This window comes from Chroicocephalus ridibundus, chromosome Z, assembly GCF_963924245.1.
Source record: "Chroicocephalus ridibundus chromosome Z, bChrRid1.1, whole genome shotgun sequence".
NCBI lineage: Eukaryota > Metazoa > Chordata > Aves > Charadriiformes > Laridae > Chroicocephalus > Chroicocephalus ridibundus.
In genome coordinates, this window is record NC_086316.1 from 61,630,254 (window position 1) to 61,702,148 (window position 71,895).

General features: G+C 44.0%; 1 protein-coding gene across 1 annotated transcript; it reads left to right on the plus strand.

The window, feature by feature from the left end:
* The first annotated feature begins 484 nt into the window (after positions 1 to 484).
* Positions 485 to 49,638, plus strand: CMYA5 (cardiomyopathy associated 5). The gene is made up of 13 exons (XM_063319702.1): positions 485 to 736; positions 7,888 to 19,990; positions 22,257 to 22,352; positions 23,044 to 23,277; positions 25,048 to 25,070; positions 27,002 to 27,123; positions 31,486 to 31,635; positions 33,056 to 33,202; positions 36,653 to 36,797; positions 44,890 to 45,023; positions 45,802 to 45,901; positions 47,880 to 48,056; positions 49,014 to 49,638. The coding sequence occupies exons 1-13, from the start codon at positions 585 to 587 to the stop codon at positions 49,264 to 49,266; spliced, it is 13,836 nt and encodes a 4,611-aa protein (XP_063175772.1). The 5' UTR covers positions 485 to 584; the 3' UTR covers positions 49,267 to 49,638.
* The last annotated feature ends 22,257 nt before the right edge of the window (positions 49,639 to 71,895 follow it).

The following is a 71,895-nucleotide window of genomic DNA, read 5'->3' on the forward strand; positions in this document are numbered from 1 at the left end:
AAGTATATTGCCTATGCGGTGTTAAAAACTACAGTGCATCTGATACATGGTACGGTGTGGATTATTAAAGGCGTGTGTCCAAGGCTCATCCACTATTAATTGTGTTGGACCTCTCCAGCTCACATTTGAGGGGCTCTGAGCGCGCTCAAGGGCGGAATTTGCTTAACTTGTGAAATGCACTTTTTTTTGGCGGGGGGTGGGGTGGGAGTGGGGGTGGGGAGGGGGAAGGGACGACAAGAAAAGTTCCCCTTTGCCTGTGCCGTCCACCCCCAATTCTCAGGAGGTGTCTTGGGAAGGTCTGCTGAGGCCCCAGCCCCTTCTCCCCGCCACACAAACGCCTCCCGGGCAGTGGCGGGACGGCGAAGGGGACAGATGGCCACGGGGCGTCCTGGCACCCGGTTGGTGCTAGGACCCAGGGTGGGACCAGCAGGCACTCGGCGCTGTAGCTTCGTTGCCTTCTATTTAAAGACTGCCCTGAGTCAGGAGAAGCGAGAGCTGCTGGGGATGACAGTTGCTTCAGGCAACCCTGGGGAGGACAGGGTCGGGGGTAAAAATCACCGGCGTGGGCCTGAGCTGGGAAGGGCATGGAGGGGTACCGCGGCGCCCAGTGCGACAGGGCCTCTGAGACCTCCTCCTTCGTAGAGGATGAAGAAGAAGAGGAAGAAGAGGAGGAGGAGGAAGAGGAAGAAGAGGAGGAGGCTGTGGACCCGGAGGAAGCAGAGGAGCTGACTAACAGGTACGGCCTCCCCGGGGACCCGCAGCCTCGGGGGCAGTTGGCAGCTTCATCCCAAAGCACAAGCCCCAGGGGGGTGCCGGGATCGGGGCCCGGTGCTGTTTTTAGTGCCTTTCCCCCTTCCCTTCCCTTCCCCATTTGCTGCAGATAAAGAGTGTGTGTGGGGGGCCGGGGGTGTCTGCTAACGGGGGGTGTTTCGGGTGGGTTTGGCTGTAATTAAGTTTTGTGCAATAAGCGCCTGCCCTGAGTTCCCTGGAAGCTTTTCTATTTAAAGATCCTCTGCCGTGCCAGCTCAAGTGGCATCTCCCTCCGCTCCTCCCTCTCTGGCAGACTCCTTGTCACATATCGATCTGAAATGCGCTGCAGATTTGCTTGTCAGGGAGAAAAATGGTCAAAGATTATAACGGCGCCTAGAAACGTGCTCCTTTGTGCGGCCCTTTCTCCCTTCCCGCTTCTCCCTCCCTCTTCAGTGTCTTCTTCCCCCAAAAAAGGGAAAACTTGTTGTACGTGCTTGCCACTGCCCGTCACGATTTGCGTGGCTGATTTTTGGGGTGCAGTGGGGAATGTTTTGTCACTTTGATTATTATTTTTCTTTTTATTTTGTTTTTTCCCTTAATAACTCTTGCACAGGAAGTTTGTTGTCCTAACACTGCGCTCCTACCGCCAGGAAAACAAGGATCAGGAGAGTGTGCCGGTGCCCAGCACCCGGCCCTGGTCCTGCGCAGGATGCGGAGGTGGCTGCAACCTGACCCAGACAGACGGGCTACCCCAGCACTGCCAGCGCTGGCCCTTTCCAAAAGAGACCCGAGAGTCCACCCAGCACGTATTGGGTCGCGAGATTTCTCCCTTGTCTTGAGTAAAGCCTATCTGTTTTAGGGGGATACTATAGGAAGAAGTTTAAGGTATTTCCAGAAACCAGCTTCTTAAGAAAATTGGGTCATGCAGTTCCTAAAACCGCAGTGCTGTGGGGCCGTCCTGCGTTTACAGACCGCACTGGGTGTATCGTGGCTCAACGCGCTTTCTGACATTCCTGGTGGTCACTGGGAGAAAAAAGATGGCAGAAGAGAGGTGGGGAGGCAGGAATGAAAGTCAAACAGGGAAACGTAGCCCAGGACTGCAGGAAGAGCCCCTTGCCAGGGGGAATGGAGAGCTGGTTTTCCAAAAAAGTGGGGGGACAGCCCCTGGTGTGCAATGCAGCTTTTCTCCGGAGGAAGGTGTTGACTCTTCAGTCCTGTACAGGCAGAGAGAGGGCTTACGTGCTGGTAGACACGGCTTGCACATGGGTGCAACCCTACGAGAAAACCAGCTGAGGTCGGTGGCGTGGAGCTACTCACTGCGGACAGCTAAAACACAGCTGACTGGGTATTTTTTAGTGCATTCTGCAGTTAAGTGGCTAATAATAAAACTCAAATTGCAAAAACGTAAGCGGGAATGGCTAACTTTTCCCTTAAAGGGAGGGAAGTCTGTGGAGCCTTGCAGTTATTCACTGCCGGGGCTGGGAGGACGGCTTCTCCATGGGTGCCCATTAGCAGCTCGCCGCAGCTGGGTCCGGATGCTGGCTGGCAGCCTCCGCAAGGCAAACTCAGGCACTGCCTCTCTCTGCTTAATTAAATCACAGCAACCATTCCCTTTAGCTCTCCGTTACATTAAGAATTGTAGAGTTCGCCTCTACGTTTAACCACCTTACGTGTAAGAGAGGTCAGGGTCTAACAGAGAGGTTTCTAACAGCTGTGCTCAGTGGTAACTGAGTATATTTAAATCCATTTGATTAGTTTAATTAGGCTGCAGGAGAGGTTAAATTTGGGGGTTGGCACAGATATGGCAACTGTACCGAGCACTCAGCAATAGCTTAGTAAAGTTAAATAAAACTGATTCTCTAACTGCTTAAATTTTTGTAGTTGCAAATGTCAGCGTGGTTGTTGAGCTTACGGCCTTCTCCTGTGCGGAGTGCCGGGACACAGCTCCTGGGAGGTGCCGACTAAACAAGAGCAGCTGGGCTGAGCCCCTGAGACAGACTTATTCAGACTGTCAACTAATTATTTGTTGACAAACAGGTTTTCAAGCCCCTGTGGCAGAACCGATTTTTTTGAATTTACTATTATTTTTTTTTATGCTTTGAAAATGTAGCTTAGATGAGATGTAACCAATATGCGAACTTGGCTGAAGACAGCCTGTCCTGGACCCTGCCGTCATGGATTTATTTTTAACAACCCCAAGCTCTCTGCTGCCTTTGTCTTCCTCCTCTGCACACAGTTGAACAGCACCTGGTTGTGCGACATGGCAGTCAGAAGGAAATTCCCCGTTGGCTCCTCTTTCCACCTTTCCAGCATGCTAAATATCCTCATTCCTGTTTTATAGGAGAGTTACGCAGCGAGATGTCTGGCCTAAGGTCAGCGAGTGCTCATGTGACAGAGGCAGAGGAGCCCCGGTGTTCCCCCAGGACACTGACCCCCGAGCCCCTGCCGACCCGCTCCGCTCCCACAGCAGTCCCTGTGCAGCAGCCGCAGGGAATAAAACCCCAAAAGAGCTTATGGCTTGCTCCAAAATGATGATGCATGCACGCCAAAAAGCAGAGAAGCTTGGGGTTTACATCTTTGTTGCCCTTTTTGATGTAATCTTTAAATAATTTGCTTTCCTAAAACAGGTGTTTATGCAAGTAGTGAGACTAACACATGGCATCAGAACCTATTATAAAGGTGGGATAAGACATCATATCCTTGTCAGCATAAATAACCTGCTCATCTTCAGAAGGTTTATACACTATTTTCTTGTCTTTGGGCATTTTACTGTCTGAGAAAGACAGATCACGGCAGATGTCTTTTGTTTCTAGCTCCATGTAGGATTAATCATCTAAACAGGGAAAATATTTTGAAAGCGTAGATTGTGTGTTTTAAGACAAACATGGGTATGAAGTTAATAGGTTTAAATTTTTGTATTGATAAGGGTGAGATTAAAGCCTAGCTATAAGGTAGTTTACTGGTTGACTGTTTGACATACCCACTGGACTGTCTGAGTCTCTAACAACTGCGTGATGGGCGGGCAGCTCTGACACGGTCCTGTCTCTTGGACCGTTCCCAGATTATTTCCTTTTGCAGTGGGCGGGTGTCTGGATGTCTCTGTGTGCAGGACTTACCTAAAAATGGCTCTGCAGCCAATTTACGTGTGTTTCCAGGTAGCTGGTTTGCCTGGAATGGGTATGGGTCTGATGTTATCTATTCATTTAGTGACAAGCTAAGAGCTGTAAAAGGGGAGAAAGTCCTGGAGTTCGGGAAATGTTTTTAGTTTTGGTTTGTTTGTTCGTTTTTTTTAAATGAAGCAGGCCTTCCACAAGAGGATCAGAGGTGTGGAAGCTCAAGAGCTAAGTCTAGCTTAGGATGAGTGGTGAAAAGGATGAAAGGGGAAGCAAAGCGGAGCAGGGGGCTGCTCGCCCATGGGGGAAGATGCAGTGTCTAGGAGCGCAAAGGAGTGGAACGATGGCAAATGGGAAGGTGGAAATGGGGGCATTTGTCTTCCCAAGGAAAAGATTGCCATGCTCTCTCCAAAGCAAGAAAGACAGACAGGGGAAAATGATGCATGGTTTAATTTCCTAGATGGGGCAGTGCCTGCCTGGGGCCAGGGCAGAAGGTGGTGTCAGGGCCGTTTGTCTGCCGCTGGCTGCAGGGGGAGGTGAGAGCGGTGGGAAGCTGGGGCTTTCCATCATCCTCTGTGGTGGGGCAGAGGCTTGGGCTACTGGCACCGAGAGCAGCTGAACGGGGTGAAGTGTGGAGGCAGAGGCGTTGGTGCGGCTGGTGAACCCATCCTGCACCCCGGCCCCCGCCGGCAGCTGCGGCTGGGAAATACACCTCGCTCCGTGTCTGGTTTCTCTCCAGCCTTCTAGATGACATTAACCGAGTCTTTGACAGAGGTCTAGATTACGGTTTGGATCTAAAATAACACACAGACTTTGAGAAGTTCCCTGTTAGGTCTCAACAAAGTGTTTAAATCACTGTGTAAAGGAGGTCTCCCACCCAGACCAAAGGGTTTGTTGGATACCCGGGCTCCCTCCACGACCTCTATGGTGGAGAATCCAGAATGCAGGAGCAAGGCAGACCTCGGGGGTGCTGTGGTGTCTCAAGCAGCGTGTGAAGCTGTGACTGGCATCACCACCAGGCCACACCATGACCTGATGTCTGGAAAAGGGACCAGCAGCACCACGTCGAGTTGTGTCACTTCCTGGGCGTTTGCAAGCGTTGAGGATGGAAAAAAATGTCTGAGACTAGCCCAGCTCCCGGCTCCCAGCTACACTTAATAAAAATCAGCTTTGTATCAGTGCAAGCAGCAGTCTTGCTGCTTTTACATAGTTATTCGTTTGAATTTGGACAGACGCATGAGCCACTGTGTTGCCAAAAGGGGCATCATTGACACTGAAGGAAGTTAGCAGTAGGTTAGCAATTGAAAGCCTGGGTTTGAAATAGTGGCTTTCTGTAGCTTCTAATTCTTTCACCCTGAAGAAGGAGACAGATGAGCTTTAGCCCTGGGAAGTGCAGAGCAACAGGCAGAGACCTCGCTGAGCATACCGATTGCTGCAGGGGAAAGGGGCAGCGTGGTAAAGGCAGAAACTACAGGAATGCACAGAACAAAAACACGAACACAGAAAAATAAAATATTTCCTTCAACTGGGAAGGCAAGCTGGCCGGTAACAATTTCCATCTCCCCTGCCCTGAGCCCCTGCAGGGTTCAAGTAGGAGCCCTCAGGGGCTTAGATGTCTCCTCAGCGCAAGCCATTGCCACAGCTTGACTTCTCGGTCATTTCATCTGGTCTGTTTTCAGCTTGTGAGGTGTTAGGCAGCAAACAGCAACAAGTTTTGCTGATGCCAGGAGTGACAAGGTCAGATGTGAGGTGGATGAAGGGAGGCTCTGGAGGATTTTAGAGAGCTGATGGGCTTGCTATACTTCTCTGTGACGGTGGCAGGGTAGCACAGGCAGACAGACCTCACCCAGTGTGTCTGAACACGACTGCTCCGGCATCTGGGGAGGTGTGGGAGTTCTGCCCTGTTTTGCGCGGGGTTTTATTTAATAACAGCAGGTAGGGCAGAAAAATTAGGTTTAAAAATATATGAGGGTGATTTAGAAGTTGAAAAACCTAAAAAGAATTAGTCATCTGTTATTTTGGACTGAAATAAGACCTGAAAGCTTCCTTAGAATTATTGCTATTGATTTATTTTATTTTATTTTATTTTACTTTACCATACCCAAGTCAACCTAATGCCAAGCCATTAAACTGACAAAGGAAAAGGTAGCAGCAAAGTTGGCATAGATTTATTTGTTTTGCGTCTTCCTCCAACCTTACGGAGCTAGCCTTGCTAGAGGGCACTACACCAGGGCAGATAGTCAGCTGTACATCCTGTGTGTTTTGTATCTGTTTGATGGCCAGTTTTATTGGGTTTTCTTTGGCTAAGATGTCATTATTTAGTATTGCACTGTCTCGCTTTGAATTGTGGGCTTTAGTTCAAGCTGTCCGGCTAGTCCTGGTCTCCAGGCCAGCTCAGTCACCACAACTGGCTTTAAGCCCTATAATGGGACTTTGATACCATGTTGTCCCACCACTGCCTGGTCAGGCTGTTGTCCCACAGGGTGACTTCAGTTTTCAGTTAGCACCAAGGACATCAGGGCTGAGATGGTCTGTGCATCGGTCTGCATAGACCTCAGCATGGCCCAGCCCCGCACAGGCCTTCTTGTTCTGTGCTCTGGAGAGAAAATTCATGTAAAGGGAAGGCCAGCACTGCTAGAATCAGGATTACCTTTTTCTTTCTGATAGGAACTGAGCAGTTTTGCTGAGTGCCCTTTACCAAAACTTTACGGTTTGGAGAGTTTTCTTGATGGCGTGATTATGGCTGTCCTCAGGATTTCCGTGTCTCCTCCTTCAAAGACCTCTGCCTTCTGCCAGGTGCTTGGCACCCTCCAGAGCAATGCCGACTGCTCCTCAGGGGTGTCCCCCTGCCTCTGCAGCCTGCAGGCATCTCTAGCACCCGGGTGGTGCTGAGCCGCAGCCTGTGGCAGTGGGTCAGATGGGTTCTGTTTCTCCGATCCCGTGGTCAGGAGCCATCTTTCTTCACTCTTGCTGAAGAAGTGCTTTATCCTAATCACCTGGAAAGTGACCCTTCCCTCTGTTCAGTGGAAGTAAGACCTTGTGTGGCCATAGGTTTGCATCCTTCCATGGGAGGTACAGAGACTTCACCACTTCTCCTGCTCTACTGAAGCCTCTGCCTTTGCCAGCAGATACTCTGCCTTTCTTTCCATCAGCTACTAACATGACTTCCCTAAATGAAGTACTGTCTACTCAACAAATATTGGGGTTGAGTGTTTTGATTACGGCTTCTACGGTTTTTTTGGACTAACTATTGCAGCCTTAAAAATACTTTTTTAAAAAAGTAACATATGTCTTTTAGTTGCCCTTGCTATTCTTTACGCTCTTATTCCTAAGATTTTTTAAAGTTTTTTTTTAATCTGAGAGAGATTTGATTGTAGCATATGATAGTGTACTGATTACATATCATAAGGTTTAAAATCAGCTTTATAAAACATTGTTATTTCGTTTGGTGAGGGCTTAGTATATTTTTATTTTGAATGTGTTCCAAATTACTTTTTTAAATATGTAGAGTGCTTAGAGGATGAAGCATATGAAAGTACAGTAACAAACTAGCGGATAGATTCCCTACTCCTTTGAGCATTTTGTAATCATTTACACTTGGGCAAAACAAGTGCGGGTGCTATTAAAACACTGACAGTATCTTATAAGTGTTTAATGCAAGGTTTAAATTATACTGTGAGATAACCATGCACTGGAGAATCACCCCAGAATCAGCTCAATCTCACACTGGCAAAACAAGGTCAGATCAAATACTGTTTTTCCTGCATTGTCAAGAGCATTTAAACACCTCCCCTTCATTGAACTAAACTTGCAACATGCAGCTTTACAAAAATTTATCTAAAATACATTTGTCAGATAAAATATGACTTTGCTTATGCTTGTGTTTCAAAATTTATGCACATGCAGTATTTTTAAAACCCTGGAAACTATTTTTGCTTTAATGAAAAAATTTAGATTTAATTGCAATAATTTCATTTGTTGTGTGTTTTTACAGATATTTTTCTTTTGTTCTTCTTGTTTTTAGTTTAAAAGATCTTATCCAAAGTGAAGATGTGAAACCCAAGCTGCAATACATCATGAATAACCCTTCCTTTTCTATGGTAACCGTTCAAAGCGAAGACAGTGGGATAACCTGGGAAACCAGCTCAAGCAGGTGTTCTACTCCCTGGGCCTCAGAAACAAGTACAACTTCTGATCTTTACAGTATGGAAAGTTCACCGGTAGGTTCTCCTCCAGGAAAAGTCATCTTTATTATGGATGAAGGTAAGATTATTCGGAAGAGGAAGCGCAAAGCTTCAAATAGGGTGCCGATGGCTACAAGTCTGAAGGGAGGCCAGGGCAATAAAAAACGTGACTCTTCTGGAATGCAGAGGCAAGAACAAAGAACCATTTTAGGAGATGTGCAGGCCTCCGTGTTGAATGTTGAACAGGTCGAAGCGCAAGACACAGATGAGGAAATGCTGGACGACAAAGAAGATCTAGAAGACGTCACAGAAGAGCCAGTAAAACGTGCTCCAATAAGATCAATATTTAGAGAAAACAGACTGAGAAAAGTTGGGCCGATCCTTGGAGGACCAGTACAAGCTAGAATCCAGCTGTTCAACTCAATTTTTGGAGGGACTGAACCAGCCCCTGAAACATTGGAGAAAAGCAGAATACAGAGAAGCAGCTCAGTTTCAGGAGATTCTGAACAGTTACTTGAAACATCAGTAAAAGACAGATTGCAGAAGTTCCGTTCACTTTCAGAAGCAGCACGTTCAAAAACTTTCCAGAGAGCAAGAAGTAGAAATCTTGAAACACCATCGGAGAGAAGAAGAGAGCAAAGACAACAATCCACAGCACGAGCAAATCAAAGCTATTCTTCACCAACAACACCTCTTGAAAAACAGCTTACTAATAAAGGTGATGTTTTATCTGAAAATGTTAAACCCATTAAAATGAAAGATAAACCAAGCAGATTTTCAAGCTTTGGTGCAGAAACAACTCTTCAACATGAAGAAAGAAAAGACAGACAGTCTCTTTCGGGGACTCCAAATCAGGTATCAGGACATTCACTGAAGTCCTGCCCTCCTGAAGAAGCCAGGAAGCAGCAAAGTTATTCACCTGCAGCCAAAACATCAGTAACAGAGCAAACAGTCTCCGTTTCATCAGAGTCTGATGATGAATCAGAGGAACAAGTGTTGCTTCCCTCAGCTGAAAATGCAAACAAGAAACCAGACCAATCCCTGCTGACAGCATCAGATCATCTGGACAAACCGAAGGAGCAGGAAATTCAGCCCAGCTCTGCACCACAATCTATATCAGGAGATTTTGTTAGTGAATTAGATAGCGAAGGTACCCAACCTATTTTGCCTACGGCATCCATGTCAGAACATCCTGAGAGAGAAGCACAGAAGTCAGCAGTTGAGTCTTACTTACCTAGTGCTCCATCAGCTAAAGCCAAATACTCCACACTGTCTGAAACAAGACAGGAGGATATTATTCCTTGGTCATCAGAAACTGCACAACCTGAGTCTGAACATGTGCTTCTACCACATTCTGTAGATGAAACAGAGAAGCAAGAGACTGAGTGTCACTCATCAACGAGTGCACTGTCAGAAAATGAGCCTTCAGATCTATTGTATTCTGCTAAAAAAACAGAGGGTCAAAAGAGCCCACCACCAGAAACCCAAAATGTTCACTCAGAGAAGAAAACAAAGTCTGAACACCACTTTTCCTCCTCCCTTCAGGAAACAGAGGAGCAAGGAATTCAGCTAAATTCACCCATTCCTGAAAAGATAGATTCTAAGTATTTTGGCATTTCATATCCTATTAGCACAGAAACAGAGGTAACTCAGAAAACTTCAGCTATGAATAAAGCAGTAGATTTGGATCACCCTGACTTTTCTGTTGAAAAAACCAAGCAAGCAGAGAGTGCACAAATGGAGACGGAGCATCCAGATTTCTCATATTCCAGTAAAGAAATTGGGGAATCAGAGAGAACACAGACGGAGACAGAGCATCCAGACTTCTCATTTTCCAAGGAAGAAACAGAGGAATTGGAGGGTGCACAGATGGAGATGGAGCATCCAGACCTTTCTTTTTCCAAGGAAGAAACGGAGGAACCAGAAAGTGCACAGCTGGAGATGGAACGTCCAGACTTTTCTTTTTCCAGGGGAGAAATGGAGGAACCAGACAGTGCACAACTGGAGACAGAACATCCAGATTTCTCATATGCCAGGGAAGAAGTGGAGAAATTGGAGGGTACACAACTGGAGACCAAGCATCCAGGTTTCTCATATTCCAGGGTAGAAACAGAAGAATTGGAGAGTGAAAAACTGGAGACAGAATATCCAGAATTGTTTTTTTCCACAAAAGAAAGAGAGGAATTGGAGAGTGCCCAACTGGAGACAGAGACAGATTTCTTGTATTCCATGGAAGAAACAGAAGAATCAGAGAGTGCACAGCTGGAGATGGAGCATCCAGACTTTTCTTTTTCTAGGGAAGAAATGGAGGAATCAGAGAGTGCACAGCTGGAGATGGAGCATCCAGACTTTTCTTTTTCTAGGGAAGAAATGGAGGAATCAGAGAGCGCACAGCTGGTGACAGAACATCCAGATTTCTCATATTCCAGCAAAGAAATTGGAGAATCAGAAAGTGTACAACTGAAGATGGAGCACCCAGATTTTTCATATTCCAGAGGAGAAACAGTAGAATCAGAGAGTGCACAGCTGGAGACAGAGCAGCCAGATTTTTCTTTTTCTAGGGAAGAAATGGAGGAATCAGAAAGTGCAACGCTGGAGGCAGAGCATCTAGATTTCTCACATTTCAAGGAAGAAATGGAGGAATTGGAGAGTGTTCAACTGGAGACAGAGCAGCCAGATTTCTCATATTCCATGGAAGAAGCAGAGAAATCAGAGAGTACACAACTGGAGAAAGAGCATCCAGAATTTTTTTCCAAGGAAGAAACAGAAGAATCAGAAAGTGCACAGCTGGAGATGAAACATCCAGATTTCTCATATTGCAGCAAAGAAATTGGAGAATCAGAAAGTGAACAACTGAAGATGGAGCACCCAGATTTCTCCTATTCCAGAGGAGAAACAGTAGAATCAGAGAGTGCACAGCTGGAGACAGAGCAGCCAGACTTTTCTTTTTCCAGGGAAGAAATGGAGGAATCAGAAAGTGCAACGCAGGAGACAGAGCATCCAGATTTCTCATATTTCAGCAAAGAAATTGGAGAATCAGAAAGTGAACAACTGCAGATGGAGCACCCAGATTTCTTGTATTCCAGAGAAGAAACAGTAGAATCAGAGTGTGCACAGCTAGAACATCAGGAGTTTTTATTTTCCAGGAAAGAAACAGAAAAACAAAAATCTGTTCCTTTTGAACAGACAGAGTCTTACTTCCCTGAAGAAGCAGAGCAAGAAGAAACAGCACAGCTTGCAGAGATACCTTCAAATTTATCATGTTTGACGGAAGAAGTAGAGAAAGAAAACACTAAGGAACTCCAGTTGGTACATCCAGATACATTTGATTCCACCAGAAGATCAGAGACACAGCAAACTGGGTCTCTGGAAACAGCACATTCAGGTGTACCATATCGCATGAATAAAGAAAATCAGCAAGAATTGGCACAAGCAGATTTGGACAATTCCCTTATGTCATATTTTGTTAACAAAGGAGAACAGCCACAGCCTACACAGGAGGGTTCACAGCCTGGAGGTAAGCTGTATTCCCATGCCAAGGGAGTGCAAGGCGAAACTACTCAACTGCAGTCAGAGCATCCAGTTTTGTCATATTCTACTGGAAAAGAACAGCAACACAAAGCCTCACAGCCGAGGGCAGAACGGCCAGAGACATCATGTTCCAGGGGCAGAACAGAACAACAAGAAATATTGCAACCAAAGTTTGAACAAGCAGATTTACCATATTCCCAGGGAGAAACAGCACAAGAAGCTGTACAAAGAGATTCAGAAGGTCCAGAGTCATCAGGTTTCATTAGTGAAGAGCAACATGAAAATGTACAACTAGCTGCAGAAAATAGAGATTTCTCATTTACCACTGGAGAAGTAATGCCAGAAGGAGTGGAATCAGGATCTTTGGGGTCATCACATTCAATCGACAGAGCAAAGCCCTGGGAAATGGCACAAGTGGAGCAGGAGCAGTCACTTCCATCCTGTTCCACTGCTGGTGGTCAGCAACAGGAAACACCACCACTCAGTGTGGCCCAGCCAAATATATCATATTCCTTCGGCAGAATGGAACAACAAGATATAGTAGAAAGAGAGCTGGAAGAGCAGGAAACAGCCCAACAAAAAGCTATGCTAATGGAAATGGAGTATTCAGATTTGTCAGAAACCCTGGGGAAAGAAGAGCCTCAAGTCATAGATCAAATTAATTTGGCACAGCAAGAAACAGCTCAACCAGAGTTGGTGCATCCATCTGTGTCATATTCTGTCAGTGAAAAAATGCAAGAAGAAATGCAAACAGAGACAGCATATCCAGAACCGCCATTCTATGTAAGTACAGAAATGCAGGAAGAAATGACTCAATACAAATCAGAGCAACCATTTCTTTCAAGTTTTACTGGCAAAACAGAGCAACAAGAAACTGTACATCCAGAGCTAGGGCAAACATTTTTGCCATCTTCCAGTGGAAAAGAAGCTCCACTGGAAATGGAAGTGAGTTCAGAATATCCAGATTTGTCATATTCCATTCATGAAGCTGAACAACCAAAAAAGTTGAAACATCCAACCTTACCATTTCGTTTGAAGGAACAAGAAACTGCACCACTGGTAATGGGACATCCAGATTTTTCATGTGACAGTGGTGAAGCAAAACTAGGCAACACTGTAGAGCAGGAGTCAGGACATCCAGAACTCTCATACTCCATGGAAGAAACAGAAGGAAAATCAGAACATTTGGATTCACCAGAAGCCCTGGGTGCAGCAGCACAAGATGAAAGTATGGAAACGGAATCTAAATACTCAAACTTGACATGTTCTGATAGCCAAAAAAAACAGGAAGGAACTTCACAATTGGATTCCAAATATCCAGATTTATCATTTGCCTTTGGTAAAGCCAAAGAACAAGCACCTCAAGACTTTGAGTCTAAATATCAAGAATTGCCTAAAATGGCCAGAAAAAGAGCTTCTCCACCAACTGCACAAATAGAGTCAAAACAACCAAATTTGACATATTCCCTTCACAAAGCAAATGAACCGGAAATTGCACCATGGGAAATGAACCATCCTGATTTGCCACATTGCACTGATGGGACAAACCAAAAAGTAGTATTGTTGGATCAGAAACACAGAAAAATTTCTGTTGGCAGAGAAAAGCAGCAGAAAACCACAAAACAGCAGTTAGAACAAGAAAAGTTATTACATTCTCCTGCTAAAACAGAGCAATTAAAACATGCCCAGAGGGACTTGGAAGAATCAGATTTATCATTTTCCATTGACAGGTGGGATGATAAAATGGCCCCACCAGAGGCAGGCCATGCTGATGTGATATATCCTCTGGACATCACAGAGGTGCGACAACAAGTACAACAAGAATCAGAACAAACAGGTTTAACTTACCCCTTCGGAAAAGCAGAACAGGAAACGGTTCATCCAGAAGTGGAAATTCCACATCTGGCCCATTCTGTGGGTGCATCAGAAGAAGAAGAAACGGCAGAACCAGAGCAGGGACATCCTGCCTTGCCTTATTCCACTTCCAAAGCAGGAGGACTGCAGACTGCACAGCTGAAATCTGAACACCCTGGTCTAGCACGTTCCCTTGACACAGTGCAAGAAACGACCCAGCTGGGGTTGGAGGTTCGTGACAAAACAGAGCAACTCCCGCCTGCCCAGCCAGAGCTGGGCCACACAAACGTGGCATCCCCTGCCGACAAAGTGGAGCAGCGAGGGATGGAGCACACAGCCTCGGGACGCCCTGGTGAGGGACAGTCTGTCAGCAGAGCAGAGCAACCCCAAGCTGCAAAAGAGAAACTAGGATCTCCAGATGCATCATTTCATAGCGGAAAAGCGGAGCAAAGAGAAATGACAAGAACAGAGCCAAAGCATCCTGATTTATCATATTCCATTGATAAAATACAGACACAAGAAGCTACACAACTGGTGTTAGGAAAACAAGATCTATCATCTTGGCCTGGCAAAACAAAACGAGCACAAACTGCTGAAGAGGAGCATCCAGGCTTCCTATACTCCTTCAAAAAAGCTGCACAAGAAGAGAAAGCACAGCCAGAATTGGGACATTCACAGTTATCTTACTCTGTTAGTGAGGCAGAACAAGAAACTGCACATGCAAAATCAAACTGTTCAGATTTATCTGCTGGCAGATTAGAACACCATGAAATCATACAACCAGAGGCAGAACTAATGGATTTATCATGTCCAATTGGTGAAAAACAGCAACCTCAAATGGCTGAAGTGGATTTGGAGTATCCAGATTTATTGCATTCCACTGGCACAGTACAGCGACAAGAAAAGATTCAACCAGAGCAGGAAAAGCCAGGTGATTTTTCATCATCTCTCAGCAAAGAAGAGCAACGGGAAGGTGCAGGAATGCAGGCAGAGCACCCTGAGCTGCAGTGCTCTATGGGGAAAACAGAAGAACTGCAATATTCCCAAGCAAGATCAGAATATGCAGATTTGTCATTCTCTGTTGGCACAGCAGAACCTCATAAAACAACACAGCCAGAGTTGAAAGAACATGATTTGTTGCATTCTTTTGTCAAAACAAAGCCATCATGGGCTGCCCCACTGGAGTCTGAACATCCAGACGTCTCGGATGCCATGGGCAAAGTACCGCACTCTGATTTCTCCTCTTCTCTTGGTGAAGAAAAACAAAGTGCACAAATGGAGGTCAAACAGGAGAGGGGAAGCTACACATCACACCCAGAGGAAACAGTCCAACTGAAATTGGAACAGCCAACATTGTCAAGTCCTCGTGGCACAGCAGAGCAATCAGATAGGGCTCCACTGGAAGGGGAGTTCCCAGACTTCTTGTATTCCTCTGGCAGAAAAGACCAACAAGAAATGACAAAACAAGAGCTGGAGCATCCAGTTTTATCATATTTCACTGATAAAACACAGCGACAAGAAATCACACAACTTGCGTTAGGGCAACCAGATTTATCGCCTTGCCCTGGGGAGACAGAGCAACCACAGACTGTTCAAGCGGAAGCAGAGCATCAGGACGTACTGCATTTCACTGGCAAAACAGAACAGCAAGGAACAGCACAAGCAGAGGCTGGGCATCCAGATTTGTCATATTCCAGTGACAAAGCAGAGCAGCTACCAGCTACACAATGGAAATCAGAGCAGCCTGTAACACCCCATCCCATTGGGAAAATGGAGCAACAAGGAATGGCACATCCAGAGCGGGAACTTCCCAGTTTATCATATTCCATTTGCAAAACACTGTCAGAAGAAGCAACACAAATGGACTTAGGGCAACAAGACTTAAAATATGCCCTTGGTAAAGCAGATGAAATGCAAATAGTGCAAGGTGAACTGGAACATACAGGTTCGTTGTATTCATCTGGCAAAAGAGAACAAGAAATGGTATTGCCAGAGTTGCGACATCCGCAGCTATCTTATCCTGTTAGAGAAATAGAAGAGGAAGACACACAGCAGAAATCAAACTATCCAGATTTATCATATTCTATTGGTCAACAAGACCACCATGCAATTGAACACCCAGAGGTGGAAGAAATGGATTTATCCTATGGAAAACCAGAGCACTCACAACCTGCCTTAGAAGGAGTGCAACAGCCAGAGCTTTTGGAGTCCTTTGGTAAACTAGAGGAAATGCGAATGGCCCAGCCTGGCTTTTTGCACTCCCTTGGTGAAGAAAAGCAGAAACCAGCTTCACAGTTAGATTTAGTGCAACCAGGTTTATCACATTTGCTTAGCAAAACAGAAAAACAGGAAGCTGCACAAGCAGGGTTTGTGCCTTCTGGTTTTTCATATTCCACAGGAAAAGCAGAGCAGTTGCAACAGGAACAACTGAAATCAAAATGTCCAGATATGTCATATTCTCTTGTCAAGGCAGAGATTCATGGAATGAAACCACCAGATTTATTGTACTCCTATGGCAAAGCAGAGCAACCACAGACTGCCCAGGTGGAGCATTCAGAGACAGAAACAGAGCAGAGGGATGGAGTCCAACCCGAACTTCAGTGCATTAATTTGCAGTCCTCTGTTGTGGAAACAAAGCAACCAGAAACACCTTCTCTATCATATACCTTTGGCACGACTGAGGAGCAGGGAACTGCACAACCGGACTTTGAACAATCAAATTTATTAAGTCCTACTGACAAAGCAGAAAAGCATGAAATGGCCTCATGGAGAGCACGACAGTCAGAGAAACGAGACCCTGGGGCTACTTCATCTCTAACTGCTCATCTGGAAACTGAACAACGGGATTTATCCTTTCCCACTGAGGAAGCAGAGAGCCAAAAAATTCAACTGTATTCATCTCTTACTGAACAAACAGTCTCTGTGCCTTTGGGTGTTTCACATTCTGTCTCTGAAACAAAACTAGAAGGAAGACCTAAGTCTTCACCTGTAACTGGAGGCCTGTCCCCCAAGCACTTAGGTTTATCTCACACACGCTGTAAAACAGAGCAGTCAGAAACTGCCCAGCCTGAGTCAGGTTTCTTCTTTGCAAGAAACGAAGCAGAGAATACAAAAAATATTCTACATTTGCCTGTGGCTGCACAGTCAGAGGCTGAACATGTAATTTTACCTGAAACTGAGAGAGAGCAGACTCCACATTACTTCCACACAGCTACGCGATTAGAATCTGAACAATTAAATTTATCATATTCTACAGATAAAGCAGAAACACGAGAAAGTCAAGGTTATTTAACTGTACCTTCAAAACTGGAGTCTGAGCCTTCAGTTCCATTTTATTCAGCTGATGAAACATGTCAGCAAGAAATTCCACCTTATGAAAAACCAGCTTCTGAGTATTTGGTTCCCACATGGTCCCTTGCTGAGCAAGAAAAGCAAAGCATACGGCCACTTATTTCCCATTCTGCACAATCAGAGAGTAAACATGTAATTCCACCACATGATGGAAAAGAATTGCAAAAACTTCATCTCTATTCACCTAAAACAGCAAGCTTGAAGACAGTGCAGTTGGAGAGTACGTCTCTAAAGCACGCACAAGACCAAAACAAGCAAGAATCTCAGGATCGTTTGTTGGACACAAAATATTTGTCATCAGAGCAGCTGAGAAGTCCCCCTGAATTCGCTACTGAGCAGGATAAGCAAGAAATGCAACCTGGTGTGCCGACAGTGCCAAAGCTGGTGACCACAGAATCAAAGGTGACTGCTGTGGCAGGCCAGCAAGCAGTGTCATCAGGTTCATTTGTACCTTTTCATACATTACCTGAAAAGTCAGTGCCAGTGGCTTTCAGTGACGATGAAAAGAAACAGAATATTCCATCGTCTTTATCTGACGTAGTAGGCATGCTTGGAAAGCAATCTAATGTAGTTTCAGGCATTTATGTTGAAGGAGAGGATAGACATGAAATGCAACGATGTTTGGCAGACCAAAAGCAGACATCCTTAGAGCATCTGGGAGCTGTTTCATCAGATCTTGTTTATGAAACTGTGACAGACAAAACTCAGCAGTATTCTGATGAACCTGGCAGCCTTTCTTCAGCAGAGATGAAATCTGTTATCTCTAGTTCTGATGAAAAGCAAAGTCCAGATATTCCATCTTTTGGGCTAGCTAGCTGGCTGGTAGAAGAGGTGAAAGCTCGCTCAATTAGTCCAATAAGAGCTGCAGAAGTGGACAGGCAAGGAATCCATCCTTCTCCACCTGAATCTTCTGATTTTGGATCAAAACAATCCCCAGCTGGAAGTTCCATCGAACTTAGAGTTCATGGAGCTACAAAGAATAAAGGACATATGTTAAGAGTTTCTGATCCAGTGTCAAGTGAAATTTCCCACAGAATGTCCTCAGACATTAGTCACAGAACGCAAAATTATGATTTGCCATCTCTGGTAGGAGATAATCAAGATCTAGACAAAGTTCCAGACCGTGAAACTAGCATTGGAGACTCTACAAAAATGGAAGAAATGCAACACATGGAGGCAAAGGAAGTGTCTGAAGTGCCTGAACATTACCTGAGAGGAGAAGAGGAAGAAATGGAACATGTGAGCACTGTAGAAAACAGACAGCATGCTCCAGAAACTACTGAAAAAGATCTATTTAATATAATTTCAGAAGGTTACGAAATACTCAATATTCATGCTCCTACACATATTTCTTCTGTTGATCAAGAAGAAAGTGAACACATGCCAGATAAACTAGAATACTTGGAAACAAGTCCTTCATTTAAAAGAAAATTAGCTGACGATGGCCATAGAGCCCTAGCTTCTGGAATAACCACAGAAATTTCAGAAAGTTCAACGTTAGGAAAGCCTGCAAGCCATAAACTAAAAGAATTGGTCAAAAATGATGGTGTTGAGGAAACTGGAGAAACACAACAAGAAAATCCTATGTTGCCAGAAGACAATAATAACGCAGATCCTAATAATGGTATGGCCGATATGGATTATTTTGAAAAATATACATTGATTGATGATAAATCCCCAATTAAGCCACATTTTGAAAGAACAAGTTCATTATTTCCTGTGGCAGAAGATCCCAATGAACCTGTGGAAGAAGCCACGTCTTTTAAAGAAAGCACTGAGGTAGATACTTTGGAAGAGGAGTTTTCCTTACTTGAGGACCTGGATGAAGTCTTTTATGGTACTGTGAAAGGAGAAAGCAAAATGCAGTCCTATGGAGATGCTCCAAACCCTTTACCTTTGCAGAAATCAATCGATATTAGCAGTAAAAAGGTTACAAATGTAGAAGATGAACGGAAGTCACCAGGGACCCCACTCTTTGATTCAGAAGAAGGGGTGCTAGAACGATCTCTGTTGTTCCCTACCACTGTTGCAGCAGTTAACCCAGAACTTCTAGAGGAGCCACCTGCTCTGTCATTTTTATACAAGGACCTCTATGCAGAAGCAATAGGAGAAAAGACAAAGGATGAGACTCCCTCTGATGAGGAAAGTGGTAATTCTAATGCGTCTTTCCCTAGTAGAAATTCAGACACAGATGATGGAACAGGAATATATTTTGAAAAATACATTCTTAAAGATGAAATTCCAAGTAAGGCCTCAGGGCCTCAAAAGGATCAGATACCAGAGGATGAGTCCTTTAGTGGAGGAATTTCAGTTCAGAGTTCAGAGGACAAACGCAAGCAGAGGTCTGGTGATGTTCAATGTGTCAGAACTGAGGTTCTGACAGAAAGGGGTGTTGTGGAGAGAGAGAAAGTCCAGGTTGACAGTGACATTCAAGCAACAATTTGTAAACCAATGCATGCCATTCCTTTTGGAAGCAAAGTAATTCTTTCAGGTGCAAGAGCTGATATCGCTGAACAAAGAGAAGAAGAAAATGTACCTGTAGAAACAACTGAGGAGCTGCCAGAGCAATCAAGTCATCAAGTGTATAGTCAACCAGTGGATTATCAGGGAGCTGCATATCAACAAGCTGATAATAAGCAGGAAGAACAGCATGACATAACAGCAGTTCCTCAAATGGAAAAATATGTCCCATATGTGAGGACTCCTGTTGAAGACAGTGAAGATGATCATTATACTCGGGAAAATCTTTCCTGTGTCCCTACCGTTCAGCAAGTGGAGAAGCCACACTTGCAAGGAGAGCAGCAGCATCCTGATGTTTATGAAGATCTCGCTGAGTCAATGGACTATGATGTGATTACACAAGAAGAACTTTTGCAAGATGAAATATCATCTCAGTTAACACACGAGGAGCTGTTATTTGAAGACAGGGACTCTTTTGAGCATGCTGGTGATAGTTATGAATTTGTTAATGAGCCAGAGCAAAGGACACCCGTTGAGCTTGAAGATTCAGGCTTTGTGGTGATGTATCCTGAAAAATCAGCAGCAAACATTCCTCAAGTTGAGAGCCCACAAAGAGAACTGAAGAAAGCACAGACAAACACATACTGTTACCACTGCAAATGCCCAATATCTGCTATTGACAAGCTTTTTGGAGAACATAAAGACCATGAAGTCACAACACTAGATGATGCTGCAGCTAAGATGAAGGTAAGAATTAATTTGGGTAAGGGAAGGAGATACTGAGGCTAATTTCTGCAGACCTCCTGTGTTGTCAAGGGAGAGACTTCAGAGAGCAGTCCAGAGGCTAAATCACAGAAACTATAAAATAAAAACTATTCCTAAACACCTGTTAGAGATCTTGAAGGGAGGCTATCTTATTAAGGTATTCTCCAGAGTCTTAGGTTGCTAAGCTAATATTTTCATTTGTTCAGAAGTTTGAATGACCTTGTTTATATGTATCTGTTACCAGACTTTCTATCTTTTGGCCTTCTCACCTGTGTAAGTTTGTTCTGGTTTGTATATGTAGGGGGAGAAACAGGAAGAGTGTTGTTTCTATAAAAAGAAAATTTTAGTAAGAGCAGCTTTTTTCACTTGACAAGGTACAGAAACCTCCATATGTGGGAACCAGTATCATCATAAACTGTTCCCTGTCCTAGTTACATATGTTGGTTGCTCGGACATGTTAGGCGAGTTACAGTTTACACTACACCGTTTTGTTGAAATGGCGTCCTCATTTTCTGTTCAGTTCATGTTTGTCTGTGCCAATAGTGTTTCAGCTGTAGCACAAGTAAGTCTTTAGCAAGTCCTACTTCTTCACACTATCTCTAAGCTGTAACACTCTAAAGGACAGGTAGACATTCCCTCCCTTTCTTTAGCCTAGTCCTTTGCTATCAACACTAGCGAAAGCGCTTCCGTTTCTGTGGAAGTTCTTCTTCATTAAGTTGCATGTAATCTCTCACTTTTCCATATCAGATTTGTTCATGTACAAGTATACAGGTGTTCCTTTCTTGGTTACCAGCTATTTAATCTCACCCCTGTATCTGAAAGGTGAGGTCACATGTTCAGTTGACGGTAATACAGCTTTTGTGTAATTTCATTAAAATTCCAGAAGGCCTGTATCTGTGGCGTTTAAGTTATCTTTATGTTAACTGATATGCAAGAAGGAGAAATTAAAAGTAGTAGGACTCAATGTGGCAGTTACAAAGATCAGTATTTACAAACTATCTCCATGGTGTGCAGATGTATGACAACAGAATTGCTTTTTATATATGGCCATTCATGCTTGACTTAGAAGTGATAATTAGCCACCAGTAAGTAACAAAATCACAGACCCCAACCATCCCTCGAATGTACCTGCATTGCAGTGAGTCAAGTTAAGCCACAAATAAATGTCCCATGATATCACTCCCTGGCTGTGAAGCACAGACATGAAGCCAATATTAAATCTGGCCACAACGCAGGCTTGGCTTCACATGATTTCTATCACTCAGGGCTCAGGTTACTCTGAGACGGCATTTGTATGTTTCTTGTTACTTCTGTGTAATTACTGAGAAAACATTAAGACAGCAAAATGCTCGTCACCTGAGTTTTAACTGTAGGAACGTAGCTTCACAGTAAATTAAATGAGCTATGGATGGCGTCTGTCAGATTTTATAGGTTATCTTGACAAACAGAAGTTTGGCTCTGAATCCTGGTGACTGGCCCTAAATATTTATAAAGTGAGGCTTCAATTGTACAAGCCAATGTGACATTTATAATTAATGGAAAGTCATATGCAGTGCTCAACAGATCTATCTGTAGAAGTTTGCCATATCAGAAAGCTGTTACCAAAGGAAGCTAACCTTCCTTTTAGATTTATGCCAGCTAATTAAAACTAAGTATTTTTATAAATTATAAATTGCACCTACGCGGGTGTCCAGCTTGCTTTCACAAAAGGTCAAGAAGGACTAAGAAAAAGTTCTGAGTCGTCTCTGATGGCTGTTGTCCCTTGGACTGCTTTAGTTTCCATATCTAATTCAATCAGTTATTTTGATGAATTCTGGTTTGTAGGAAATATCTTTCAAATTCTAATTTAAAAAACCCACAATACTGCATAATCTATTAGCCCCATAATTACATGCACTATCTTCCTTTTTATGGTCTTGTTCCTGCAATCTCTTGAGGACCCTCATGAGGCACTGAGTACACTCAGTCTTTAGCAAAACTGCACTGGAATTCATAGCGTTCAACAACTTGCATAGACACTCAGCACCCTGTTGAACTGAGCTCACTTTTTTTGGTTTGGAAACAGTTTTGTGACTGCTCCAGTTGCTATTTCAGTGCTTGTCTTTGTAGCCAGACAGATACTTGAACTTAATTTAGCAATTGTTCCAATGGTGGCTCATGGCAAACAAAAATATTCACCTAAAATAAGTTGTGTGTAAAAATTCTATAAAATAATGTGCTTATGTTACTGAAACGTTTTACATTTCAGGATCAGTTAGGTGAATTGCTAGTGGCACTGGAAGAAAAGTCAATGAAGATTGAAGAGTTTGTGAGTGATATTGAATCCCTATTTAACTCTGTTGAGGTAAGTAAGTCCAGTGTTTTATCGTACTAGTTTTCTTTCCCTCTACAAAATTATTTCTAAGATATGCTTGCCTTGTTTGTAGCGTCATTGCTTCCACGAAAACAGGCTGTTTCTTCAGTCCTCAAACTGACTGTCCCACTGGAAGGTGTTAACTTTAGTGGAAGAGAAAGATTGCTTTTTTTTTGCAGATTATTGAAAAGTGGAATATGTGACTTTCAAGCACTGGAGGAAAAAGTTCCTTTAAATTTTTTTTACGCTTACAAAAAGCTCGCGCTGTTTGTGTCTTTATTTAGAATCCTGCGTGAAGCATCTAAATGAGTTGCCCAATGTCTTAACTTGTTAATGCCCAAGTTCTTAAGCCTTGAGGACTGTATTAATTTCAGTTGAAAGTATTGATTTTTAGCTATTTTGAGTCAGACTTCCTGTCTCAATGCTTAAATATAGAAGTTTAATTTTAAAAAGTAACAGTAAAAAAAAAATATTAAAAAATCTGCCATTGTTTTTACTGTCTTTCTCTAGCATTATTTCTCCCTGATGAGCTTGCTTATAGAAATAAAGTTCTCTTATTCTCAGGATGCCAGAAGGAATCTGGTGGATGGCTCATGTATGGGTAATTCGAGAGTTTCTGTGTATTCATTAAATGTTGTAATTTCATTCTGCAGATCAATTTACATCTGTTTTTACTTTGCAGGAAAACTGTAAGAAAAATGCAGACTTACTGGAAAAGCAAAATGAAGAGATGCTTAAGAAAATGGTAGCACAATATGATGAGAAGTCAGAGAACTTTGAGGAAGTGAAGAAGATGAAAATGGAGTACCTGTATGAGCAGATGGTTAACTTCCAGCAAACTGTTGATTCAGCAAAGGAAACTTTGGAGGCAACAGTAAAAGAAACAGAAGAACTCGATGGATTTGTTTTCCTAAATGTGAGTAAAAATGGCTTTCATACTATAGCTTTTATGATCCTAGTTAGGAAAGCACTTATACAGTATCTAGGCCGAGAATTTTACCTTAATTTTTTATCCAAGTTATTTACCTTAATATTTTTTTCAGATAGCTAAATCCTGCAAGTTCAGCTGTTCCACTCTGAAACTGCTAGATCATTTGCTTTTGTCATGTGAATGCTCAGAGAGAATTGCAAAGACGATTCATAGGATGAAAACATGCCTTGTGCTATTAAAATGGTTCCATTTTGTTTCGTGAAGAGAAGGCTAAAGGACACTTTGATAATTTATCTAGAATTAATTATTCACTGGGGAGTAAGAAGTGATACTATAAAAGGTACTTTACTGTATGAAAAATAAAGGTGAAACGAGAGCGTAATTGAAAATTATCTAAACTGGAAGACGAGTTGTTGAGTTGTGGGGATTTTGTTGACGTTTTGTTTGTTGGTTTTTTTTTTAAATGAGCAGACACAGACAGTAGTTATGCACTATAAGTACTGAGGCTGTGGTAAATGTTTACTGCTGAAAAGCAGTGAGTGGCTGTGTGGTGTTTAATTGCTGGCTGGGGTTAAACCATGGCAATGAGATAGGCTTAGGAATGTGCATGTGACATACGTGTCTGTAATGGTCCTTTCTGGATGTAAAAAACTTCCCCTGTGAATCTGCTTGACTTGAGTTACCTAGTTTATGCAGTTGTCAGTCATAAGGTGGTGAAAGAGGGTCTTGCAGGTTAATCATTAACTGCCTGGGTCCTCCAAGATTGTTCTTGTGCTGCAAGACTTGTCCGTAAGTGATCTGCAACACTTCCTCCTTTATAGAAGTGTATCAGCCGTCTTGAAGGGGACTGGATTTCTGAGACAATAATCTTGTACCGTTACGGAATTAGCAAGTAGTCTGGAAGTAGCAGAGAAACCATCCTGGGATGCAAGAAAGGAAAAGTTGAAATTACTGTCTAAAGACTGATCATTCATGCAAAATAAAACAAATACAAAACCCCTGGCCCATGCTCCAGCAGCTATGGAAATGGTGGAGCAGTGTTTGGCTTTCTCCCCTGCTCCAAGCTATGCAATGTCCTAGTATCCTGTAACCAACTGAATGCCATGGGAGACTGGCTATTTTGGGATGGATGAGAAATATACCTTATTTTCCTGGACTTTGTGAGGTGCTGGATGAGTACTTTGGCAAAAAGATAACTTTGTAATCAGAAATTCTTTTGTGGGGTGGGAAAATTGTTTGATTCCCTGCCCCGTTCTGTTTGTGATAAAGGACAGGAACTTTTCCATCCAAGAGTCAGGAGACGTTAGCTGAAGATTCATGGACCATGGGAGAAACTCTCACTCCATGAGTACAAATCTCACACAGGTTCTAGTAACCAGAAGTTGTGAAGGAGATTTCAGCCAGAATTTGGATTTAAGTGTTCTTATAGTGCAAGTGATTTCTTTCTGTAAAAAACTTGGTTTACGAAAATATTTGACTGTGCTCTGATCTTTAAACCTGGATATTGAATACTGACCCCTGAGGAGTTTAAAACCAGATTTAGACTTAAATAACCTGCGGAGCCAGAGCTTTGAAGTGGAATATTCTTAAGGAACGAAATTCTCTGCTAGTGTGAATGAGCAGCATCACAGACAACATCAAGTCAAGCTGTGTGTGTTTTATGTCTGTGGAGACTGGCAAGGCTGTTAGATGAGTGGCTCTTCAACATTTTCAGGGTTTTGAAAACTTAACGCATTTCTTTTTTTCCTCCTTTAGTCATCTAAAGAATTGAATAAAAGGTATATGAAGTATGGCTTAAGTGCACCGTAGTGAGTACTAGGCCTAGCATGCAAAATGCAGGCTTTGAAAATGCACTGCTAATATTCATAGCTACTTTTATAAACCTTGCAAATAATGAAATTAAGAGAAGAGGTTTTATACTTGTAGCTGTAACTGATTGGTTTTGAAGTGTTTTGCACTTGCTGTCTAATATATCAGTTAAACAACTAACATTTTAAAATGTCAGCTCAATTTTGAATGTCTACACAGACGCTTTTAAACAGATGTTCCTTGTAGTTATTATTATACAAACTTACACTAAAAAAACCATTTTGACCATGCTTCCATCTCTTAGACATCACGGGAATGGTCTTTTTTCACTAGTCTGGTTCTGCATTACCTGGCCTCTGAAAGGTTGTAATGGAAAGTGTCACTCACATGGCTGGGATTGTTGGGCTATATTTCTAAACACAATTCCAGAAAAAAAAAATGCAATTAAGTAGTTTTCAAAAGTTTACCAGGAGACTATGGGCTGATGTTTTCCCATACCTCTTCATCGGCACCGCCTGATTCAGGATTTGTCAGGGGGCTGTTGCTTCATCACAGCTGCATCCTGGCCCACCTCTGCATACCGGTAAATACATGGAATCCCAAAGAGTTCTCTGCTGTGTGTGATCTCCTCGAGGGAGTCATTTTAGTGAGACCCATCCCTTATGAGAGAAGCGTGCAATTATAAGCCCATACTCCCCTGATACAGTTTCCAAGGCGGGCTACAAATACTAAGACAGGCTGGCTGCAGGCTTCTCCTGTGCAAGCCCCCAAACCTGCTTTGCCCACACCACCACCCCTGACTTTGTCCAAAGGGCCTGGGCGTTGTGTGGTGCATATCAGAGATACCCCGGTCAGTGCTGCCTCTGCCATCAAAGCAACAGGCGTGCCCACGTGGACTGGGGTATAACAGTGACACCAGGGTTCCAGTTCGCCGTCCAACTACAATCCCAGGAAGGTGGTCTGAAAAGAATGTGCCCAACACCCCTCTTGATTCCCATTAATCTGCAGAATTAGGACTATACATTTGGACTCCCCTGTTCTAAGTCAAAATGTGACAGTCTGGCCACATATCTGCATGTAGTTTATTGCGTAAGAATAGAGCAGGTATAATGTGATGAAGTGATTTTCCAAGCCTTTCTGTATACTTGGTCTTTATTTGTTAACTTACACACTAAACTTAAAGTTTATTCTATTGTGTGCATGGGTTTTGTTATTACTTTGATAATACCTGACTTGCTAAAAAAGTTCAGAACAAGTCTGTATAACAATGCATGTTTTTCTAAAGAAAGTCTATTTTATATTTGTTGTGCTTTGTTAAGATTAAGCATAATTAACTACTGTGGTGACTGAAAAAAAGAAAGGGAGAAAGGTAAAATTTAGTTGCCTTGAAAAAAAAATCTTTAATTTCCTTGAAGCTGCTTGTGCCTCAGAATTAAAAATATGTTGGGTTTTTTCCTGTGATGAACTCAGCAAACATGGACTAATTAAGTGGAATCCATCTTCCTTCTTTTTATTTTTTCCTTGCCACAAGCAGCTGCTTTACATTATGTCTCTGGAGTCAGCTGCTGTACTTTAGCTCTAAGGTTTGCAACCTTTAAAGGCTCTGCCTTAGTAAGTCTGAACCCCTGTGCTCTTGGGAGTCTTGCTGTGAACTTCAAATCCTCACGTTCTCTGGGTCGAGTGCATACATACCAGGTACTCCCTCTCTGCACTCCTGATCTGACATCACAGTATGCTCTAACTGTTCAAAACCAGCAAAACAGCTTCTCCTTGCATGCTGGCCTCAAGTTCATGGGAAGTATTTAGAGAAGTGTACATTGCATGGTCTTTTCTTCTGGCCTTTGGAAGCTATGTGACGCCACAAGGGATTTTTTACAGCTATGTTTTTTCTTCCAAATAGGTTACTTTCTGCAATGGATACTACTCTCTCTTTAGAAAAGGTGCCCAGTGCTTTTTCACTGTTTGAGCACTATGCGGACAGTCCAGGACAAAGCAACCAGCACTCTTTAAAACAAGTGGCTGGTAAGCATCTCTAAGTATTGTCTTTACGAAAGCTAACATTTTGGCAATGCTTTGGAAATTTTATGGTGCTAAAAACAGAATCTATTTGAGAAGTATAAATTTGCAAACCATGTAATTAGCAGAGTTGAATGTAAAATGAAGTCTAATTGTGCACAAGTGTTTATAGTAGGACACTAAGATGAGCAACAGAGGGAAAAGTGCTAAAGTGGGGGATTCTTGCGTCACTTTAGATATCTGTACCTCAGACTAGGAGAAGGTCTCTATCTGTAAATCTCCCAGGGATAAAGAAATTGCTGTTCCCCTGCAGGCAGGGACAGAAGAGGCAGTCAAAGGGTCTCCTGAGCTCTTTGCCTCCAAGGGGGGGCAGCCCCAGCATCGCTGGTGTGGGGAGGAGAGCAGGGGACTGGCTGACCACTGAAGTCCCTGGGTTTGTGCCAAGTGAACGGAGGTACCTGAAACTCCCATGGGACATGAAGGGAAAGTGGTTAACTGTGACTGGAAACAGCCTCTGCTTCAGAGGGCAGCAGTGAAAGTTGTCCATGATAAAAACATTTATTCACCTCTATCTGATATTTTGTATTCTGTAAATAGCCTGCTTGTGTGGACTTTCTGCTCTGCCTGTACATGTACCTGTAGAAATTATCTGGACAGCTGTCAGCAAAGAGTTGGCCACCACCGATTTTTGACTTCATTTTCATCATAATGAGGTCTCGCTCCAGTGCTTCTTTCTCATGAGAAGGTTTGTTTTGGGAGCTTGCACCTCGCTGTCATGCTCTGTGACCTCCCATTCACCGTACATGCACCCCCACCGTCCTAGTCACCCTGGCTTTTCAAGGGATGCCTCTTTCTCCCGTGTTTGATCCCTGAGCACTGGAACTAGAGCATCGATTTCCCTAAGGTGCTTTGTTTCCTGGCTGGGTTTTCAGGTGCCGAACAGGGCATTCGACCTAGAGGAACTGGATATCTCTGAGACCTTACCTTACTTGTCAGATTTGTATGAATTTGCCTGTGCCATTCTAAGCTTCTCAGGTGAGGTTGGACAGGCACTTGTGCAGGCAGTGTTATCTTCTTTAGGAAGTCAGATAAAAAGATCTTTTTTGTAACCTGCTCTCAGCCAGACTTAGTGGTGCAAATGTGCTATGTGTCTTGGTTTAGTTCCTAAACTCCCTCTTGCAGTCCCATGGGTACAGCCATTCTTTCTTCCTGGACTGCCACCTACTGTTGAGGTCATCCAGGAGAACAGAACCTTCTTTTGCCGTGCTGTAATTCCTTTTCCCACAAGTCACTCCAATATGTTTTTCCTCAAACTACTGAGATCCACTTTTCAGTTTGATTTGCATTACCTACTGCGTTTGCTGCACAGCAAATGGCTCCAGACCAGTATGTTTTGATAAGCTGGAAATGAATGACTGTCCACTAGAAAGTGACCTTCAAAGCTCCTCATCCTTTATACTTTCTTCTCTTTCTAAAATACACAGTTTTCATTCTTCACTTCCACTACCAAGTATTTCAATTGCTATTGTGATTTTTACTTTGGTGAGCAGTAGACAAAATATATTATTATTTTTTCAAGATTACACCCTTCCTGAAGGAAAGTAGAGGTAAATTCCTACATGAAATTTTATTTGGAATTGAATGCCTTGAATACGTCATTTGTCACATAGCAGAGGCAAATGTCAGATACTCTCCGAATTCTTTCTGACTGAAGCCATTTGATGAAATAAATGTGAATTTGCCATGTTTCTCCAATCCACATATTTTTCCTTCAGAAAGTATAGTCTTCTACTGAACAATTTCATAGAACTTTATTTTCACCACTTCCTAAACATCCTTCCTTCAAAACACCCTTCATTTCCAAATTTTCCATATCCAATAATGAAAAGTCCTTTCCATCAAATTCTTCGTCTTTCACATAAGTCACCCCATTAACAAATGCATAAGCATCAAACAGCCTTGCAGCATACTATTGAGCATACTGTAACCCAGGCTGTGGCACAAGAACAGTGGGTAAAATTAAAAACTATAAAAAATTTTATTTCCAACGGCTGCTGTGAGTCTTGCCCTTTTATACCAGAAGGCAAGGACCTTTGCTGATTATAACAATCTTCCATTAAAGTCACAGAGGAATGTGACTGCTCTCCTTCTTCAAGTCCACAAAACCAAGGAAATGTTATTTCTCATTACATTGGAAAGGGGCAAATACTCATAAAATATTTGGCTGTGGAGATTAGGTAGCATGAAAGAAAAGCTTCCTTACGCCACAGAACTTCAATGAAAACTGAACTGACGAGAAAATGTCACACTTTTCTGTTGAAAAATATGATTTAGTCAAACTTGTGGTACAAATATCTCTTTTTGTTGACTAAAATCCATTTAAAAAGGGACCGACACTTTGATAACACATGAATGTTCTGTTTCTGAAGAGTTGAGTTCAACTTCTTGCTTTGAAATTACTTCCTTTCCGAAGTTAGTTTCATATTATGCAACAGGAAATTAGAAATCAAATGTTTCTCAATGTTAACAAACTGAATTTTGATCTATAACTTTTTTTCAGAAGTTTCATTCATTAATCTCACTTCTGTTCAGATTTGGCATAATAATAAATCTTGCAGTTGTGGGGTTTCTGCGATCATAAATAGAGGTTTCTAGGCAACTTTACAGGAAAAAACCTTTCTTTCCCCGCTGGGTCCACTGAAAGGAAGTCTTTTCCTAAAGGTGATCAATTTTTAAATTGACCAACTCTAGATGCAGTCAAAAGACAAAATGTGGATTGTTTTAGTGATGAGAAGGATAATTTTTTTTTTCAATGGGAAACAGATGTAATCCTACTGTACTGGTAGCTCTCTGTATAAATCATAAGGAAACAGCCAGCATCTGCATTTGCCTTTTTCATGCCACAGGGGATCATCATCATTTCTGTGAAGATAACTGAAAAAAGGCAAAAGCTTTCTGCTGAGATTCTAAGAGAATTCATGCAATATGTAAATTTACTGGGTGAAGAAAAAGAGCCATGTATTTTCATTCCCTGCAATCACTTTGACAATGAACATCTTTTGGGGCTTTTTTGCTTCTTTCTTTTCCCTCCCTCTCTTTTAAGCCATAATCGTAGAGGGGAACAATATCTCATCACAGATGGATCTGTGCCAATCATGAGACAAAGTTTATATGAAATTTGGGGAACCTTGGAGGTCTTTGAAAGCACTCTTTGTGAAAGATAATCCTGGTTGTTCCATGAGGTTCAGGTGCTTCAGCAGAGCTTGGGTTAGCCTGCACACCAAGGATCCTCTGTCCACTGGGTCTGTAGGGAAAATGACCATGCCAGGCAGGAGCACCTGGTAGTGCACTTGCAGTAGGAGTCCACCCCTGGGCAGGGGTGAAGCCAAGGCTGCAGGGACCCCCCTGCTCCCCAGGATGTTAGTGCAGGAGCTCTGAGCCTTCTTTACCTAAAGCACATCCCTGCTGCTGTCAGACCCAGTGGATTTGACACACAGCATGAATCCCTTCTTGGTATGGCAGGTCCTTTCCCCTGTCCACCTTTCTGGGATCAGCTACATACATCTGTCTCTGGAGGAAACTTTCTTCTTCTGCAAGCTCCCTTTCCCCATCAGTGAGCTATCCCATGCTGTTTGCTGTGAAGAAGTGCTTTCAGTCTCCGCGTTTATGACCATCCACTTCATAGCATGTCCTCTCGTGGCTGTGCTGCAAGGCAAGGTCAGGTAATGGAGAAGGCAGTCACCCAAAGGAACATGTTAAGCTCCAGGGTCTTTTGGCCATTCTGAGGAGGTGGACTGGAGTTATGAGGAGTCTCTTGGGGTTTCATCAGGACATGTGCATCAAAGTGGAGAGGAGAGCTGGAGAGCTCTCCCTGTGACTAAAGGGAGCAGGTTTCCTGAGGAAAGGAGAGGGATGGCTGGAGTTGTGTGGCAGCTCTGTCTGTCCAGGATTGCCACAGCCCTGGGAGCCTCCCTGCCAGAGGTCGGAAACAAGCAGCCACACCATGACTTGTCTGCCTGATGGTCCTGCCCCATAGGGAAGGAACCCAAGAACTGGGCAGGGTGCGGGCAAACACTTTGCACTGGGTTCAGGTGGTCCCAGTACTAGAACTGGATCTCATTTTGTCCAGACCATGAGGGAAATGGACAGATTACAATGCCAAGCAATTAACTTTTCAGTTCCTAATTTAGGAGGACCTGTTGCTCTAAAACTGCACCAGTATTATCCATATTTCATGTACTTGCTGTACTGGTTCTGTGGAAATAAGCAACCTTAGTGAAAATAAGCAACCAGGTTGCCTCATAAACATGTAGGTAATTTGGCTGAAAGTAGAGAAATGTGAATAACAACAGGAGACTTTCCTCTCAGTCCCGCAGACACCGACTGTCGTACCTCAGGAACCAAATTCGGCCACCAGCACCTCCATTGCTGTTTACTGGACTGTGAATGATGGGGATGCCATCGACTGCTTCCAGGTCTACTGTATGGAGGAGCCTCAAGCCAGCAAAGATGCAGGGGGTGCGTAAGGTCTTGCCTTCATGATGGCAGGTCTCCTTTCTGCTCTGTTCTGGGGTCAGCAGAGGGGAGGCCAAACTGCAGGGGAGGGCCCAGGATGTAGAAAGAAGAGGAGCTGTGAAGACATCACGTGTAGGACTGAGGACCAGTAACAGCGGAGGAGAGCGTGAGGTAGATGCCATTCCTTCTCCTCCCCTTTTGTCATCTAAAATGAAAGATAAATATAATGGTCTGTAAAGTGCAGGGCAGTTGTTTGCAGAGAAGCAGCAACATCCCTGTTGAGGTGCTCTTTTATGAAGTAGGCAGACTTTCAGAGAGAGAGTGTCCATGCTGCTCTGTGGGTACTCATGGTGACTGCAGATAGAGTTCCCAAAGGGCCGGGCTTCATTAGGGTTTTAGGTCCTTCAAGTGCTTTGGAAATGTGTCCTAATAAAAACAAAAAATAACAGGAAAAAATAATCAGTATTTCCACATGTGGACAAAGACTTTTTGCAAAATTACATTAAAATACTTCAAATGTTAATATGAAATTGAGAAAAGAGGATTGAAATGCTCATTCATTAAAAATCTCTGACTGACCATAAAGTCACTTTAAGCAACTGGGCTCTGCATGTATGCATGAAAGGAGGCTGTAGAGAGGTGGGCGTTGGCCTCTTCTCCCAAGTGAATAATGACAGGAGCAGAGGAAATGGTCTGAAGTTGCGGCAGGGGAGATTTAGATTAGATATTAGGAAGAATTACTTTACTGAAAGAGTGGTCAGGCACTGGAACAGCCTGCCCAGGGAGGTGGTTGAGTCACTGCCCCTAGAGGTATTTAAGAAATGTCTAGACTTGGCACTTCAGGGCATGCTCTAGTGGCAGAGACTGTAGGTTGGTTGTTTGTGGGGGTTTTTTTGGTTTTTTTTTTTTTGGGTGTGTGTATGGTTGGACTCAATGATCTCAAAGGTCCTTTCCAACCATGAAGATTCTATGATTCTGTGTTTGTATGTGGTGGGTGTGTATATGTCTGTGCATGCTAAAGGATGATAAGGGGGTTTTATAACAGCTAATTATATATATTATAACAGCTTTATAGCTCACGGCTATAAAGTCCATTATGAGAAATTGTTATCTTACAGAGCAGTGAAAAGAGAGTTGACAACTGCTAATTGTACATCTCAAACATGCAGCCTAGTCCTGTGTAGGACTGAGGGCCATAATCTCCCCTTGCCATCAATCGGGTTTGAGCGCCATCAACTCAAGGGCACATCAGAAAATTTCTATCAAAACTGAGTCAGAGTGAAATATGGAGATCTTGGTTAGTAACGCTTTCTGGATTTTTTTAATTGAGTGGTTTCTACATGTTAGTCAAGAGGTGCAATTATAGAACCGACCAGTGCAACATGTGAGTGTGACATCCCGTGCATGTGTGTGTTCCTCCTAGCTTTGGTGGAAGAGTACAGAGTGACGGTGAAGGAGAGCCACTGCATTTTGGAGGACCTGGAGCCAGATCGCTGCTACAGTGTGTGGGTCATGGCTGTGAACGGCACAGGCTGCAGCTTACCCAGTGAAAAAGCCATTTTTAAAACGGGTATGTATGTATTTTGGCATTTAATTATTATTTTGTCATTTTCTTATTATAAGCTTCAAATCCTTAGACCAATTCTAGTCCATGGTGTTACTGAAACAGAAGAAACTGCTTCGTTTAGCCCATCTGGCAGATAGGAGGCAACTCGCGGTTGTTTCCCTTTTGCTGAGAGATAACAGCGTAATTGCTCCTGGGAGGAAACTTGAAGGCATTTGGATTTGAAGATGTTTCCAGGCCTCGTGACTGGGGCATTGGGGGAGCACATGATGAATTTCTCTTCTGTGTGCGCTGTGATGCTCCAGGGCAGCTCTGGGAAAGCCACACGGCTGCTCCCTGCTGCTGCTGCTTCTCCTGTGGAAAATGAGGTGACGGCTGTGTTTTTTGCCTCTCTGTCGTCCTCCCAAATACATCTACATTGCGTCGATTTAAATAATTAACTTTTCAGGGGAAGGCCTGCTTTACTGCGGTTACATGCTGTGTCTAGCTCAGTGGGACACAAATCTCAGGTGTGGCTGAGAGGCTCTGCTGCTGTTTAAGTGCTATAAATTAAGATGAGTAATTAGATGAGTATTGTTTATGAGCTTCATTTGATGGATTAGTTTTTCTGAGTTTTAATTTCTTTAGTAATTTGTATTGACAAAACGAATGCTTCTTGAATTATGAGCAAGGTGAAGCATCTTGTGTCTGAGGCCCTCTTGCCAGACAATTTTTTTAGTGCTACAGGATAAAATCGTTATGTTCTTGCAGTCACAAAATACAGACAAGGGTATTTAACAATTTTGTGATGAAATAAGTCTTTACAACACTGAGTGTATTGTTGAAATCACTTGGCAGCAACTGCAGCTTCAAGTCTTTTTCTTAATCCACTAGACTTCACATTTGTTGAAAATTCTCCTTGATATTCAATTTGCTATTAATAACTTTAGCAAAATTATTTTCCAGAGAATTCAATGTAGAAATTCAAATTTTATCGCTTCAACAATTTAATTGTGAGCACGGTGCAGAATTCTGCAAAACAGTCAAAAAATAATGAGTTATTACTAGCTAATAAATCATAATTTAAAAAGGGGTTCTCATCTCTCTGAAGCTGTTATTTTTAAGAACTGTCTTTGCCTTTTGGCATTAGGCTCACCATTCTTTTTCCCCAAACTGAAGCCTTCTGAAGAAGTTAATTTCCTCGAGTCTTTGATGCCTTCCTTTGGCCTGTTTCTTTAAGAAAACAAACTAGATCAAATAAAGGCTCATTAAACACCTTCCCTCAGCTGAGGTGAACTCCCGGTGGGGTGCACTGAGCCCAGATGGACTTGTGGGGACAGTGCTGAGCACTGACTGATGCAAAACCAGTGCATCCTCTTAACATCAGAGGCAGAACGATGAGCACCAGTAATGGAAACCAGTTCTTCAGTGTGACCCCAGCTACTTTTATATAAAGCTGGAATACTTTGGTTCTTCAAGTAGCCCAATGGACCCAGGAGCAAAAATTTAGAGAGTTTATTTTTAGTCATTCAGATTAAAAGTTGGCACATACAAGAAAATAATTTGCTAGTATATGCAGTTACGGGAACAAACACGTTAATGGTGGATCAAAGTTGTGCCTCTCCGGGTGCTGGGAGCCCCGACGTTTCCCTGTTAGGAGTGCGCCCATGGAGGTGGCAGCGGGTCTGGGGAGTTGTGTGTGCTGCTGCTGCAGCATCCCCCCAGTACCTCCCATCTCCTGCTCCTCCACTTCCCGAACTCACAGCCTGTCCTCTCCTCCCCTGGGGAACATGCTGTTTCCAAGCAGTATTTTCTGTGAGGGAATGATGCTGAAGGCAGCAAGTATCCCTCTACCCGCCTCCTCCTCCCTGTCTGTCTGAAACTGATCAAACAGTTTCAACTGATGAAGGCTCTTTGCAACCCTAAAGACATAGGAGTGAATGCATTATCTTCTGTTGTTCAAAACCTATGTGATTCTCAACCTGTATCCGAGGAACAGAGTAAGAACTTAACCTTTTTGGCTGTTTGCCTCTTCTAATATCACTTATATGAGTGCTGGAATATTACCTGGAAATCAGATATATATTCTACCTGCAGTTAGTTCGTTAAAAAAATCTCAGAAGCACAGTAACAACTTTTTCTGGTATGCTGACCCTATCTACTCTTGAGACAGATAATTTCAGATAAAGAAAAAAATGCCTGATGTCGTGTGACATATCATTTGCACATACGTAAACATGGGTATGTGTGTCAGTTGCTGAATGCAGGTACTAGGGGATTTAGCTATTAATTTTTCATTCTTTAGAAGCAGATGCATTTAAAAACAGACAATAATCAAATATGTCAGAAGAGAATTAAGAGATTATTGCTAAGGGAGCTACACAGATGTATTACCAGATGACAGTCTATCCCACAGATTCTTTCTTCTGCTGAATACCTAGATTAGCTGTTTCTGCAGTAAAATATCAAGTACATCTTAACCTGAACTGCTAACGTCCTGATTTTCACTAAACCAGGAAATCAATAATACTTTGAGGTGTCTTTCTTTCCTTTTCTACTAATAAAAAATTAATTTTCTTACAAAACAGAATGCATCTGCAATGCTAGTTGCAGTTCTATAAGATTATCTTGTCATAAAATTATCTAATTTCTGCTTTTGTTTTAGGCCTCCTATTTGGGACACAATGTCTTTAAAAACAAAATAGTTTTCCAGGACCTTTTTTTTAATTACTAACCTTTCTTTTAAGGATTAGTATTAAGACCATGTCTATGAGTTTCAACAACAGGTTGTAAGGTTTGTTTATGTTACTATTCCCTGGAAAGGGAAAGAGCAAGTGAATACTACTAATCCATTTTCAGCCTGTGATGTTGGATGTGCAGTTTCACACAATAGCTTTTGATTACTTGCATTCAGTGCTCTATATTACATTCAGTTTTCTGTCTTGCAGTTGGGCCTGTAGTTCTTAAACTGAGGCTCTAGAAAAGAGAAATTACGGGACTAAATGTTAGCGTTGCAAAAATAAACAGGACATAATTAAACAGAAAGTCAGCATCTCCCCATCAATTCTGCAGCAGCACATTTGTTTCTGATGCAGTTCATGCAGGGATGCTGAGGACAGGATTGAGGTGATGCAGGGAGGGCTGTAGGCAGTACTGCCTTGGTGCTCTGCTCCTTGAAGTCTGGCAGAAATGAGGAAAATGTGGTAAAGGAAAGGCACAAAAATCTACACAGATATTTTATGAATGTGCAGAAATGTACAAACATTCACAGTGAGTTTCCCAGCGTGTTTCCCCCCACCCAATGTACAAGCAAACAAACAAGCAAAACAAAAACAAGCAAAAAGTCATTGCTGGATGGGCAACACTGACTATCCTATGGGGTCTGAGGGAGGTGATTCTTCCTTTCTGTCGTGAGCATCCCCCGCCAGCTGCTGGCGCCCTCCTTGAGGTACAACTAATGTGTCCTTGTGTCCCCAGCGCCCGCTGTCCCCACCATCAAGGCTGAGGACTGCATGGTGTGTTGGGACACGGCCACCATCCGCTGGCGCGCCGGCTCGGTGTCGGCTGAGTCCTTCACCCTGGAGTACTGCCGACAGCACTCGCCAGAAGGAGAGGGTCTCAGGTCAGTGCTGCGGTCGCGAGCGCCACTCAGTCGGATTAGGCAGCCACTAATGAGTGTCCCGCAGACTGTGTGTCGTTATGCAAGAGATTATTCAGCCTTCAACCACACAAGGAAGAAATCAGCTTCTGCCTGCTGAGGAATTTACAGGACAGGCACTAATCTATGAGATTAGGCTGACACACAAAAATACTTCCTTTTTGTTCTGCTTAACTGGGCAATCCCTTTCATTTGGGGCCAAAACCCTGGAGACGTTGTGCTGTCTGCAATCAACCAGAAGTCGCAGGGGTGTGCTGGCTGGGGAAGCAGTCGCTGCCCCGCAGCTGCCATGGCCCCAGGCAGGGCACGGGAGGGCAGCTGAGCTCCACAGCAGGGAGTAGGATGGAACTGCCCGGCACAGATTGCTCTCTGCTTTGTGGTGAAGAAGATAGGAGCCATCTCGGGGCATAGGGAGGGTGATACAAGGGTCCCGGTAATGTTGTTGACCCATCTGTCTCTGTGTGTGGGCAGAGCCCTCCCAAAGCACATCTGAGCCCAGCGCTGCCCGGCTCTGCAGGCATGCCACAGGGTTCAGAGAGCAACTCAAAGAGCAGCTTTGACACTGGGGATGGGGTCTGCTTGTGCCAGACCCTCTCTGGTTTCACCTACACTAAGTCTGTGCTGCACAGAGGAAAAAGGAGGGAGCGGCGTAGGCACCACTGAGCCGTGAAACTGTGCACTGTGTTGAAATGCAGAGAAAATGATGTGGTGCTCTGTATGTCCTTGGGGCTTGGGGTTTTTTGTTTGTTTGTTTTTTTAAAAACAATGACAATGTTCCAGCAAAATACAGTTGCAGAGGTCTGAGAAGCTTTGGGAGGTGGGGGGGTGACTTACCATATGGAACCTTGTGGAAGAGCCTCAGCCCGGCTGAATTTGTCTGTGTTCACCTCCCGGGCAGCCTTATCAGGGTCTTCACCTGGGGGCTAGCTCACATGGACTTCATGGAGATGCGACAGAGAGGGAACAGCTCCACCCCTTGCAGTCAGAATTCGTTAAGTGGACTAAGGGTTTCACAGTTTTCCTAGTAAACCAGTACGACAGTGAAATTGTGCATGCCTTGCTCCTTACAAAAGTAGGCTAAAAATTGAAATAAAAACCTTCTGCGGGGTTGGGAGACCTTTTTTTCCATGCGGTACCAGTGGGCTGTGTTAATGTAATCAAGAAGAGGTCTTGTCCAGCTCCCCTATGTCTCAGAGGACAGCCATGACCTGTTCTGTTTCATACATATTTCACGAGGCCATCAGGCCCCTGTCAACCTGCCAAAGTCACTGTTGGTCAGGGATAATGTAGCTGCTCCCAAAACCTGTGCTGTGTGTTTACCCTAGAGTTTCTTTGCTGTTAACTGGAATTGCCTCTTTTTATCAAAACTGAACCAGAAACTGTGCTGTTTTCTGCAATCTGTGAGTGAGGTGTCGATAACAACAAGCAGTTTGCTTGTGTGGTGATAACTGTGGCAAAAAGCTGCCAGAACTGACCCATTCCCTTTCTCAAGTGAGCTTGTGCAAAATCTAACATGTTTATAATTATACTGAGTCACATCTGACTTTTTGACTTTCCTGTGGGAAGAAGCTGGCCTTTTACTGTGACAAGTGTGAAAAATTCCCACAGGACAAAATCATGAACTTTCTCAGAATTGCTGCAGTTTAAATTTCTGTATTTGTAGAAGGGCTCTGACCTCTTTTTACAGTGTCAAAGACCATATTTTAACACTTATTTTCCCTCAAAGCAATGCCCCTCTTTCCTTTTCCAAAAACAGCCCCTCAGATTAACCTCAACAGCTTCTATAATGGCACATGATGTTTTGGTGATGGAGGTTTTTTTTTAAGATTTCTATTTAATTTTTTGCATCAAACCAAGGAAAAAAGAGCCCACTGGTATGTGGAACATACTGCCTGTATTGCTCCTATCCAAGGGCCCCAAGGTGCTAGTTAGGACTAGAAATCAATTCCTTATGTAGCTGACATAGTGAGAAGCTGCCTTCTGGAAGTACCTTAGGGAGCTTAAAGTTCCTATGTTAGGAACATATGTCAGGTGGAATAAAACTTGTCTGGAGCATTTGGGCCTGGAAATGCTGTATTTTCTTCTGGTTGTTTTCCTTGAAAGCTTGGAGTTTGTCCTTCACAGGTTTCCTGAGCAACACTCGTCCTGGGGACCAGGCAAATGTGGAGCCCTTGGACAGACAGCCTGTGCCTTTCATGCTTGCAGTGTCCCCGTAGTTGAGTGATTGCCCAGACCCTGGCTGGGAGTTCAAACACATTTCTCAGCAACCCTGGAAATTTCATACAACTGCTGCTGAGGGCACAATGGGAAAGCACAGGTGGGAGAAGGATATCCAAAGGAAGTCCTGGAGAAAGCGGTATGGTCCCATCCCACAAGGCTGCTTTTGCACATGTTATTCTGGGAGCTCATCCAAGACAAGGGATACCACCAAGGAAGCAGGCAGGGAGAAATGTCCCCATTTAACAGCCGGAGATGTGTGTGGAGCCCTTGGTCTGGGCTCGACCCTGTAGCCTTCAGCATGTCACAGAATCACAGGATGGCTGAGGTTGGAATGGTCCTCTGGAGGTCATCTGGTCCAACCCCCTGCTCAAGCAGGGCCACCTAGAGCTAGTTGCCCAGGCGGCTTTTGAATGTCTCCAAGGAGATCCTTGGAGCAGTCCTGGATCAGTCCCAGCTCTCCAGGGAGAAAATGTGAAAAATGCCTGGAAATAAATCCTCATTAAAAGTTACCTTCTGAATACCATTAAAAAAAAATCTATATTTTCCCCTTTGGGTTCTCTCTCCTTGCCAGCTTGCCACCTGAGGAACGTAGTTTTGTTTAAAACTGTCTTAAATCTTCTGCAACAATGAGTCCCTAGCCTGATGCTGTGGTTTTAAAGCTCCTTCCTGGGTTGATTCTGTTTCCAGAATCTTTATGAGGCTTTGAAATGTTTCTTTCAGTTTCCAGAGCTCTGCTATTTTCTCACCGTTCAGCCTCTTTGTGTTGAGAAGTCAATGGAGCTGTGGGTGGAAGATGGAAAACTGCAAGAAATGTAGTCCAGGGATTAGGTGTGTGGGCTGTTCAGATGGAAACCATGTATCACATAATGAGAAATCTGTAAGACTCAGGGAGGCAGAAATTAGTACAGTATGCACTGAGTTCATAAGAGTGGAAGTGACTGTCATCCGCTCTGCCCGTGCAAGGCTCTGCTTGCCAGCGCTCTGCTAGTGACCAAAATTTTCCATCTAGCCATAGAGCAGCTCTACTGCTGGAAAAAGGGGAGCAAGCCTCCCTCCTGCTGCATTGCCCATGTGACTGTCCTGCCAGCTCAGGAAACAAGGTGTGGAAAATACGGAATCTTCCTCCCCTCTGCCTGTGCTATGCTTGGCATCTGAGATAGCAATGAGGACCGTTGCAGGTGGTACTTTGGTGATCTAACACCACGACAACCAGAGCTGGGACAGGGGAGAGGAAAGGAAACATGCAGCACAGCTGGCAGCAAACTCAGAGCTATTTGTTCTTTATTTTTAGCTTCAAGAGCTTTTATCCACCCGTGGTACAACCCTTCTGTGTGCTTCCACGCGTATCTTGAGAAGCTTGCATGCATTCAGCGCTAGCTGCACATTGGTGGTACCAGCACAGGTCTGGAGGTGCTGTTTCAGTGGGATCTTGGGGGCGGAGAAGGCAATTACGGCACAGAGGGCGTTCTGAATCACTGCTAGGCATATCATTTGCTGGGTTCATGCCATATTAAAAATTATCCTCTAGACTTTTCCTTGAAATAAATGAGGAAGATGATGGGAGAAACATGCATCAAAACACAGCATCAGATTTCCCTAAACCCAGGAAAATCATAGCTTTAACAGACAACTGCCACTATAATATTCATTGGCAATTTTAAGGTGAGGAAACATGTAACTCCTTTCTGTTGTGCTTTGAATATCACATAGATGAAATTTGGAGACTGGCTTTTGAGACTTAAAGATTCCTTTTATAAAAATATTTAACTTCAAATATTTCTTGAATTTTTATGCACTGAATTTGGTATCATGATATCAAGATGTTGTGGGGACAGTGCAAATATGATACCATTTAGGCTAAAGTCTAGGATGCTTTGGTAATAATATTATTACATTTCCAACCATCTATAAAATGGGCAGGTGTATTTAAAGGATAAAATAGCTGACATAAAAAATGTTGTAGGTGGATTTCTCTTTCTTTCATTGCCAAAATTACAGAGTTCAATACTTTAGGTGAGCTTGAGGAAGATCTAGCTGCAATGGGGCTTACAAGAACTTGGAAATGAAACAGGCTTTCCCCCAACACAGTCAGGAGGCGTTTTCCATTCTCTTCTCCTACGCATAACCTGTATGCTGTAAACTAAGCTGTAATGACACCTTCTCTTCATCCTTGCTTTTTTATCACTGATTGCAGGGTCAACCTGAAGCATGACAAACTACACTGGTTGCTGGGGAGCCCTCAGTGTTCACTTTCCCCCTTCACTGTGTCCTCTAAACAGAAAGAGAGGCGATAGCAAGATCTGTTTCTTCCCTGCACGCAGCCTCTTGTGAGCTTGGAGCTGGCTCAGAGTGTGGCAAATGAATTTCCTTCATGTTGGCATATTCTGTTTTATTAGTTGGCAACAGTAGGACTGTTTTTTAAGCCTTAATCTTAGCTGAAATTTATGGGCTCTTATTCTTAGGCAGCTTAAAGCTGGCTAAAATAGATTACCAAGCAGAGAATGCTATTCGAAAATCTGATCGCTGTTTTACTGACCAGATCTGCTCAAAGTCCAGAGTTTTCTGTCTCACTATTGCAATTGAAAAGAGGCATGCTATTGCTTTCAGATTTAAATGTGCAACCAAATTCTGATGTGGAGAATTTCAGGTTTGAAAGAGCCCCAAGTCTGAACTTTGATGGCTGACCCTATTTTGTATTTGACTGGACCCAAACTCTTTTCTGAATACCCAGGCTCGAGGATCCAGATGCCAAAATACGAATATCCCAGGTCTACTTATTACATGAGAATCACAGAATGGTAGAGGTTGGAAGGGACCTTTGGAGATTTTGTCCAACCCCCCCGCCAAAGCAGGGTCACCTAGAGCAGGTTGCACAGGAACGTGTCCAGGCAGGTTTTGAATGTCTCCAGAGATGGAGACTCAACCACCTCAGTGGGCAGCCTGTCCCAGTACTCTGCCACCCTCAAAGTAAAGAAGTCTTTCCTCATGTTGAGATGGAATTTCCTGTGTTCCAGTTTGTGCCTGTTGCCCCTTGTCCTGTTGTTGGGCACCACTGAAAAAAGTCTGGCCCCATCCTCCTGACACCTGACACCCTTTCAGTCTTCTCCAGGCTAAACAGACTCAGGTCTCTCAGCCTTTCCTCCTAAGAGAGGTGCTCCAGTCCTTTGATCTTCTTCGTGGCCCTCCACTGGACTCTTTCCAGTAGTTCCTTGTGTTTCTTGAACTAGAGAGCCCAGAACTGGACTCCAGTACTGCAGAAATGGCCTCACCAAGGCAGAGTAGAGGGGGAGGATAACCTTTTTTAATGCGCCCCAGGATACCATTGGCCTCCTTGGCCACAAGGGCACATTGGTAGCTCACAGAAAATGTACCTGACTACTTGGATTTAGGAACAATTTTGGATTTTATTAACTAGCCATCAGGTAAAAGCATGTACTGGAAAAGAAGATCTTTGGAAGGACGTTAACTTACATGGCATTTTCCAGAAAATAGAAGAAAGACCCATGTAGAGGGCATCACTGTGCTTAAGGCACATTGATCTACATGTTGCCACAAACAGCTTCTGATGAATAGCTTAGCATATCCTCCCTTCATCTCACTTGTAACTGTTGGCCCAAAACTTCTTTCTAGTGGTTTGTGCTGCAGATTCACACCAAAAATGTCAGGATGGTGCTTTCAAGGAACAGATTGGGTGAGACTTGTCTAGGAAGCATGGACAAATTTCTTCAAAGCTTAGGTGCCCACTTCTTTTCCCATGCCCCTGCTTCCATCCTTATTTTCCTTTCTCTCACTTCTTTTATATTTGCCTCCTTGCCCAGTTCCCATCTTGTATTTTTCTCCTGTTCATCTTTCCTTTTTCAAAGGCTCAAATGAGCCTTTTTCCTCTTTCAAGTGTAAAGATCCCAGGTTCTCACCAGGCAGCTCATCAAGTTGCACCTCTTCCCTGAACCTTTCAGTAAGAACAGACCAGCCTGACGAACTCCCAGTGCCTTGCTGAAGTGCTCTCGTGGTTGGGAATTTGGTTAGTCACGAAGGTGAAGCAAACTGTGCAATTGCTACCATGTTTGGGCAAACCGCTTCTGTTTGTTTACTGCAGCAGTCCCAGCATTAAAATGGCTCCAAACTCCCTGAAATTCTTTCAAATAGAAAAAAAAATCACAGGAGCACCCAGTATTTTTTCTCAATGCTTTCGAACACTTTTTCAATGACAGCTGTCAGTACAAAATACCTGTTACAAACTAATAAGGATGATGCACCAGTCTTTCCTCAGGATGCCATTCTCCTAGATGCAGAGCTTTATGTGGTGTTTGCAGGAATTTTGGGCGGGGGGGCTGTGGGATTTTACCTTTATGTGGTAAATGCAGCAGAGGCAGGCATGTGAAAAATCCTTATGGATAAACACGGATTATTCTTCAGATTATACTGCTCTCTGGTGGGACATATGTGGAAAAACAGTCATTACAAATGAATAGCAGTGATCTGATCTGACTGCTGATTTGCCTGCCTTACCTCCTCTGGGGCCACGGTAATTAGTGATGGAAAGGGTAATTTGTTTAATCTAGCTCCCCATAGAGACACTACCTGGCGGAGGGAGACCTTCCTGGGCTCCATTCTCAAACCTGAGGTGGAAGGGAAAGTGCCTTGCACGGTCTCCAAAGGCATGTCTCCTGTTCGTGAATTTGCTGGAGAGCAGAGCAAGAGTCCTGCGTTCAGCCCTTCCTCACACCACCAAGGTTATCGCCTTTTAACGTGGAGGAGAGGGGGGTCATCTTGCAAGACCTGCATTACACTTGAAAATTTAAATACTTACCTTGAAGATTCCTATAAGCATTTCTGGGGGGAAATTATCTAATTTATATAGATAAACAGGCGTACAATGCGGTGGATAAATACTGTCTGGCTTTGCCGTTATCATACGAGGCAAAAATGAAGAAAATCAGGATTCGGTGTATGAGAATTTGTTAAGTCAATCTTTCATACTCCTGACAATACAGAAAATAAAATCGGCATCTTTCTAGCCATCCAAAGTACTTTCACTGGCACTTCAAAGTGCCTGTGAAGCAGATTGAGTGGGTGCTGACTCTCGCTTTCCTGCCGTGTGTCAAGATATCAGCAGTGGAGGATGTGAGGGATGGAGCTTTTGAGGCACCACAAAGGGGAGACTTAGTCAAAGCACTGAGGGCACTGCGCAAAGGCAGTTCCCCTGCTGCTGCCTCTTGCAAAACCAGCCTGTTAGAGTGTACAGCACCGTGAGGGAGACAGAGCCAAGACTTTGTTGAAGAACAATTTGTGAGCGAGGAGTTCATAATAAGAAGTGCACGGTTTCTGTGCGGTCTCAGGTAAGGGTGTCTATTCTTTTGGATCAGTATGAACACAACAAGCACTTTCACTGTCAGGCAGCTGAATTAATTGGAAGGAGTTTTTTTCTTCAGAAGCTTGTTCATTTTGTAATGCAGCCTTTTTACAGGAGGCGGATGAGAATTTGATTCTGTGCTGCGTGCATTTTATGTATGTGATGACTTATGCTGCAAAATGAACACGAAGTGAGCGTTACACCAAATGACTGCTCTGAGTGAGAAGGTGGTACAAGAACAAAGGCTTGAAAGTTTGTCAGACGAAGTAAGGATGTTCCCTCAAGTAAAATGCCAAAGCTCCTACGTAACCCAGTTATTTGTGAAAACAGTGTTTGCCTTTCCCATTTGGAGTTTCTCTATGGTGCCTGTTGTTTCAGTAGTCAACAATACTGTTAGGTGGCTTAACTGTTTGCGTAAATTATTCTTTCCTGGTTTCGATATCTGCATACATTTTCACATATGAAAATCTTCAAAATTTGCAGATCCTTTGCTGGTATAAAGAGACCTGAACTGAAAGTATCCCTGGAGCCCAATGTGAACTATTTCTTCTACTTGAGGGCTGTCAACCCATTTGGGACAAGTGAACAAAGCGAAGCAGCTCTCATCTCAACTAAAGGTAGATCACCATTTTCTGATGTCAAAACAATGGGATGGAGGGGCAAAGCAGACAAAGATGGCATTTTCCTGCAGAAGTCATAACTGAAATTTCCAGTATGGGAGTAAGAAAGTTATTGACATGAAAGGGATTGTATTTAGTGTGCTTAAAATTAGCACAATCAGGAACAACTTCTCTTGAAGTTGGTAGATTTATGTCAACGTAAAACTGTTGTGACATCAGAAGCAAAAACGTTTAATTCTGTCAGAATTATGAAATGATTAAATATTCTTCAGGCACCTCAGTTTGCTTGAGCTTGGCGGAGCATATTCTGAAAAAAGATGTAATGATCTTTAAAAAACCCCGCAATTAAAAACTTATGGACTTTGGGTTTCAGGGATGAGGAAGCATGCAGAGCAGCTTTAAAATGTTGTGGATGATTTAAGCTTTAAGGTTTCCAGACAGTGTTAAATTATGTATGGTTCTTCCAAACCACCCTGAAAATTCAAATTTGCTATTTTGAAAAAGCAATTCATTGAAAATTATTCAACCTTCTTGAATACTGAAGACTTTTTTGTCGCCTGGACACATTTCTGAATAATGAACTGCCATCCCAGTCAGGCATAGCTTGGGAGAGTCCTTGCATTTGCACCCAATATTCTGATGCTTCTATTTGCCAGCAGACTCAACTCTGTCCAGCTAAGATGGCCGTAATTGTTGCTTAATTTTTTATGATTCAGCTCGTGTTAACATTGCCAGCCTTGCAAAACTGGTGTATCTTTGTTTTGAATGGTACCAGGAACTCGATTTCGCCTGCTGAGTGACACAGCGCATCCCACTTTGCAAATCTCCTCCAATGCAACGGTGATCCGCCTTCCTGAGAAAGCCAAATTCACTGGGTGAGTACCAGCATGAAGAGCATGGCCACCCTGCAGGTTCAGGATGGGTTCCTCACTCTATTTTTGCCTATAGGTAGCTTTCACATGGCACTAACCAATTTTGTAGAACAACTGAATCATTTCAGCCATGTAGCCCCTGGACATTGTGTGATTGACCCCTCTTTCAATCACTGCAATATCTCAATAAAGCCAGTAGCAGCATTGATGTAGGTGCTGGGAAGAGTTTGATGTCGCACTGAGGAACCTCCAGAAAGTCAAAGGCAGGGGTATGCACTGGGACTGCTGGCTTTGCCACAGTCCATGGTAACTGCTTAATCCTTCATAGAATCATAGAATCATAGAATTGTTGAGGTTGGAAGGGACCTTTAAGATCATCGAATCCAACCTTTAGCCTACCCTGACAAGAGCCACTTCTAAACCATGTCCCTAAGTGCCCCATCTACCTTTTTTTTAAACACCTCCAGGGATGGTGAATCCACCACCTCCCTGGGCAGCCTATTCCAATGTTTAATAACCCTTTCAGTGAAAAAATGTCTCCTAATATCCAATCTAAACCTCCCCTGACGTAACTTGAACCCGTTTCCCCTCGTCCTATCACTTGTCACCAGGGAGAAGAGGTCAGCCCCCATCTCTCTACAACCTCCTTTCAGGTAGTTGTAGAGGGTGATAAGGTCTCCCCTCAGCCTCCTCTTCTCCAGGCTAAACAACCCCAGCTCCCTCAGTCGTTCTTCGTAAGGTTTGTCCTCCAGACCCCTCACCAGCTTTGTAGCCCTTCTCTGGACACGCTCCAACACCTCAATGTCCCTCTTGTAGCGAGGGGCCCAAAACTGAACGCAGGACTCGAGGTGGGGCCTCACCAGTGCCGAGTACAGGGGGATGATCACTTCCCTAGTCCGGCTCACCACACTATTCCTGATACAGGCTAGGATGCTGTTGGCCTTCTTGGCCACCTGGGCACACTGCTGGCTCATATTCAGCCGGCTGTCAACCAACACTCCCAAGTCCTTTTCTGTCGAGCTGCTTTCAAGCCATTCTGCCCCAATCCTGTAGCGCTGCATGGGGTTGTTGTGACCCAAGTGCAGGACCCGGCACTTGGCCTTGTTGAACCTCATACCATTGGTCTCAGCCCATCGGTCCAGCCTGTCCAGATCCCTCTGCAGAGCCAACCTACCCTCAAGCAGATCAACACGCCCGCCCAGTTTAGTGTCATCTGCGAACCTACTGAGGGTGCATTCGATCCCTTCATCCAGATCAGTCTCAAAGCAACTTGTTGCTGCCCTGAGAAGACCAGATTTGTGGGCTAACTTTGAAAATATTGTGGGTAGAAATAATCCATGCTTTTACTTTGCTCCTCTACCGAGGACATTATTGGTAACATTTTCCAAAGCATCTGTGGCTTTGGAGAACTCAGAAGGGCTCCTGGGATATGTTAGAACAGTTGTACCAGGCTATCTACATCCATTGCAAACATGATTTTTGTTTCGACATACTGATATTAGCCCCATCACAAGCACAGGTCCACTTGTTTAAGTTGTGCCATACTGATATGACTTCTTAAAAGGTAATGAGATATTACTGGTATATGTACCTTTTTTTACTGTTACAGCTGAATACACACAAGATGTTTGCCACTGTGTCTACTTTAAAAAGCCATGTTTCCTAGTTTGAAAAATACTGCTAAATTGCTAAATTTGAGGTCTTTTTTGTCTCCTAAGTCACCTTCCCCACCTTTTCTTAGCTTCATATAATTTTGAGTAAAGCTGCTCTATCAGTCCTCAAGATGAGTCCATCTCAGTGCAAAGATGAAATGACTCTCAGTGACGACATTCAAATCTTCGATAAAACCCTGCAGTTAGAACAACAGAGTGGAATCCATTAGTAATTTTAGATGCAGCTGCATGACATGGTTATAAGAAATATCACAATGTGCTTGGTCTACCACCACACTCACTTTACTGTACACCCCTTCCACAAACAGGATTGCTTCAGTCCTGGGTGAACTGCTGCCTGCTCAGGGACGTCATTACTGGGAAACCGTTGTCTCTGCCTGCAGAAGCTACAGGATTGGGATTTGCTACGAGGCAACACCACGGAGCAGCATCCTGGGGCTGAGTGATACCTCCTGGTGTATGCGGTGCTGTCCTACACAAACCAGGTAAAGCTGAATCAGTCTAGCTGCTTGGGAAGTTACTTGCTCTTCAGGTAAATAAAGCTGGCCAGCTTCAAGAATCAAGACAGCAGAAAGGACCTGGCTGCCTGCTTTCTGTAAATTTGGGTAACAAGAAAAGGACAACTACAAAGGAACTTTAGACTTCCTTTTAATTAAAAGATCTTATAAAGCACCTTAAGAAATAAAATTCATCTCAAACAGACCAATTTACTGCCCTTCACCCAGCCAGTGAATAAAACTTAAAAAACCCTTTTGCCACTGCTTTGTTATTCCAGGCTCATATCCTGAACTGCTTCACAAAATCCCAGCAAGTGTATTTATTTCCATAAATGCAGTCTTTTTAGAATCTACATCCATCTGCAGGAAGCATCAAGCCTCTGTAGCGAATGCCTTCTCCTACCTTGTCCTCCACAGTGACAGGCACCCACCTGCCACTGTGGCAGGACTGCTGGACAATGGGGTTGTCTTCAGCAGCCAGTGCCAGGCCACTTGGAGGTTTGGAAGGCATAAACCCTGTTAGCAGTTTAAAGGTGCTCTTGATCTAAACAAGTGTGCTCTTCCAGCGTGAAATCATACAGATGCATGAATGTAACTACTTAGATGGAACATCTGAGATGCAAAGGGTTTTGCCAAAGCAGAGCTCATGCTCAAATCTCCACAAAGACATGTAATAAGAAAGATATAGATGAATACGATTACAGCAAGACTGCTTTTATCCTGACAGTCCAAAGACACCAAGTGAAAGGGCTCATCAGCATGCCAGGCAGGGCTTTGAAGCGACGCCACATTAGCTTTGCTTAAGCACTGAGCAAAATGCTGTTGCCACGTGATACGCTGCTGTATGCAGCCACCTGGGTTAATCGGGGGGAATTAAGTTGTAGATTGTTTCTGGCAAATTGCCATGAGGAGGCTCACTGTATTCTGGTTTCTGTTTTCCTGTAGCTTTCTTTACAGATTTCTTCACACCGGTGTGGTGAGCGACATCCGTGTGACAGAACACCCGGCCAGGATCGGCATCCTATTGGATTACAGCGGTGGCAGACTGTTGTTCTTCAATGCAGAGAGAGGACTGGTGCTGTTCGCCATCAGGCACAAATTCACTGATGCTGCTCACCCAGCCTTTGCCCTGGAGAAGGCTGGAGCGCTTACCCTGCGCACGGGCATGGAGCTGCCGGAGTTTGCGAAGCACAGCTAATCCCTTGCTTCGCACTCTCAGGAACACTGACAATTAGAGTGTCAGGGGATAGGGAGGGGAAGGGGGATATCACGGAGGGATGTCTAGTCTTCACTGATGAAGACCACGCACAGAGCTCTCCCCGACATCAGTAGTTAGTGCTCAGCCACGTAATCACTCTGAGCCTGGAGAGAAAATCGACGCCTTCAAATAGAGTGTGCACCTAGCGATATACACAGCAGTACTTCTGAGGGGAAAAAAAAGTCTTGTTAGATGTGAATATTAAGAGGGGGGGAAATGTACTTTCCCTGTGAAAATAGTGACAGTGCTAGCTGTCTTTTTAAAGTTGATGATGAGCCTGTGTATAAAATAAATGCATCTCTCACTGCAATACATGAAAGACATCATTTCATCATTTGCCAGGACAGTCGGAGCCCAAATCCAAGATAATATGTTTGAAAAAAGTGCAAACATTTCAACATCTGAACCATTTTGCAGGTTAATATATCTTGTGTTATTGTTTGCCAATGCTTTTCTTCAAATGCACAAGTTAACAAAACTTGGAAACTTAGAAATCTGCACATTTCCAAAATGAGTGAGTCCCAGACTAGTCTTCATATCAGTCACGTAAAGTTTGAGTATGCAATACCTACCTACCCTGCTCGCAGCAGACTAGCAGACAGCTACCTGACCCTGTCAGTAAATATCTGTACCTGTAAGTACTCATGAAACACATGTATGAGGAAACTTGATAATAGCGGTAAAAGTCTTCACTGTGTTTTTCGTTCTCAGTTTGTTGACTAGGTATTTTCAACGGTGAAGGGAACGTTGCCACCTGGGACCGAAGAGAAATGTCTGATTGCCAGCGACCTCCCTGTGTATCACTCCCTTTTCCATCACGGCTTTTTACCTTTGCACTTACTGATTTGATGCTCCAGATTTCAGGCTTGTGGGCATTTTCCTGTATCTGCCCTGCTCCCTACTGTATCTACACCAGCACCACACCAGCAAGACGCAGCGTTTCAGGGTCAGCAACACAGGCAGGCAAAAAATGGCTGGTGCAAGAAGAGTGGTAGGTGCTAATTTTCCCCCTTGGCTTTTTGAAACCGTTTTTCCAAGCACTTCACACATCGGTGGTATGGCTGTCTTCTCGCCTGCCCCAAGGGCTGGATGCACGAGTGCCCATGGTGCCGAACTCCAGTGAATGCTGGGGGAAAATTAATCTTAAGGCAGGCGGGCAACACTTTTCATGCTGCGCCTGCTCTGGAGATTTCTGCCGCAGGGGACTACGCTGCCAGACTCATTTCTGAGCTCAGCTGAAGAGCTGTAGTCCCTGAAGTAAAGCAGATTTCAGGAGTCTAACAGAGAGGGTTTGCTTCTGAAGAGAGGACTTAAATGAGTTACAGGAAAGCGTCTGCTTTTTGTGCTCAAAGGAGGTACCTGCTGCTGGTGTTTTGTTTATGATTTAACACTACCAAGGCATGGGCTTGCTGCTTTAGCCTGCTGTCCCGGAGGAGCCACACTCCACACTGTCACAGCAGGCTCGGATGGGATGGTTGAGGCAAGATAAACAAGATCCTGTGACCATTTATTTTAAGTCAGAGCTCTTTTTGGCATTTCAATTAAAGAATGCCAGTTCCCAGTCCCTGCTGGGAGACAAGGGAGTGAAAAAGCAAGGCAGTGCCCTGTTGGCTCAAGCGAGTGTTTTGTAGAGGTGTGCAGGATGGCAAGAAAAAGGTCCAGGATTAACTGGGAAAGAAAGACAGAAAAGGTGTTGAGGGTAGCATTATCATGAAAGCTGAGGAGGAGGAGGAGGAGACGGAAGGCAGGCTGGAAATTAACACAGAGCAGATGGTGACAAACGAAGAGGCAGGTCAGTGGTGTTGGCAGAGTGAGTTCCTCAGGCTCCCACAGCCAGTGAGATTACCAGAGGTTTGGCTGTCTCCAGAGCTTAACGTGGTGCTTTGAAATAACCTGAAAAATCCCAGCTTTGCTGTCATTTTACCTGCATTCTCCTCGACCTGGTCACTGCTTTCCCAAGCGTGGGATCGCTTCATGGACACCAATGTGAGGTACTACCAAGGGGACAGCCAGTGAGAAGGAGACCAAAATGATGTGACGTTATTTGGGTGGCTTTTTCAATGAAGGCAGGAAGCAATTGCCTTGTCAAATGTAACTGCATATTAGTAAATAGAGATTTTAACATGAAAAGCGAAGTCCTCATCTATCGCCACTCATTATTAATCAGGCAGTACTGCAACATTTGAGCTTGGCAAAATGTTTTTATTGGAGGCCCCTCAATCTGAGAAATATGCGGTACAATTTGAAAAACTGCGTGACTCTGTTTTCTTGCTAATTTTTGTATAAGGTTCGGCTTTCAGATTGGGCAGTATCAAAAAGTGTATTTAGCATTTATGTGAAAACTGGATAAATTATTTGAAATTTAAAATGTCACTCAAGAAGCCTAAACAGTACTGATTTGAATGTCTAAATCTGATCTGCATTAAGGTACGCCAGATGAAGAAATGCCTAAACAGAATATCTTGTTTGGAGAGATGGAACAAAGTGCACACTAACCAACATACAAGAATTAAGATTCAGTAGAGGGAGAAAATTTATACTAGTGAGGAAAGCAGATCCTGAAAGCCACAATTAAGCTGCTAGGACTTATAATACATGGTGCAAACTCTCCTGCCCTTGGGAAGCCTAGAGCTACATCTGCTGTCATCTCTTACTTGCCTGATGCGCACAAAGTGGCACCAAGTTGCGGAATTCACTTTCCAGGAGGTAACTGTCCACAGGCGCTTGAATGTACACTGCAGTCCGTATGATTTTGCATTCAGATGAATTGAGATTTTGAGGCTTGTTGCACCAATTTTTTTTCTGGCCATCATGTTTTGTAACTGTTCTAGAGAAGAGAAAAACAAAACCCTCCCAGTCACTGTATTTTTCTTGCACTTGATGAGTTTGGCATTTAGAAAGACTTTTAAAGCAGTGTGACTTATTTTTCAGCAAAGGATATTAGTTAGTTTGGCTGATAGTAACTAAGACTTTGTGCAAATGCTGACAGGGTTGTGGGGTATGTGTACACATCTGTATGTCTGATCATCATTCCATGCTTAGAATTACATAGAAATACATTTTAAGAGTTACAGAAAGAACTGTAAAAGAGTTCACCAGTAATTGGGGATTTATTTTCATCATGGAAGTACAAAAGGTGATGCCTAACACTGTGACTATTGTTAATAAATATTTGGACTGATCTGAAATACATTGCATTAAAAGGAACGATTTCTTTCCACTTCAGCAGGTTTTAGGTTAGGCTCGCCAAACCCTTGTGCACTGAGATGAGAATACAGGCCTGACTGTATGAAGAAAAACATTAATTTCTACTGTCAAAATAGTGCTGAACGGAAATATTGCTAGTATCAGTGGTATTGATCCACGAACCTCGCTTAGGTCTTTCTGCTCCAGAGAGAGTTTAATGTCAATGCTTCCATGCGACATCAGGCGGGGAAGTTGGCAATGCGTCTGCAAACCCCAGCACATGCGTATGCAGGCACCGCTTTGCTCTTGTCCTGGATCTTTTTAAAAAAGGGAAATGTCACTGAAAATTAACTGTTCGTACTGAAAATGGTCTAGTGACACCCTATTTTAGAAACAGGTACATTAAAAACCTCCCCCTCCACGCTGCTATAACTTAATTATGTGTTAGTGCTAAGCCTGTTGTAAGACGTAAACCCAGTATGGCACAGTACCAGTAAACTGTTGCTAAATCCACAGTGCTGTGATATTGTCTGCGATAAACACGTGAAATACGGTTTCTATTAGCGCTGCAGGGTTTTGAATAGGTATGTAAAGATGCATTGAAGAATAATATGAAAATATGATATTTTTGAATCATCCTCATTTCAGGATAATGAATAGGACCTCTGCCATGTTGAGGTTTAAACTGGATTTGAAAAATCACATTCTGTGGTGGAACCATGGTTATGTTACTCTCATTTTGCTGATGGATTTACTAGCTATCAAGAGGCGCAGTATGCTGAAATAGTCATACGACCAGCAAGGAAGTGAGAGCAGCTCTTCCAGTTCCAGCCATGTGCTATGGAAGGGAGATTGAACTAGAAAAGTACCTTCATTTTTCCTGTTGAGTTTGTCCGATTTTCTACCATAGTGGAAAGTAGCATTTTCTGACCAGAGAGCACTCCACAGTGCAGTTCCTACAGCAGCACAACCTGGAAGGGAATGGAGCAGATGTTCACCCCAGACCCATAATGATTTTGTCAACAGTTAGAAAATGCACCGTTTCAAGTGCACTTTTTTCACTCTGGAAAATGTCTGTGCAGAAATGACACCTTCCTTTTCAGGACTCGTGTTACACAGACACTATTTCTGAATCGTACTTTTCTCAACCCTGAAGAAACAGCATTGCAAGCAGAGATGGAAGACACCCATAGGTTGTCATATACCATTTAATGCAGTGGTCAGTTGAATTTCAACCTGCCAGACTGTCCCACGCTACCGAGGAGTGAGGAATGGAGAGCTGAACACCAGCCACAACAGGTACAGGTGAGAACTGACTTCTGCTGAACAGGCAAGAAACCAGCGTGGCTTTTAATGCTGGGGCTGGCAAAAGGACACTTTTATCTGAGCACCCCTTTATACAGCCTGGCCTGCTGAGGCTGTAGAAGTCCATCTCACATCACTTCCTGAGCCAGCGTCAGAAGGCGCAGTGCATACGTAGTCCCACAACTCTTATTTTCGTATTCTCCACGAAGAAAACTCCTTTTTGAGGTAAAATTAATAGAGATTATTTTTCCTAATGCTGTAATTGTGTTTTAGATATGTGCCTGTCTGCTTCCTGCCGTCTCTTTAAAAGGAAGAAAATTACTGAAAAATTATACTTGTAGAATGAGGCACAGCCTTCAGAAAAAAAAAGTAAGAAATGGAGGGAGCTTTACATGCTGCTGCAACACATCCGTTGTTGCTGGTCTCCCACAGTGGCTACCACTCTTTACCCGTGAAGGCTTTTGTTTGGTCTGAAACACGTATTAATAAAAATATTATGTGCAAGGTGTGTAACTAGCAGTGCAAATAACTATCAAATGACTGCTACTGCTTAGGAAGTAATCTGCATCCGTATTTAACATACCAAGTGAGAGCTTTCCTTGCAAAGCAAAGAACGTGTGTTGAGATAAGTAAAGAGGTTTCTGTGGTTCAGTCGCAGCGAATTGCACAGGAACACAGACTAATAGTCTGCCTAGGTACAGAAAGGGCATTATTCTCTAGAGTATGAAAACAGATTTTGGAAGTTAAACAGGGGTGTTTCTTGGTGGTTAAAAAAAAAAAAAAAAAAGCCCATTGTGTCACTGAGACCAAGTTAAAAATTGCACTTTTTTGCTCAGGGCTATATATTTCTATTATATGCTTCTCCAGGAGAAACTGATGCAACATTCTGTGATTGCAATGCAGCAAGACTGAGCTTTGCTGCATGGCACTGCAGTTATTGCTGCACACGTTCAGTAAGTTCAGTGGAGCCTGAAAAGGTTGGACCTGCTGATCATATGTGACTCATTTGGGCAACTAAAGAGCAATAAATCAGACAATTCCTTGAAGTGCAGGATTCCCAGGACACCTGCATTTCCATGGTGGAAAAATGCCATCCTATTTTCTTCCAGTTATTCTTCCACAGCTGCTGGACCCTGGAAACGCTCAAGGAAGGAGTACGGCAGCTAGAGTGCATCTGAACAGTGCTTCTGCTGCAAGAAACGTTCATGCTGGGAGAGCTTACTTTGGGCCTTAATCATGCCTGAGGTACACCTTCTGCTTGAGCTAACAGGATGAAGGTAGGTAGGTCACATTCAATTTACCAGGCAAAAAAAAGTATGTCCTCTTCCCCAGTACACTGTAAGGAAGCATTTGTTATTCTGCTACTGAAACCTTGCTTTCCAACTGCTTTGTAGTGTATGCCTTATCTCTAAAAAAAGCGGGATCTCTGCTAACAGCAAAATGAGTTACAAGAAATCCCGAGCAGTTACACAGAGCTCTGTCTTTGTCACTACTTTTACACTGGTGTTTTGTTGTGTTCTTTTTTCAACCAAGACTAGAAGTAATTTAAGATCTTCACACTAGTGAAACTCTTCCCTTAATTAATATAGTTCTGATCTTGAGTTAAACAGGTTGGCTTTAACTATCCAAGCTTAAAATAGTTGCCTGTCTTTTATAGGTAAGAATCTGTGTTTTAAGGTGGTACACATGCTCTGCTCATATACCATCTTGAAACTGCAAGGCAGCTCTCTTATCTGCAGTGCAGTGGTTATGGAGGACACTAAAGATTGTGAAGTAATGTGTTAAAGGAAAAGGCATTGTGGCTGTAGCCCTCAAGAGGATGCTAACAAAACAGCAAATCCATGACCAGCACCACCCATGTGCAGACAGCAGGATGTCCGCATAGGGAAGCCAAAGCTTGGAGATGTTACAGAGTCCTAAGCCAAGGAAGATGCTGACTTTTACTGCACAAAGAAAGGAGTGAACAAGCAAGAGAGATATCTGGATGTTAGGACCAGGGACTTATTTTTGTCAAGCTGTAACAGACATGTAACAGCATGTCCAATTCCTCTTTTTAATGTATAGTTAGTTAGACCATATATGAACTCAACGGATCGCATACATATGTGTTGGAAAAGGAAATGTTTTGCCAGACTCATGGCACTGAAATGAATCCAGGGCAACTGTTCCCACAGTACAGCTTGACATAGTCCTGTTTCTTGGATAACCCCAGCAGCTGAGAGCTGTGGAACAGCCATCCTCAATTCACCACCTGCTTCAGCTGAGGTTTCCAGTCCGGTTTGTAGACAAAGGAGAATGAACAGGGCCAGCTTCCTCAGGACGGACACCACAGGGGCTGCTGAAGAGGTGCACGTGGTGCTGGAGTGCAGTTGCACTTTCTTTAGCTCTGCAGAGGTGCAGCAGAGTGAATTGCTAAATCACCCCTCTCAGCCACTGGCTTCTACATTCAGGCAAATAAAAAACCAGGAATGACAGAATGGTAAGTTTCAAATCAGGTGGCAGAAAGACTACAGAATGCGCTGTCACGTGAAGCAGCTGATCTCCACAAAGCAACAGCTCCTAACCGCAGATGGAAATGGTAGCTAAGTGTGACGTGCACTTGACTTACAGCAATTTCACAGCTACGTGTCTCTTGCTGTAATTCTGGAAGAGTGCAATTATTGTTCTGCAAGTCTCACTGAAATTTGCGTAGTCCAGCTTTGATAAACAGGCATTTTTTTAAAATTGAAAACTGCTTCATAAGGAAATTCTTGACTTGCTCTGTGCAACTAGCACTCTGTAATACCTTCTATGATCTTCCTGGTCTCTCCAACGCAGGGAAGGTGCCTGTACTAGGCCAGCTCTGGTATATCATCCCTCCTGAATGATGCCTGCTTGGCTAGCAAAGACTGTTTGGTTGCCTTACCAGTGAGGTAAACATACTAACAGTCAGCCAATAGCTGGTTCAGTCCTACCTACCTTTCACAGATTAGCCAGTCCCTGATTGCTTTTTACTTTTAAAATGTTTATACTCTGCTTGCAGTGTCCTTGCACATCTACAACCAGTAACATCTAAAAGTAAGCAAACTAGCAGCCATAGCAAGTACCACATTTTCTCTCTCATTTCTCCTGCAGCCTGTGGTGACAGCACTGATTTTTGCCAAGTGTCTAATTCAGCGACTGCAGCAGTGCGAGAAGTGCTCTCACTTTCTCCTACTTTAGTCAACAGAGTCAAACTATGCATATGTGGGAGTTCACCATGCAAGTATGGCTTCACAAGAAGGACTGACAAATTTTTAAAACACTGTTTTCTCTGATCTCACTCCTGGAATGGTCCTGGTGCCCCCTATGATTATTTGGGCAGCTTTATGCCAGCACACCAGTTCTTGTAGCTGAGGTTGAGGGGGAAGGAAGAGTATTTCATTTTCAGAAAAGAATGGGCTGTGTGGAACTTCCCGGGGGAATAGCAAAAGACAGGGTAATGTTTCTGAGCCACAGAATTCTGAGTTACTCAGTAACTTGAACGAGATGGGTCTATATCTTTCATTATATATGCTGCTTTGGAAAACAATGCCATTTCCTCTTGAATCACAAAGATCTACCAATCTAAAAGCTCCATTACCTGAATCACAGAACAACAGAATGATTGAGGTTGGAAGGGACCTCTAGAGGTCATCTTGTCCAACCCCACTGCTCAAGCAGGGCCAACTAGAGCTGGTTGCCCAGAACAACGTTCAGATGGCTTTTGAAGATCTCTAAGGATGGACACTCCAACAGTTCTGTGAGCAACCTGTACCATCACTCCATCACACTCAAGATAAAAAAGTGTTTCCTGATACCCGTATAACAACCAGTCCAACTAAGAAAAGAGGACAGGTGATAGTAGTAGGTGACACTCTCCCGAGAGGTACAGAAGCATCCAGTTGCTGAACTGATGCACTCTCTAGAGAGGTGTGCTCCTTACCAGGGGCTCATATCAGGGCCGTCACCAAGAGATTACCAAACCTCGTACAGTCCTCTGACTATTATCCGCTGCTGTTTTTTCCCATGCACCAGTGATACAGCCAGGAGCAGCCTAACTATCAAGATGATAGAGCCCTGGGAGTGGGAGTCAGGGACTCTGGAGCGCAAGTAGTTTTTACATCAATCCTCCCGGTCAAAGGGAAGGTGATTGATAGGCCCAGTCAAACCCGGCAAATCAAGACATGGCTACAGGACTGGAGCCACGGCCAGGGGTTTGTCTTCTTAGACCCTGGGAGTGGCTTTGAGAAACCTGCTCTACTGGGGCCTCATGGGGTGCACTTGTCAGAGAAGGGGAAGAGCGTCTTTGGTCAAAGGCTTGCCAAGCTCGTGAAGAGGGCTTTAAACTAGAGTTGCCACGGGAGGGGAACCTCAATCCATCCCAATCCTACCATGTATGGTGCCAATACCAGTAATAGATGGCCAGAACCTGGAGAAGAATCACAGGTCAGCAGTAGAGCACCTGGAGTACAGCCCAAAGGAACAGCAGGCACTCCAGCCAGTAAATCAACTTCATTGGGGGACCAACTTAAATGCCTCCATGCAAACACATGTGACATGGGGAATAAACAAGAGGAGTTAGATGTGTGCACATGCCTGCAGGGCTGTGATCTTCCTGGCACCATGGAGACGTGGTGGGATGGCTTCTATGAGTGCAGTGTTGAAATGGAAGGATATAGGCTCTTCAGGAAGGAGAGGCAGGGGAGACAAGGAGGGGGTGTTGTCCTCTATGTCAACGACCAGCTGGAGTGCTTGGAACTCCACCTGGAGATGGGTGAGGAGCCAACCGAGAGCTTATGGGTCAGGATTAAAGGGAGGGCAGGGATAGGTGATGTTACGGTGGAGTCTGCTACAGGCCACCTGACCAGGAAGATCAAGCAGATGAGGCTCTCTATAGACAGATAGGAGCTGCCTCATGTTCACAAGCCCTGGTCGTCATGAGGGATTTCAATGGCCCTGATATCTGTTGGAGGGACAACACAGCAGAGAATAAGGCACCCAAGAGGTTCCTGGAAAGCATCAATGGCAACGTCCTTCTCCAAGTGATAGAGGAGGCAATGGAGAGAGGTGCCGTGCTGGACCTTGTTCTCACCAACAAGGAGGGGCTGGTGGGGAATGTGAAGCATAAGGGCAGCCTTGGCTGCAGTGAACGTTAAATGGTGGAGTTCAAGACGCATAGGGTGGTGAGGAGGGTGCACAGTAAGCTCACTATCCCTGACTTCAGGAGAGCAGACTTCGGCCTCTTCAGAGATTTGCTTGACAAAGTACGATAGGATAAAGCCCTGGAGGGAAGAGGGGCCCAAGAAAGATGGTTAATATTCAAGGATTACCTTCTACACGCTCAGGAGCGATGCATCCCAGCAAAGAGGAAGATGGGTAAAAACACAAGCAGGCCTGCAGGGATGAACAAGGAGGTCCTGGATAATCTGTGACAGAAAAAGGAAGCCTACAGAGGGCAGAAGCAAGGAGAGGCAGCCGGGGAGGAATACAGGGTAATTGTCAGTGCAGCCAGGGATCAGGTCAGGAAAGCTAAAGACCTGACAGAATTAAATCTGGCCAGGGATGTCATGGTCAACAAGAAAAGGTTCTATAGGTATGTCAGTGATAAGAGGAAGACTATGGAAAAGGTGGGCCCTGTCCAGAAGGAAATGAGAGACCCGGTCACCTGGGATATGGAGAAGGCTGAGGTATTCAATGACTTTTTTGCCTCAGTTTTCACCAGTAAGAGCTCTAGCCAGACCACCCAAGTTGCAGAAGGCAAAGGCAGGGACCAGGAGAATGAGAAGCCACCTGTTGTAGGAGAAGACCAGGTTCGAGACCATCTAAGGAACCTGAAGGTGCACAAGTCCATGGGACCTGATGAGGTGCTGGCAGGAGGCCCCAGCAGGGACAGGGCTGTCAGCATGGTCTCTGCCCATGGCACCCAACTTTGCAGGTCTTCAGGACAGGTGTCCTGGCTGATGGCTATGGGGCTTGGACAGCCCTGCTGCGGTGCTTTTAAGGGGGAGGTGGGGAGGCTGGAAAAACATGGCCCACAATGGTTTGTGCTGTGGTTTTGAAACGAACACACCCTGAAGGCTTCAGTATCTTTATTCAGTTTCAATGTATTCAGAAAGCTGCTCTCTCAGCGACTGCATGTCCAAATGGAGGACAGGTCCACCCACCGACCTGGCTGGGCACTCCCCTTCAGCCTGCTGGGTGGAGGCCATGGGGATCCTTGGAGCTGCATTTCCCCACACCCACTGCTGCCTCTGCAAACCCCTCCCTCTCCCAGCTGTGGGGTCGTTGCTGTTGGGCCTTGGGCACAGGTGGTAGTGCCACTGTGGGGATCTGCTGCGCACCCTCTGCCTGGCTGGGGTCCGCTGCCAGCAGGCGGATGAGCCAACCACGTATTCCTGGTAGTTGATGTCCACCCTCATCATGTGCAGGATGCACTCCGAAGACAGCCTGCAGAGCAGGCACACAGCTTTCGAAGCCATGCACTGCTGGATGCAGCCGAAGCAGACATCGATGTAGGCTGTGTTGTTGATCTTGCTCAAGCAGATGGAGCACCACTGCCTCCCACAACCCTGCCTCCTGCAGCAGGACGAAGACTGCTGCAGCAGCAGAACTGGTCTGCTCTGAGGGCTCCTCAGCACCCAAACCCATGTCCTGCCAAGACAGATGTTCAGAGTGCCTGAGCTTTCCTGGCACTAGCAATGGAAAAGCAAAGAAAGCCCCAGGAAATGGTAGGAGAGGGGAGGCAAAGACCTCACGAAGGGGCTTTTTGCAGGATGAAAAGCTGCAGCAGAAACAATCCCGTGGGACAGCCAGCCCCAAGGGCCACCCTTCCCACCTGCCTGTCCCTCTCAGCTTCCCCGAGGGACACTGCCCACAGTCCAAGATCCCCCATCCCCTACAGTCTCCCCCTGGACAACTGGCACAACTCGATCTAGCACAGGGCACCTGCATGAGGCAGCCAGGGAAGGCAGAGGAACCAGCTGGAAGCCTTCAGTGGTGCCCACAGCCCTGGTACAGCCACCACGTGGGACCCACAGCACCCCTGCCAGACAAGGCTCCACACAAAGGGAGCACTGCAGGTGGAGGTCCACAGTCCTGGTGAACCACCAGGATCCCCAGGGTCCTTTTCTGTATAGCTACTTTTCAGTCGGTCCCCAGCATACACTGGTGCTTGTTCCTCCCCAGGAGCAGGACTTTGCCAGTTCTCTTGTTGAACTTGATAATGTTCCTTTCATTCCATTTCTCCAGCCTGTCAAGGTCCCTCTGGATGGCAGCCTGACCTCTAGCGTATCAGCTATTCCTCCCAGTTTTGTATCATCAGCAAACTTATTGAGTGTACATTCTGCTTTATCATGCAATTCATTAATAAAGATTTTGAACAATATTGGACCCCGTATTGAGCCCTAACTGCTAGTTACTGGCTGGCAACTAGACTTCATACCGTTAATCACCATGCTGAGCTCACCTGCCCAAGCTCTCAACAAAAGTCTCCTCTCTAATCCCTTAAAAAATTATTTTAAGCCGCTGCAGTAAAATTAGCACCATATAATGGAAACTTTGCATGTAATCACATCTCAGTGGGATGTTTGAGCTTCACCATGACATTCTGGTGAGGCAGATCCCCAAGATTTTGTGGAGGTCTAATGCCCACATAGTTACTGCTTAGCAACCAAGAGCCTCTTCAGGAGAAAGAAAATCCTTTGCAGCCTGGGAGTTGGTTGCTGTGACTTCCATCCAGGAAGGAGGAGGAGAGCTGAAACTGTAAAGTGAGTGGCTCTCAGCCCATTTGTCTCTAAGAAGATACTGATGGCTTCGTTCCTCACTCCACTATCTGTATCACTGATCTGTGTCTGTATCTGAACCAAGCACAGCTCAGAGCCAGTCCCTGCCTTGCAGACTTTCCCAGTGCTCTGGGGACCTGAGGAAGGCTCACTTCTTTCCTTAATAAGATTATTGCTTATAGGTCTGCAACAGGAGTCCTGCTGTTACGACCCAGGCTGTTCTGAAAGTTTGTCCACTTTTATACACTTCAGTGAAGTCTATTTATTTCCTCAGTCCAGGAAACATTAGTCCAGCCTTGAGAAACACTGGCCATGCACCTGGTGGGGAGCTGGGGCCAGGTGAGGCTCAGTACTTGCTTGGTATAGAGGGGATCTGCCCCCTCACCTGTAAAATTACCACAGGAGACCTGCTCCGTAAGGTGCAGCATCTACCGATCTTCCAGAGGTCTAGACCTGGCCTTGCAGCGAGACGGTGAAGAAAAGACGCAATTGCTGAGCCAGACTGGAAGCAGCAGTTATTTTGCAGTGAGTAATGGGCATGTCCAGAGGTGTCTGACACAGTCAATTCCGAGTATGCACCCACTGCATCTTCACTGGCAAAGAGATGATTGTCTTGTGTTATCAATACTGCCTGAAGTTGGACTCCCATTGACACTTTGCACCTCTTCTGGAGGGTAAAGAATAAGTGCTCTTTCTCTTTCCCTCTTATTGTATCTTTCCCTGCCATGAAAACAAGACACTGTACACAAAGGGGAGACAAAAGGGAAAAAAAGTGCTTCTCAGCTGTGTTTCAAATGTTCTCCATGTTAAAAACTGACCCTAAATCTCTGATAGCATCCTAGCTAACTTATCTCACACTTCTCGGTTTTTTCTGTCATTTTCATTATCCTCCAATAGGTCCATTCTGATGTGTGATTTACATTGCTCTGCCACTCCTTAGGGTCCTTTCTGTAAATATTAAGAAGTTGCCTTGGAGTTCCTTCTATAAATATTAAGGCAGTCTTAACTGCCATCTTATATGGTCTCTGTGGCAACATTTCGGAGCTATTTTTAGGCCCACAGTCTTGAAGGCTGTTGTGCAGAATTCATCATCACTTTGCTCAGGGAGGTTCTCTTGTCCAATAAAATTTTAAATTCTGTAACCTCTCCAACAAGCAATCTGGTACTTGATGTTCCTTGTGGCTCCAGACTTTTTCCTTGTGCCAAATGTAAGTGTTCCTTGCTCTGATATAAGCAGTGACCTTTCTTACAAGTAACATACAGAAAGATCTATTTCCTTCCAGTTTGCAGATACTTTTTTACATTATTGTGTCTCTGCTCAAGCGTTTCTATGCTTAGATCTAATTTTTATTCTATTTTCTCAGAACTTATACTTTCCACACCTCTGAATAATGACTTTTCCTTCTACGGATGCTCTCCAATGGGTCTGCTCTTTTTGTGTTTTGTTTTGTGGGATTTTTTCCTAACATCTACTGCCTAATGCAATAAATACAGTACTGAGTCAAAAAGAGTTTTTTTCTTTGAGTCTTACCTATGTTTATGTACTCCCATAAAATGTTTGCCTTTTGTCTAAAGGCACAATGCTGTTCAGTTTATAATCCAGTGAAATCTAGAGAGCCACTCCAGAAATGCTGCTGCAAAACAAATTGTTCCCACCCTATGCATGTGCAACCATATGTTCTTACCTAAGTTCAGAGTTCTTCTTGCTCTTCAGGATTTTCACCATCTTCCTATAGTTACTGTCATTTTGGCCTCTGCCTCTGTCTTCCAACAGCGTTGTGTCACTGTCACTGTCAGCAGGCTCTTGTGTATTCCAGCATTCACGACACTGAAGTTGCTCTGGAATAGCAGTGGACTCACAACGACTCTCCTGGCCTCCACTTCCTATTTCTTACAGTGATCCTTCTTCTGTCTGGGTATCTTGGAGATGAGAAGCATGTATTGTCCAATAAAAAAACTGGTAAAAAATCTGTTTTTTTTCAATAATCAGTTTTCATGCTCTTTCTGGTCACCTGTTGTCCATAAGGGGTCATTGTCTGGCAAGAAGAACAGAACTGTTGAGCTGCACAGAAAGTGGTGTCAGCACCCAAGATTAGGTGTATCTTTGCTTTTCCCACTGGAGTTTTTCTCTGTTTATTCACCTGAGAAGGGATTTTAAGGTTCCCAACCCTATGATGTTATTGTTTTAAAAAACAGTATTATGTCTGATGGCTGTTGAGAAGCTCATTTAATTTTGCACAAATATGGCCCTCAATTAGGACAGTTGTGCTATATTTGTCTTTTGCTTTCCTGTAGATGGGGAGAAAAAAATATTTGTAAGAAAACAAGACAGCATTTTTTTTCTTCTTTCTAGTGTGCTGTATCAAGAACTAGTACAAAAATACTGTTCAGCTGGAGCTATACAATCTTGGAAAAATAAGTTTACCAGAAATGAATGAGATTACAGGAGGAATATCCTCTCTGTGGTATTGAAAGTGAAGTCTAGACCAGTTTACAAGCATTTCATCCACCTTTATGGTCTCATAGCAGTGCTCTGTAAAGAACTGGGAGAGGGAAAGATAGTTTTCCAACTCCTATGTGACCTTGCCATTCTTGGGCCAGCCTGATTCTTCACATAAAATAAAGAAGCCTTGTGACAAGGTGCCATCAATACCCAAGAGCTGGGATTAGCCAGAAGATGATGTTCCAACCATATCCTATTTCCTTTACCTGTGCTGCAGTCTTGGAGTGGGACACAGCAGTACACTGACAATAACACTCTTCTGTATGCAGCACACAGGCTGTCTGCCTGTGCCAGACATGGCTTGCTATTTTTTTTGTGGTGCAAAAGTGGTAGTGCGATCGGGTGTGTGTCACAGTGGTGCGCACTTGCACAATTACTTCACATCGTTCTCTATCAGACGACAGCAGTGAGCATTCCCTGTCTAGAAAAGCACGTAGTATGTGATACGCAAAAGAAGACACTGTGCGATAGTTCCAGAAGGAAAATCATGCTGAGGAGACCGTGGCAGTCTCACAGTCTTTTCTGTTAGACACAGACTGAAGAATCTGAGGAATCCATATCCACCTAACTGAGGACAGTGATTGTGAACCAGAAGCCAGGAATTGTACCTGTTAAGTGGGTCTCTAATAGATTTTGGTTGGTTCCAGCTGCTGTCATCTGAAAATCTACTCTGAGAAAATTGTACTATTTAAGTATTTTGGTGGTATGGCAATGTTTCCGAATGCATGCCAGGAACAGGAGCAAAAAATACCTTCACTATGCTAATGACTAAAGTCGTTAGCTTCTACAGAGGCCAGCTTCCCGACATCATTCAAATATCAGGCAGTCTGAGTCAGTCCTGATGGTCTCTTTGGGAAAACAAATTCAATCCTTTGCCGAAAAACAGCATGAGAGAGGAGTGACCTTGCAATCTCTCTGCCTTTCCACAGGGCTGGGGATGATGGTGTGGAGCATAGCACATCTTCCCCAGGCTTGGGATGGGCCATCAGGCAGGCGGCTCTTCTATGCCCTACTGCTGCAGGGTGAATCAAAAAATATTTTAGTCTCCGTGATGCTATCCTTTCCCCTCTGTACAGCCTAAACCTTTTTCTTTTGTGGCCCTCTTCCTTTATAGGCAGCGGCAGCCACCACCAGTGGAACTCCGATTTATTTCTCCATTTGACTTTTCTTTTATGCCACTTGTTGGTAAAAGTCTCGGAAAATCCAGGCCAGGCTCCGGGCTAATAGAGAGTGAGCCCTTGGGAAGGGATGGTGGATTCATATTTGTACTGCCTCCCCTGGGCCTTTAGCCCCAGTAAAGTGTTATGTGGGTATTTGGTGCCTCTTAGTTGGCTTCACGTATGGCTACACACCTGTCCCTGCCTCGAACCGGGATCTGAGATGCTGGGTCTCAGGAGACCTCTGTGTGGGGTTTTGTGAACCACCCACGCCACCCTGCCTCTGCTGTGGCTGCAGCAAGCCAAGGCAGAATGAAGACTAAAGGTCTCAGGTCGGAAGGTGTATCCTTAAACTCCAAGTGTATACAGTCTCCCTAACTGGCCACAAACTCCTCATTTCAACACACTCTCTGACTCTTAATGTCAAATACAGGTTTAAAATTAGAACTAACAAGAAGACTAACAAAACAGAAAAGGGAGATAAAGTGATTTAAAATTCTAAAACTGAAAAGACTTTTCTCTTATGAATTTGATATGCAGAACAGATGGTCCTCAAAAATAAGAAGTTCAGGCAGAAGAAAGGAGCTGAGAATGAGTCTGTGTCCTGCTCCCACTGCAGTGGGACCACGAGCAGCTGAAAGGTTAATGCAATTGATTATTCTGTTGAATGGAAATGTCCATCCCTTAGTGGTTCCGTCTGCAGAGAAAACAGCTCTGCTTTTTTTCAGTCAGAGTTCTTTCTTTTCATTTTTTTTCTCAGTAACCAGTCTGCAACAAAATCACACTGTGACACTGAAACACACTGAAACCTTCGCTGGCCTTCTTAGGATACATTTTCATTAATAGTCTATTTGGACAAGAGCTAGACAATTTCTCTGTAATGATGTTTGTATTAGGATTGTTCCTTGAGTGAAGTGGTGAAGAAGAAAAGGCAAATAGTAAAATCTCTTATTTTCTTGACCCTAAAATATAGACTATTTCCAGCCCTCCAGACGTTTGCTTAGGTCAGTGTGCTTCTCCAGAGAATTGTTCCTCTCCAGAGATTGCTCTGTAAAGCTGAGTGGTTGTTAACTAAAAACTTAGTCTCTGAAATGTAAAACCCATTGAAATGAGTTTGACCTGTAAGAAATTATTTGTCTGCTTCAAAAAACTAATGTTTCTCTTTCCTCCCCTCTCTCCTCCCACCCCCACTAGTTGTAACTGAACCACCAGTAATTCCTTCAACTCTCTGCTAAACTTTTCTTGAAGTCAGTGTATTACCTGCCTTGGTGGGCACCACAAAATTCATCAAAAATCCAAACCATCTTGTCTTCTTTTTCTTTTGTATTCACAGCTCTCTTAAGCTGCTTTCTAATCACCTGGGAACCATTTTGAAAGTGGAAGCCAAGCAAGTGGTTCTCCTGTGGTACATTTTTATTTCAGGTAATTGGGTTATGACCAGTTTATGCTGGCTTGGTCTCTCACCATTCTTCTGTGGCAGGCCTGTGACAGTGTATTTACAAGGAGGGTTGCTTCTAGAACCAACATTCAAAGCCCACTTCAGATTGAACTGGTTAAAAACTTAATGTTTACCAAATGCCAAGGGGAGAATATTTTGGGGCATTTCCTCCTAAATAAGGGTTTGAACCTTCCATCTTGCAAATCAAAGTATGCTTCCTCAAAGCAAATTCTTTCTATCCAGCTTTGGTATTACATTTCATACTGTCCCTTCAATTTTTTTCATTTGGCAGTACTGTAATAGCAGGCCAGTTATGGATATGTGTTCAACTGGGGCAAAACACAGAGTGGAGCGCAAGAGTCTTGCTGAATTTTCAAGAAGCATTTTTTATGGATGGTCATCCTGTTCTCTAACCCTAAAAACTCAGGGAAACGACAAGGCTCTGCTTCTTCTAACTGCTTCTGAGCCACTGATCACAGTCATTTTGAAGGGGAACAAAAGAGAACAAGTTCATTCCAACGGCATTACACACCAGGGAAAGACCTCACAGTTTCATCCAGAGGGACATCTGTCAAATTCAGACTGCAGCCATTACAGAAATAGCCATTCAGAAGCTGCTCCCCCTCCTCTGCAAAATCAGTCCTCTGATCGCTTCTATCCCCTTTGTGCCATTGTAAGGCCTTGATTTTATAGACTAGCTCCTGGTTTATCCCCTTGTTAACAACAGGCAATATATTCCCGCATGTTCAGACACACAATGTAGTGGGAACAGCAGGCAGTACAATAAAATTAAACTAGGAAAAAGAATTAGGAAGCATCCTATTAACAAGAGCACTTCCCCAGAGACAGAGGTAGAGGAGTCTGGCTTTGCTGAAGAACAGCTTCTGCATGTTCTGTGGTTTTCATCCTTTGGCTGCTCCAAGTACATGTCTGAAAAGGGCCTTTGTGCTGGAAATAAAGCGTTCTGAAACTGTGCTTCAAAACATCATCACAAAAAGTTTCTGCGTACTATAAAAGTTCCCGCCTTGTATACATCCTTGTTGTTGTTACTGCTTTGTGATACTTCTGCGTGAGGAAAGACCATTTTTGTAATTAGAGTTGAATAAAAATAATGCTTGAATGTGAAAGGTATTTGCTAGGTTTTAGAATATTTTGATTTCTGGAAACAGACCACCTGCTGCGTAGGACCCTTAGGTCTCATAGTTAATAATCTTCTCTCCACTTGGACTAATTTTAGCTATTGCCACTTGAAACTTTTAATGGTTTCAGCCACCTACTGCCTTTAACGCAACTTTTCCAGCCCCTCTCTGGCACTCTGCCTGTTCAGATATCTGAGGTTTATAAATAGTTTTATTTGGAAAATGGTCACTGGAGATGGAGGTGGAGAGACAGGAATCATCTGAGAGTAAATAGATTGTTAATTCCCTTCTGAGCACTGAGCTGCTGATTCACTCCCAATCAGTTCCCACACACCCCGGGCTGAGTCAGCCCAGAGGGTGTTGAATAGTCAAGAGCAAAGTCGATTCAGAGGATAAGGGTTCTGCAAAGACCAAAACAGAAGAGTGATTCAGAAGGGGGAACTAAAAGAAGAAAAACACATACTGGGAGGGGGGTGGGCGTGGGGGTGGGTGGTGGTGGGGAATCAAAAGGGAAATAAAAATAGACAAGCAACCCCTGTGCTGCCACCTCTGTGTGGGAAACAAAGGTGTTTAGGGAGTTCAGAGAAAAAACAGAGGTGAATGAAAGGAAAGTATTGGATGGAAGAGCAGAAAAGAGACTAAAATTCAAAAATAGTATCAGAGTGAAATCATCAGGGAGAGCCAAAAAGGAAAAGGAGTGTAGGCAGAAAATGGGCTCAGAGTAAGGACACACTTCCAGGTGTGTTTCAGCCAAGCCACTGACTTCCCATCCACGTAAGCATACACATAAAAGCTTGCACCTATAAATGTCATACCATACATATCCATGGGGAAGAAATAGCTGAAGTGAGGCCCTACAGTCAAGGACTTTCCATCCTCTACTGATCAAAGAGCTCGAGACAGAAAAAAAAATAAGGTTCACACGAGAAATGGGCACTCCAGAGGCACGTGAACGTATCAGGAAGCACATTCATCCAGGTTAAAGCCAGGCTTCTCTTTTTGAATGTCCTGTCAATTCAGTGAAGAGGGTGAAGCTCCTGACCTGGATGCTCTGAAACACCCTGTGGAACATTTCTGCAACCTTTGGTTGGTCTATGACTTCAAAAAGTCCCTCCTCAGTCCTCATACTGCAGTTCCCTTAAATCTCAAGTTCAGTGCTGCAGCCTCTGGACGTACTTGGGCTCAGGACAGGGACTTGGCACTCCCTTGGCACTCCCTCCTTGCACTTAGTTCATATCAAAGGCAAGTAGTTGCTACGGTGCTGCACCTCCCACAGCAATGAGGCGTCTGCTTGCATTCAGCACTGCTGAATATACGTTCTGCCACAGTAATACAGGGTCAGATTTCCTTCTTAAAGCTTCTTATTTTAAAATGGCTTGTATATATTTAACCTGTGCTAGTTTAAGGAGGCCATAGGGAAGGCTTGTCAACAAGCAGTTAGGAGGAAATTGTTAGCAAGAGAATATATTGACTTGCATCTGGCAGACTTAATGCACAGTAATGGTTAAGATTTAGGCAGAAATCAGTGGTATTGATCCCAAAGCTTGAGGACAAGCACCTAAAGGCATGTCCCTGGATACATGAGTAGCATCTGTACAGAGCTCTATGGATGATGCCAGGCCCACTTCACCCAGGTGCCTAAGTTAGAAGTGTGTTTGCCCAAAGGTATGTGTGGGGTGAGTGGGGAGAGGTGACAGGTGAGAAGGTGATTCAGCTTTCAATTGGGCCAACTTGTCCTCTGCAGGTTCCCCTCAGTCTCTTCAGTGAGTCAAAGAGCACTTGTATTCCCAACCTTATCACCTCAGCCAAGGGTGGGAATGAGCCTGAGTCTACATCCCCAGTTTAGGCACTAAGACAGGTGTTCAAGTGAGGCTGTGCAAGTTCCTCCAAGAGTGTATTGATTACTTATATGTGAAAACAAGTAACAAGTAACTGTGATGTGAGTGTTTGCACTAAAATTAATCCCACCTCATTCCTCTAGGAAGCTGATATAGACTTAGCATTGCATCTGAGCCTGCTGTGTGCTGCTCTGACACCCAAACACTTTCTATAACTGGAAGAAAAATAGAATTAATAGTTCTGGTATATTGTTCATAATGTCATCCTCTCTGCCAAAGGGAGACTCTTGTATAATTGTGGTTTATGGTCTGGTGAGCTCTTGAGGCTTGTTTAAAGGAGTAGGTTTTTGCTTTGGTTTTGCTGTGTATTCACATCAGAGAAGGCGAACTCTAAAATATACTCTTCACACTTTGAGTAAATACCATTGAGCTCTGAGATGCTCCCTAGCCCCTGGCATGGCCAAAGAGCAACTTCCAGGGCCTCGGAGCAGCTCCTGAGAAAGTTGTATCTTGTGAAATTGAGGTAGTTATTTATATCTCCGAGGCACTGAAGTAGGCCTCCAGAGAGGATATTCTGACTGCTGACTGGGAAAGATTACTGAGAGGTGGCTACAGCAACAGACTACATAACTATGTCGCAGGACTCACAAAACAGCAATGCCTGTCAGCCTTGCAACGCATCTTACCAGCTGTAGATTTAATAAGTATCTTAATGATTTTTTATTTTATTGTCAAAGCAGCAATTGATTTGAGCCGATGAAAGAAAAACAATTGTCTGGAAAAAGAAAATACATACAAAATACCAGTGATAACTTTGGTCTGGTAATGAGAAAGGAAAACAGCAAGTTTTCCTGTGCCACCAATACAGACAATGGGCACTCACCTGCCCTCTCATACACCTGTGTTTCTGCAGCATGCTTCTCACCACAGGTAGCAGGAAGGAAGAATGATGGATCTGGTGAGGAGATCCTTGTGATTACAACTGGAGTACCCGTATCATGGGATAGTCAAAAAAATGAAGGGCCTTTGACAAGGATTTTTGGTTTTGATTGTCCTGCAGAGGGTGCTGGTGACAGAGGAATAAAATTCAAACTGATGTGGCTGAGATGAGAGGTGCTTCCACTGAAATATTGCCATTGTCAGCTGCATTTTTGGAGGGCAAGCATTGATGCAAAGTGATGAAATCGCATTGTTTGCCAGACACAGAGTGACCATCAGCAGTTCCACCACTCCTATGTGGTGCAGGCTCTCAAGAACTGCGTGAAGAGCTTCCCCCATCCAGCACCACCTCCCATCACTTTGGGGTTGGAAGGACTTTTCTGGGGTGGAAGGTGCCAGACATGTGCTGTGCTACCATGAAGCTCATCCACCTGTGGGGTACTAATAGGCAGTCTGGTAAACCAACTGATGGACGTAGAGAGTGTACCCTCATTTCAGCGGGATTGGGAGTTATGGTGGGAGAGGTATAGAAACATCAGAAGCATGGGCGAGGGGCCAGACTCAGGGGGTCTAAAGGGCACAGGCATCTGCATGCTTCAACCATGTAGTGTCCATGGGGAGCAGCATTGTGTTTGAGTGCCTTCCAGGGCTTCAGAGACCGGTGAGGGGGTAACATGATGATCTCAGTGGTCCTCTATATCATGTTTTGCTCGTTAACTGGATAAAATGCTGTCCACAGATTTAAGAAAACGAGTGAGACAATAAAGAGTGCCTTCAGCAGTAACACAGAGGAAATCACTTTTCATCTTATCCATCCCATTTCTACCTCTTGGTAAGGACACCATCAAGGTCACCAATTCTTTAGTGGATACAGTAGTAGAGTCAAATTCTCCCACCCCAAAAATACCAAAGTGAGGAAACAGAGCTAACACAGACACAGCAAAGAGAAAATACTGGATGAAAAGTACCTTTTTTTTTTTTTTTCCTCCAATAGGTACTACCTTTCACTGACATAAGAAAAGCATGCTTAAACTGAGTTATCTGGTTCAAAACGTGTTATTCTGCTCACATGAGGATTCCTGTCAAGTTCAGGGCTTTTAAAGCAGTGAATTTACTGTATTTCTTTAATCTGGCACCATTTAGTAGGTCACTGATGCGTACAATAAAGGACAGCCCCAAGAAATGGCAGTGCTGTAAAGGCAGCAGTGAAACTCTGTGATACAGCAAATGTTACCTACCTTTAAATGCCTGCTATTGCATTTAAGATGAAACTTGCCAGAATG

What these genes read in the sequence shown, in the direction of transcription:
- CMYA5 (XM_063319702.1), top strand. Translation starts at nt 585, where the DNA reads ATGGAGGGGTACCGCGGCGCCCAGTGCGACAGGGCCTCTGAGACCTCC. An exon ending in AAAAGCCATTTTTAAAACGG is followed by an intron (nt 33,203 to 36,652) that starts GTATGTATGTAT and finishes TTGTGTCCCCAG; the next exon opens with CGCCCGCTGTCCCCACCATC. An exon ending in TGCTGTCCTACACAAACCAG is followed by an intron (nt 48,057 to 49,013) that starts GTAAAGCTGAAT and finishes GTTTTCCTGTAG; the next exon opens with CTTTCTTTACAGATTTCTTC.